At 40.2% G+C, this 72,089-nt stretch overlaps 1 protein-coding gene across 1 annotated transcript; it reads right to left on the reverse strand.

The window, feature by feature from the left end:
- Positions 1–1,318: 1,318 nt before the first annotated feature.
- MKX (mohawk homeobox) lies at positions 1,319–57,867 on the reverse strand (the record flags this gene model as incomplete). Its single annotated transcript, XM_084253897.1, has 6 exons — positions 1,319–1,505; positions 1,612–1,645; positions 47,856–48,191; positions 48,619–48,772; positions 55,833–55,992; positions 57,680–57,867. 6 exons carry the CDS (start codon positions 57,865–57,867, stop codon positions 1,319–1,321), a joined length of 1,059 nt encoding a protein of 352 aa, XP_084110023.1.
- Positions 57,868–72,089: the final 14,222 nt, after the last annotated feature.

Below are 72,089 nucleotides of genomic sequence, written 5' to 3' on the forward strand. Positions count from 1 at the left end.
AAAAACAAAGCTACAAAATAGATTGACAAACCCAGAACAAACACCCAACCATAAAAGAGTCAAATCCATTTTATTTCTCTGGAGCACATATATTCTGTTATATTTGGCATCTCCACTGTTTATTCAAGTTTCAAGTATACCCAAGCTGACTAGAATATTATTGCTTGATTGAAAAAGATATTCTTCTTTCTTGATATTGATTATTCTCACTCAATGATAGTCTCATTTAGAAACAAAACGTTCTTTCTTTTAATGCATGATTTCATTAAACTTTTACTTGAATGTCTTACTTGGCAAAATTCAGAGACTGTTCAATGTTTTGCTTTCCATGTGTTTTAAATTTAAAAATCAATGTTATGTGTGTATATGCATATTCACATAGAGATACATTTCTTTCATTGTCTTGTTCTCATTGCAATATAATTGTCTACCAGCAACTGTAATTTGAAATGAACCAAATAAAAAGTTTTTAGCTGTACCATATAAAAAACACTTTCTATCACAAAACCCACTAAAAGCTAATGCAAACAGGGCTATGTTTTAAAAACAAAGTATAGGTTTAGGTCTATGCAAGAACATTTTGAGTTATTTATATAAAGAAGTTTTTTTTTTTTTTCCCCTAACCTTCATCATGACTTGCGAGAAAGAAAATCCAAATTCATTCTAAAAGGCATGGTGTTTTCCAGCAGTGCTTGGAGAAGGTTTCTGATCACAGTGAACTCACTGAGATTCTTCTTGAAGGTGCACAATAGCTTTCAGTTTTGCATATCAGATATGCAGGCATAAAATTCTCGCTGTCACTCGGAAAAACACACCAAACAATTTAAGATACTAGAAAAGTTTTTCTAAGGGAACATTTCACTTGGACTGAATAGATTTTCAAGTTCTAACATGTGAATTATTGACTGCATTTCAAGGGCTTTCAACAATTATGGTTTCTACCCTGGAATGTCCATCTGGAACGATACACACAGGCTAATAAGCATGATGGCGCTGTCATTTTGAGGCATAGTTGTTCTGCTATGCCCACGTTGTAGCTTATTTTCGGGAAGCAAGGCACTTACTGTAATGGCAATGCAGACATTTTATGCATAGTTTTGAGTAACATAAAATAAGTTAATATTTTTTGATTAAAGTGAGTTTTTTATAACTTATATGTCTTTTATAGAAGCAATTAAATGATATAGTTAGGATAATTCAAAAACAAGAAGAGGTTTGAAAGGAAGTCTTTTTTACGCCTACTTCGGCTCTGAAAATGAGGATTTATGAAAAAACACGGACATGAGGAATAGCCATTGATCTGACATGTAACAGATGCTTAGAACTGCTGGGCCAGTGGCACTTTGACCGTCTTTACTTCTGCTATATGTGATGACTTCTGGATAATGCAGCTGGTGGTTCCCTGCAGTTTGTCTTTTCCCTGTGCAAGATTTGTTAAGGCCATGGCTGCATTAATCTCCTTCCAGTATGTGTCGTCCTTGCTTGGACCCTTTCTATTAGCTGCACTGGATTTAAGCAAAATAGAAAAAAGAAATTATCAAACTCACAGCTTGTACATAGAAAATGCCATCTCTGAAAAGCTCAAATAGCAAATAAAAACATCTTACTCACCTGTCTCCCTTACTGGATCCATTTTCCAGAGTGTCTGCAAATAAAAGTAAAAATCAATTATTTTACTTTTTTAATCTCAGAAGTTTCATCATTAGTTACCAGGAATAAAATTCATCAGGAAACATGGTTGAAAATTAGTTATCATTTTACACAGATAAAGTCATTTAAATGAAGTTGCAAAAAAAAAAAAAAAACCAACTCTCTGTTAAGAAGCAGGAATAAGATGAGAACAGGTAATAACGAATAAAGAGTAGTTTTCATAAATGTACAAAAATCTGAGGTTCATTTATTCTGAGAAACCAGGCCTTTTTGTGAGGCATCAAAGGGTGGAAGCAGGGGAGACTCAGGTAGACCAGGGCCAGGCTCTGGTCCTGCCCTGCCACCGGCCTGCTATGGACAGATTACAATGTCCCTTCAGGTCTGGGGTGCAGTGCCCTCTACTATTAAATAAGGGGGCTTGTAGCTCTTCAGGGTGCCTCTGGCTCAATGATCTAGGATTTCGTGGGACTGAAACCCTCATCTGAGAAAAAAGGTTGACAAATAGGTCCTTCTAGAGATTCAGCAGATGAGTCACAGACCCAACGCCAATAGCCATGCAGGGTTTCCCGGCACTTTGGAACACGCCGGCACCGTCTTGCAGCTCCAAACACTCCTCATCCTGCTGTTGCAGGAAATGAAAGTTAGGAGGTGGGTTTTGGCTTGTGCACTCAACTTGGTACAGATTTCCCCCCTCCTCAATCAGAACATTGATGCATACTCATACCATATAGATATAAAAATAAAACAGGTTCTTAACCTTCATTAAATCCCTCCAGGTAACTCCTTTGGCTGAAAGAATGTGGTCTTAGGAATACAAAAATAGAAGAGGGAAGGTGGGAGAGATGTGGGAGGGTTCTAGGGTACCAGTCTGTCTCTGGAGGTAGGCACAAAGGAAGGGGCTGGACCTCTCGTGAGCCCAAAGTCGAGTGGCTCAGTCACCACCAGCACGATCATCATCAACAGCAATAAACATTACCAAATGCCAGAATGAATGACTGCACCACACCAGGAAACACTGAAAACACAATGCTTGCTGGACAGCCCAACAGCCTTTGGGAAGCTGTCCTCCTTTTCTTTTGCTTGTTCAGCTCTATATTTCTCATTGCGATTTTTTTTTTTTCTCTCTGCAGTGCTCAGGGCTAGTTAGACAACGCAGCATAATTTCCAGTTCGGGGCTCTCAGGGAGACATGGAACTAGAACACCTGAGAAGAACAGCCCTAGCTCAAATAGAACAAAATTTCCTAGGGAAAATATAACCTAGGAAAAATAATTCCACGACATGTAGATCAGGGAGCTAAACTTCAATGCCTTCTGTGAAGGGACAGAATCAGGGAAGTCTGTTAACAGATCCTGAGTCAGGCTCAGAGTATGGGGCAGGTGACAATATTTTTTGAGTTCTTTGCACAGCCCTTTCCACCTAGGACCCAAATAAGACAGCAGCACTTAGTAGATTAATGACAAGGTTGTTATGAAGAATCAATTGGCTAATGTGTGTCTGGCCTAGAATGGAACAGAAGTCAGTTTCTTTGGTCTCCTTTCATTTTATGGCTGCTTTGGGGAAACAGGTGGATCTAGAAGGGGCTGGAATGTCCCTGCTAGAGCCTTGTAGGCTTCTGGGTCCTCCAGGTCCACCTGGATGGGAACTACATCTCTGAGAGAGTTCTGGAATTCTGAGATTACTCATGTGCCTGGAGAGACAGAATGAAGACATTAATACGCAGAACTCTGATAATTCTAGCCTGTGGGTTAGTTCTTATGTGTCAGGCCCTGCTGGCAGCACTCTGCACCTTCACTTTGTTAGTATCAGAGACTCTGTGTGTCGACAGCTTGTCTTTGTTACGTCCACTGTGTCATGGCGTTTAGTGATATTATCTGTAAATCTTCCCTCCATGATGACAGAGACAAGGTGCCACCAGAACAGAAAACAAGTCAGGGCCTCTGTGCAGCAGGAAAGCCAGCGACATTGGACACTTTACAGAGGGAAGAAAGAAATGAGTTAGGCCTTTGCTCAATTTTGCCCACAAATTGCAACAATTCTGTTGCCAAAGTGAAGCAATAAGTTATGGAGATATTTATTCAATGGAAAGACTTGGCAAAAGCAGATTAAGTTCCATGCAGCTTAAATAACATTAGGGAAATAACAAAACATAATTTAGAAAAGACCATGTAACTGATGATCTGGCTCACAAACTAAAGTCTCACATATGCAAAGGGGCCCGAATCAGAGTCCTACCTGGACCTCAACCTGCAAGAAATTACAGCACAGCTGGCAACGAGGAAGCCTATGGCTATGAAAGGTGCAATGAGCTCCGGACCCTGAAACGCCAGAGGTGAATGGGGCCTGCGTGTGGGAGGAGAATATGTGATCACTGCTTAGATGCACCGAGAGCTTCAATTTAAGAAAAGTGCACTCGTATGTCCTTTCATGCTATGAACGACCGGATGCCGCTTGCCCTCTCAGTGGCTGCCTCCTTGAACTTGTTCCATTAAGAAATGAGTTTCCTAGAGCCAACTGTGAAATTATAAATTCTGCTTACTCTTTGGATGTATGTGTTTTACAGTTTGGTGCCTATGAAAATACCTTTGAAGTGTAAAAACAGAGAGTCCCGCCCCCGTTCCAGTATTCTTAATTAGTTTCATGAAGCACAACAATGGGTATCAAAAAGATCAGGCTCTGTATTTGATTTATTAAGAAGATGGGCATGTTCATTGTCATGAGGTCTGGATGTAAGCTCCTTGACTGGCAACAGAAGAAAAGTTTCCATAAAAAGCAATGCACAAAAGAAAGACTTTGCTTCTCTGTTAATAGCTAATGCTACACGAGTGTGTAACAAAGTTCAATCTCAAAGCTTTCAAATAAACCAGAAAGAGCCGACTACCACCACTTTGGGGGGGTCTCTGTGCCCAAGGAGGATTTGGTTCAACACATGAATTGTTGTCAGAGGGCACACTTTCCTGTTGCTGTTACTGGTGGGCTGCCAGGTGTCACTAGGATATTGTATGTCCAAGAGTCACCTCCCATAGGGGGGTGTGCGCTCATTCCCAGAAGCACTAGCAAAAGGAAGACAGCAGACAGGGGCCCTTTTACTCTGAAACATTTGTGCTTTTGTAGGCAAGCAAAGGACTAGAATGATCTAGTAGTTTGAGGTTTTTTTCTATTTGTTATGCTGAGATGAAATCTGGGGCAATAGCCCAGCTATTTGAGAAATGACATTTGAGGGAAACTCAGAGAATTTGTAATCTGTTCATTATATTAAATCATTTGTATTAAATATAAGATGTTTTTATGTTCTCTTCCTTTGAAGTACAAGCTTGTCCACGTGCAGCTGGTTCACGTGGCTCTCCAGCCACTAGTCAGCATTGAGGGCCCGCAGGTCTGTGACCCAACCAGTGTGGACGGCGCTCCTCACGCTTCTGCCCGCTGCAGACACATGGTCTTGCTGGCTCCCCTCCAGAAGTGGCCCAGTAGTTCAAGAAACAATCTGACTGGAGAAGAAAGGATTCTGCACACTGCTGGGAAGAGAAATCAGCAGTCTGAGCTAGAGCAGAAATACTACTGCTATTAATTAACATGCACAGACTTAGGGTCTGCCTGCCCTACATTCAGCTCAGCTGTATCTCTTACTCTGCAAGTAGCTTGGCTCAGCATCTCCAGAGTCTGAGCTCAAATGCCTTTTTAGATTCTAAAGTTCCAAAAAATCAGCTACGCTGTCAATTACCATAAAAGCAACTGGTTGGCAGGACAACTTATTGAACCAGCCAAAAGAGCGTGTTTTAAGACCAAAAAAAAAAAAAAAAGGAAAGAAAAAAAAGAGGTGCGTAGTTAGGAAAATCTTGGATGCTGTAAAACCCAAACCATGTTGAAACTTAAAGTGGGGCTATCCTCAGTTTGGACATGTGTTTCCTTATAAAGTTAAGTAGAGAAACGATTATACAGAAAATTCTGTTCTACTGAAACTTGAGATGTGTAAGCAAAAAGCTCTGTGGGCAAAGTGTTCATTCAACTTAGATAAATGCCATCTAGAAACACATTCATTCTGATATATATTCCTGAAGTGTAACAGTACAACCAAGAGACAAAAATAGGAATAAATCATTTCTCTGAGAATTTTTTCAAATTTAACCAGTGAGTCCTAAAGTTAGGGATGTTTTAAAATGTTTCACAAAATATTACTTACACCACTGAATTGTTTATAAAATTAAGAGTATAAAGGATTTTTTAATTAAGTAACCTGAAAACCATATATGTTTCCCTGAGTTAAAATGAAGAGTCAGGGCTCTACAACTAAGCTCCCTCATAGTCAGTTTGGGGGTCACAGCTGAGGTGAGGTGTGAGTAGCCAGCCAGGGTGTGCTGGGTCAGATCTCAGAAGTCCCCAGAGCCTCCAGGACACTAGTTTCTGGAATATTTGCGTATTTGGCAAAACTGTACATAAAGAAAAAGACTCTGGTGAGTGGGGCAGATCTAAAACCTCACTAAGAGTTCTGAAATACAGATTGCTCCAAATGCATAGGAACTCCACCAAATGGACTGAGCACACTCCCTGCCGGTCCCAAGTACATTGCCCCCCACTTCCACCCCACCCCACACTAGATCCAGGGGATCATTACACACTCTCTAGACTGGGTCCATGGGGATTCTGTGCTTCTTTCTTTTAAAAAATAGCATTTGTGGGCCTCCTGAGTGGCGCAAGGGGTTAAGACGCAACCTATGATGCTATCCACAGCCACTGCAGCACGAGTTCGATCCCCAGCCAGGGAGCTACCCACTTGGTGCAGCAGACCTCTCCTGACTCGCCTGCTACTCCCCTCAGCAGAGTATTTCAGTCAGTCTGCCTGTTCTGTTCTTCACCCTGTCTCTGGTGAATCCTCTCACCCACCACAACTCTGGCCTGTACCCCAGTTCTTGTATGCATAAATAAATAAATCTTTTAAAAAATAGCATTCGTGTTTTTCTCTAATAAGAATGCAATACAGGGTCAATGCAGAAAATCTGGGGGGAAGTATAAAAGAGGAACTGAGGGAAAGTGAGGGAGAACTAATAATACTTATGACCTTCCAAGTAAGTTCATGCACATTTTTTAAAATGGGGTCAATCTGTACATGTTTTATAACTGGACTTCCCCACTGAATCTCTACTTTTGTCTCGCCCTTTGTTAATAAGATAATAATCTTTGGCCTTCCCTGATGTAACAATGGGTTTTGCCTGTGAAAAGGAAATGGCTTAAAAGAATTCAAAATCAGCTTAATTTGGTTTAAATTGAATATCAAGAGAGTTGATGCTGTGAGAATTGTTATCTTTAAAATAGCAATTATTAACATTGATTAAAGGCTTACTCTTATGCCAAGCATTATGCCAGGAACTCCAAGAATGTTATCTGGTTAAATGCCTACCACCCCTACTGAACTAAATTAAAAAGTGCACTCACTTACAGTGACATAAAGCACCAAGGGATCCAGAAACTTACAAAGGACTCAGGCAGTGGGGACTATGCGTCTCAGGTCCAGATCAGCTGACTCTGAAGGTCACGCTTTTAACTACTGCAATCCATTATCCAAGGAATCTCTGATGACAAAATCACCTTCCAGGACCATGGCCTAATGCACAGTTACAGAGAGAAGGAGGGGAATAGTAACCTACTGGAAACCTATTAAACATCTTTTCTGTAACTTCCGCCAGTATTTTGGATCACAGAGATAAACAAAAGACTTGGTTTTCCCACTTTGTGATTTAGTCCATAATACCAAAAACTCTAACTTATGGACCAGGGAGCTCTTCCTCACACTTCAATGAAAGCGACATTTTAGTAGATGTGCTATTCCTATAATCAATCACTCTTCTGTTGCCCAGAGCAGCTTACAGCTAAGTAGCTCCTAGACAGCTCCTGCCGTATTACTTTCACAGGACATTTTTGTGGTTATCTGTCTTTGAGGGTAGTTAGAGCTTTTGCATGAGTAACGGTCACGATAATTCATCCTAAGTGATATTTACCCAAAAAGGAAGGGAAAATAAACCACCCAACAACCTGTAACATTTATCTGTTGATGACTAAACTGCTTTTTCCAGTTATACCGACCAAATATGAGCCCCACTTTAAAACTTCTGCATGACAGGAAAGGCTGCTACGAAAACTTGGAAGAGCAAGGCAACTGCTCAAAGTTGCGTTACCAGAGCCTGGATTTTGTGAACCTTGAGCGAGGAAGTGTTGTGAGCTTTCAGAATAGTGAGAATTAGAAAATGAACTCCCCCGCCCCCATCTTCACGGGTGGGTCTATATACATTTTTTCCCTTGGCAATATATTAGTAAACCATTGGTCCTGGGACCTGAAGGAATGAGCGGCTTCCAAAATCATTTCAGCGTTTGAAGAAACATCTTTTCCAAAAATGAAGCCAGTGATTCTGTTTCCTCCACTCATGACTTCTACCATCTGGCCGAAGATTCTTTTCCTTCCTGCTGCCTCTCATAGGGGCTGGCCCTTTCCCCTGGCTGAGGACTACCAGATGCTCTGGCCCACAGGGTCCCCACCTTTGGTTGCCTTTCTGTCACTCATCATCATCTCCATCTCCTGCCAGAAAATACATGTTAGAAACCACATCCCTCCATTTTGGACCAATTGTGAAGAGCTCCCTGGTCAGGAGGGGAGTCTGCTGTCCTGGGATCAGGCTTTCAGGGTTGGCTCTGTCTCCAGCAACAGCAGGAGTGTTCCTGTCTGCGAGGAAACCCTCGTGGTGCCCAATTCCCTATCAGTTAGGACACTGGGGCATAATGGTTTTGCTGATTATGCAGAGCAAAGAGCTTGAGGCTGGTGGCTCCATATTAATCCTCAGTTGTACCTTTGTTCTAGTAAAATACACAGCTGTTCGGACCTCGGTAGTCTGCGCTGGTGGACTGAAGGTGTAGGAGGTAGGATTTACAAGTGAAAGCAATTTTTCAAATAAGCAGAGTACCACCCAATTATAATGTCTCAACATCAACTTCGCTTTCAATCTTTTTCACCAAAGAGTAAATCTTGATGTTAAGTTACTCGGCACAGCCCCATCTACCAAGATCACTCCTCTGTGATCTCAAAGGCTCCATCTTCCCAAAGTCTAAAACTTTCAGCCCGAAACTTCACTTTGAAGATTAGAATACAGTCTATGGGGAGGAAATTGTTGGTGAGTGACCAGAAAGGGGGTCTGGAAATGTTAAATATTCTCATTTCTATTCTTAGCTCCTTGTTATTAACTCTGAGGGTGGTCTGGTGTGAGGCAGAGAGGCAGCGTCATGCAGTGATCAGAGCCCAGGCACTGGCACCAGACTGCAGGCCTTGGGCCTCTGCTCCACCTCTTACTGTGTGACGGCGGGCTGGCTGCTCTCCTTCTCTGTGCTTCAACTTTCCAATAGCACCAACGTACATGGCTGACACGAGGATCACGTGTTCTGAGTGTACGACACTCAGAACAGAGCTTGAGCACCTATACCAAGCGTTGTATAAATCTTTGTAAAATAAAAGAAGTTAACCTCCTCTCTCATTTTATTTTTTACATCTAGAATATGGGTTGAATGCAGTCTGAGGGGAACTAGTATGGCTCGCAGATTTAATAAGAAAACCATTATGTAAGGATAAAATATTTTAACTCCGGGCAAAGTTCATCATCTCAGACTAATGGCTTATGTGTGCAGAATCTATTATCTTCAAAGACAAAATGGCTTTTCTGATGCTGTTTCATGCCAGCGTACCACAGCATGCCAAGACAAAGAGCACTGGAGCCACATTAAAGAATATCCACTAGCTTTAAGTGTCTAATGGATTTTGTTACTTCATTTTCTCAAGGGGAATATTGGAGATGTTACCCAAAATGTTTCATCCATGAAAGCTAGGGTTGCAGCCAAAGTCTCAGAAAATGACTTCCTAACTATGCATGAATAATGTCTGTGTGTGCCCAGCTGTGGCAAAGAGCATTCATTGTTTAGAAGGGCACTCCTTTTTAATGCAAGTTGGTCCACTAGTTCTGGAAACTGTATGAACGTATTCCGATTCTGAGCTAAACCATAATTGTGTCCTAATGCCCCGGTATTGATATTCATCCTCTAAGTTTTTTACCAGCACAAGGATTATTTCCCCGGGGATTAACTTTATAACAGCCATGCTGCAGTTTTAGAAGGTCGACTTGTTTAATAAATATATAACAGAATAGCATTAGGTTACGAAGTATTAATGTGACTTTCTTCAGCAAAGGAAACTTTTAAACAGAAAAATGTACATTGTAATAATCTACAAATGGGTGGGACACTCTGGCCTCATCCACCCACCTGTAGAATCTTTAGTATCTCTCAAAAACCATCAAAAAATATTTTTCCTTTGCTATATGAAACACAGAGTATCTTTGAATTGGCTCGCATGTGTGCCATGCTTTTCGAATTCTTCAGATAACCATCTCCAGAAATGACACTTCAGACTGGGAGATCTGGTGTTCAGCCCAGCTGACTGCAGAAACACCAGAAATGACACAATAAGAGAAATGAGGTTCACAAACTCCTTGGATCTCTCCGAAGAGTAGCAAATGACAGTTTCTCTAGTCACAGTTCATCTGGTGTATTTATTAATAGAAAAGAAACATACTTGAGACATAAGATGAACAGTATTACCAGTCCTCTACATTTCAAAGTTTTTAATATACTTAGGATATTAAAACTATTCTTGGCATGCTGTGTCCTGGGTTCACACATGTCTACATTTAAAGGTTCTAAGATATTTTGCTTTAATTTCAGAAACAGTCATTTAAAATCTAAACTGTGATGGGGGGGGCTTTAAAATGAGAATGGGAACAATTTTTATTGATGAATAATTGAAGGGCAGGAGAAGCTAAAAAGGAATTAGGCATAAAGGTGAGATAGAGCCCTGGGGAAGAAGGCTGTGGCTGGGGTGCCCGGGTTTCCCTATTCAAAAGGTCTGATGACCGTTTGGACCAAGAGAACACCCAGTGACTCCTCCTGAGTTTAATCTCACCAGAGGGAGGCACTCCAAATTTTGCTCAGGAATCTACATCCCAAGCCATTAAGTTCCAATGGCATATAGATCCTATTCTAGTATCATCATCAACATTTAGAATACAAGAGATTTCTAGAAAAGAGAAAGGATAAGTCACTTACACCTAACAAGTCAACCTGTTTGGGGGAGATGGGGAGCAAGAGCCAGCTCTTTATAGATTAAAGGTCACCTTTTTGTACAATAATTTATCTAAGTACAGGATGTGTCCTAGGACAATAGGAAAATAGCCAATTCACTATTTCTGTGACCTGTACTCTGTACCCAAATGTCTTCACCTATAAAATGGGAGTAATGGCAACCACCGCTTGCCAGGGTTGCTATGAGGATTCAATGAGGTAAGAAGTGTAAAGATCTTCAACAGCCTGGCACATAGAAAAGGCTCTGATAGTATCACACCTGAAATGAAGGAGCTCTTCAACAGCCTGGCACATAGAAAAGGCTCTGATAGTATCGCACCTGAAATGAAGGAGTGACACCCTCTCATCCTTCACCAGCCAAGGGGACCACCCCAAGTTCCATGGAGGTGCTAAGCCCTACATGGGGTTTCTTCTATCACACCTTAGCCTCTAAGCCACCTCCTTAGGGTGCCGTGGAGAAGAGAATAAAATTCCTATGGGATCTTCTCAGAAGGCAGGCTCCTGATTCCATCTCTGAGACTGTGACTATGTGGATCACAGATACCCCCAAGGGCCCTGCATTTGGACATGCTCCCGGGTGTTCTCATGTCAGTGGTAAAGGAGCTTCCCCTGCTTTTAGTTAAGAATCAGGATGGAATTCCTGGGTGTTCACTGCATTATAGCAGCACAAGGCTGCACTTCCTTGGCACATTTCAAAAATCATCACTGATTTCTAGTATTTGGGTCCAATAACAGCATAAGGCTGTAGCCAGTGAACCAAGTTCTTGATTCTACTTTCGCAGAATAGCAGATGTAACGTTTTTGTAGGAAAATGTTGTTCAGAAATTATGACTCCAGCTTAAAAATACTTTTTATTGTCTATTTTTGTTTATGCATGAATATAGACCCCTGAAAATTAATTTTGGGGCTGAGGTGGGGTAAAACTATATATATATATATATATATATATATGCTATAATATATAATTCAAGGAATGCCATTAAAAATATATACTTATGAATAAAGGAAACCAAGATTTTCATTGTAATATATTTCAGAATACTTCAAAATAATAAAATCATCCTTCTTCTAATTGGAACAGCTAAGATAATAATATACTGTTATAAGATCTGTGTTTTCTGTTTTGAAAACAAACACATTGGCCTGGCTCTGTATTGCAGTGATGGAGGGAACCTTTATTTTTCTAAGTCTTGTATTTTTTTTAATCTTTCCTTTGGGAAAAAAAGGGTGACAAATAGCAATCCACATGGGGTCATCAAAAACTAATTATTCAAACTAACACAGAATTTTTTCTTTCTAGGGCAAGATAATAAGCTTTTGTAAACTAAAGTAAACTTAGTTTCTGCTGCCCTTAGTAGAATATTTTATTTAGGCCTGCCTCAAAAAAAAACAGAGCACTGTTTTGTTATTCATCAACATAGTGATGAGGTTTTACAGAGTTTGGGGTTATTTTTATCTGTTATTTTTAGCATAGCCATGAGAGGTGGCTGAAGTATGTGATTTCTAAAGAGGAACAGAGATAAGGGGTACACAAAGCCTCCAGGAAGCAACTTGGCAGGCACCAAGCCCAACATCACTAAAATAGAGCATGGTGGGTCTCTGGTGGCACAGAGGTTAACTCTCAGCACTATGAAGCTATCTGCAGACACTGCAGCACAGGGTCAATGCCCAACCAGGGAGCTGACCCACATGGCGCAGTAGACCTCTCCTGTCTCGCCCACTGCTCTCCTCAGCAGTGTATTTCAGTAGCTCTGCATGTTCTGTTCCCCGCTCTGTCTCTGGTGAATCCTCTCACCACCCCCTCCACCTCTAGCCTGTACCAGCTCTTGTATGCATAAATAAATAAAATAAATCTTTAAAAAATAAATAAATAAAATAGAGGGTGGCAGTTGCGATGTTGACTCTGGTTGTGAAGGAAGATCCAGGAGGCCCAGGCTAGGCTTGCTGAGGGCTTTATTTTGAACCACAGCAGCAAGTCAGAGCATCTGGAACCAAGGGCTGAAGAGGCCTAAAGTACCAAAAGTCCTGAAGTCCCAGAGATCCAGGGACGGGCTGAGAACCCAGGACAACTCTTGACTGGAGCATGAGGAAGGTGAGCTGGACACGTGGGGTCATTCTGTGTTGGGACCCCACCGCCAAAGGCCTACCGAAATTAGATCTAGAAAGTCTGAAATCAAAAGGCTCCACACCATAGCCTTAAGAATTTAGGTGTTAGGGTCAGTAGGGTGGGGGTGGGAGTGTCTTCCTGTGAGCATCATAATAAGATAATAAACATATAATACTTAGACATGAAGCAAAGAAATGATAAAAATAGCAATCACTGTTATGATCTTATACTTAAACAATAGCAGAACTCAATGACTACCAGGAAAGAATGAATATAAAATACAGAAAAGTTCTTGCAAAGCCAATTCATGAGAATTTAAATACAAAATAAGGGTATGGACACAAGATTTAAGTGTATTTAAATACCAAGATACACCAGAGCTATTGTTTTATAAACATTATATAATGTTATAAGTAAATCAGATGCCTAAAAATAAAAAAGAAAAAATATTTTACTGGCTAAAAATTATATAGAGAAAGGGACAAGGAACCTAATACTTCTTACAAACTTAAAACAGTTCTCTATTATTCTCTATATTTTGTACTCTTTCTCATATATTTTAACGACTTTGGAGAAAATGGACTATCTTAATGATCAATAACATAAATCAATTTAAAAATAAACAAAAAAGAGGTGGAAGGCAGATAGCTGTCCAAAAAAAGAAAAGAAAGCAAAAATTAAAATTACATTCCTAGCACAAACCATATCCACTTACTCATACCCTTGGGGTTTGGTGATGGAATACACTATACATAAAGTGATTTAAAAATGAAATCCCACAATTCTAAATTTTCTTCAGACATCAAGAAATAGATGGTGAATGAGCAATGAGAAGACAGTAGTTAATGCTTTAAATAAAAGTATTATACAAAATAGCTTGGCTCTCATAGACAAGAGTGAAAAACCTACGCATTTTCATCTTGATAATAAAATTTGCCTTGTGTCTGTCTGTCTGTCTGTCTCTCTCCCTTCCCTTTTCCCTCCCTTTCTTTTGTAAAAATTGCCAGGGAAATCACACATTCCTTGCCAGCTTCCCAGCCTCTTGCAGGCATGCACCCTCTCCTTTCCTCGATGGGCAGTGTGGTCCTGGTGACTTTTACAAACTCAGGAACTGGAAGCAGGAGGGGTAGGTACAGGCCATTCCTGGGATTTGAGGACAGAGTAGTGTTTTTTTTTTTTTTTTTTTTTAACAAGAAACTAAGCCCTATGAAGGGCTTGGGAAAATAGGGTGACTGTTGCTTGTGACATCCTTCCTCATTTCCGATGCCTACCCAGTTAGATGCCCACAATCCAGTTAGACACCCACTGGCCAGTAAGACACCCATTCAACATACCTCAGGAGTGTGCTGTTCACTACTCAGCATGTGGCTCCAAAGTCCAGAGGGCTGAGGCATCCACCAAGTACAGTAGGGACGTGTCCTCCTAGGTCGCCCACAGTATGAACTGAACACAAGACCTTACACAACACCCAGGAAAAACGTGAGCCATTGTTCCAGCCTCCGCACAGCACTTGGTGGCCCATCCTTCAGCATAAGACCAGAACAGGAGGTGGGAAGGCAGAGGGGGTCAGCAAGGATTTGAGAAGACATATTTCTAAATTTTTCAAGCTCTAAGTCAGTGGCTACATTATACAGCTGACTCTTGGTCTAATTTTAGGATCTCTACAAAAACCATCCCATATGATAGCTTATTAGAGATTGTAATATGTAGACTTTTACTTGGAATAGAAGATGCACAGAAAGATATTTCCAAGTGAAAGGAGCATGCAGTCTGTGCTTGTGCCCGTAGGAGAGGGAAAAGCCATGAAAGAGGATGAGGAGCCTCAAGTTAAAAACGCACTTAATTTTCACGTGACTTACTATTGTAGCAATAAAAGTAACCAGCAGGGCTAGGAAGAGCAGAAAGTGGGCCCAGAAGTGGAAAAAAATCGTTATTTTTATACTGATGAGGAAGCAACAGGAGCTGTGCAGAGCAAGTGTTGGAAGCATCAAATGGTTACTTTGAAAATGGGAGTCAGGGCCTCCTTGGTGGCGCAAGTGTTTAAGCCTCAGCACTATCAAGCTATTCCCAGGTACTGCAGCACAAGTTTGATCCCCGGCCAGGGAGCTACCCACATGGCACAGCAGATCTCTCCTGACTCACCTGCTGTTCCCCTCAGCAGTGCGTTTCAGTCGATCTGCCTGTTCTGTTCCCCACTCTGACTCTGGTGAATCCTCTCACCTCCTGCATCTCTGGCCTGTACGCCAGCTCTTGTATGTGTAAATAAATAAATCTCTTAAAAATAAATAAATATAAATGGGAGTCAGAATTTATAATTACTTGAAGAATTATTCAAATAGAAATTCCATGCTAACTTTAGTATTCTTTAAGACACAGAGAGAATAATCTGTTTCTCAGACTCCTACAGCTGCTTTTAAGGGGGCTGGTATCTTCCGTGGTTTATCTTGAATGGAGAAAATTAGTGCACCTGCTCATTGCTGCAAGCTATGAAGGGAAATTTTACTTAAAACACTTTTCCCTGAATGGTAATGCACTGGCCAGAGAGAATTTGGAACCTGAGAAACTCAGTCCTTCTGCTTCTAAGCTTTGGCTTACTTATTTTCTTAGCCTCATTTTTCTCTCTCTGCAAAACAGATTTTAAAATACTGAACAATGCGGACTGTTGTGGAAATTAAAAAAATAAAAATTGTAAGACACCAGGAGCCTAGTAGTAATAACTACCAGCCACCATTATTCCACAATTGCAAATACTTTTTGCAGTGGCAGCAAATTTGGATGAATGATGAAGATTTGCCTTGAAATGGAATAGATAACAAGTAACACAAATCAAAACAGTTTTTGTAGCTGAGTTGTCTAAGCCAGGTTAAGGGCAGCCATGTTATGTCTATATGACTCAAAAGTGCCTATTATGGAGGCTCCAGTTTTGTGATGACTCGGAGAAGGTCACTTAAGTTGCTTAGTAGCCATAATATGCAAAACATTTGGATGAAATCTTCAATGAGAGTGAGAATGAGCATTTCAGGATTATGTCAGCAACTGGTCTTCTGCTGTTCATTTTGGGGATTGGCATAATCTTGCACATGCTACCCATGCAATCATATAAATACATTAGGGTATTTATGCTTCATTGCTTGGAGAAAGTTTTAAACATGGAGATTCTTACTCAAGATAGACTATGGCATTTGAATTTGGGAGAACTGCTTTGTAAATTCCCAAATCTTAAAAGCTACTTCTCTAATTTCTGTTACTAAGAATTTTCTAAGAAGTTCTAACTAGTTGCATACCTAACATAATTCTTAAAACACACATCACTTAGAAGACTTTAATTCTATCACTGCTTTCTCCTAAACAACTATTCTTAAATTCTTAAGTTGAGTGGAGCAAGAATGTATAGTTTTTTTTCATGTACTCCTGTTATTTTACAAAGAGATAGACCATTATGAAAAAATTCTCTCTTGCATAGCGGAATGGGAGGGGCAGTTTATTTCCTTTGGAATTTTTTGGTCATATTTGAGTACCTGGTGTTTTGACAGAAAATGTGCGACCACTTTACAGTGAGTTTGCATTTATTCAAATGCAAACCAAGTTATATTTTGTGAATGTCAAATGGAAAAATATACTTTGTTCATGGAGCCCTCCATTCTTGGCCATAACTAAGGGGCAGTTGACTTAATACAATTCATGGCAACAATACTATTTATGTAGCATTTTGCAAGTCCTAAATGTGCAATTTTATTTTACTTTCTCTTTGTGTCCATTTACATCAATTTAATCATTTCCCCCATTTTACAGTGTGGAAACTGAAACTAAAGATGACTGACAGATCCAAGGCCAAATTGTTATCAACAATCGGTCTGGGGGCCTCCCAGGTGGTGCAGCGGGTTGAGCGCAGCGCTGTGAAGCGGTCCACAGCTTCTGCAGTGAGGGTTCGATTCCCGGCTGGCCAGGAAGATACCCACATGGCGCGCCAGACCTCTCCTGCCTCGCCTGATGCTCCCCTCAGCAGTGTTTTCAGTTCATTTGCCTGTTCTGCTCCCCACTCTGTCTCTGGTGAATTCTCTCACCCTCCTGCATCTCTGGCCTGTACCCCAGTTCTTCTATAAATAAAATAAATCTTAAAAAAATAATAAATCCTGAAACTTATTTAAAAAAAAATTGGGCTGGGACCAGAAGACAATCTCTTAGCTTAACTGTCATAGAGTTTGCTCTTCTCCATGTTATCTTTACTCTCTTGCCCATGGCTGCATTGCACAGGCCATTACTGAGTGCGACTAATACACCAGATACCATGTTAAGCCCTAGAAATACAAATTACACATGGATCTTATCCCTAAGCAACCCACAATTTGATAAATGAATGACAACTGCTCAGTGTGGAAAGTGCTGTGAGAGTAGAGAGGAGCAAAAGCAAACACAGGCTGGGGAGGTGGACATGGAAGGAGCAGAGGAGATGACACCCTTGGGACAGAGGCAGCTGCCTCCACTCACATCAGCTGGCTCCACTCAGGCCATTGTTATCTCAGCGCCGAGACAGGAAAAGGACAGGAGAGCACAAGTGTGAAGTCAACATAAGCCAACTTCTGAGGTGAAGAAGACAGAGAGAAGCATTCCAGGTAAGGAGGAAGCTGTACGAAGGGGGAAACTCTTCGTAGGATACTCTTTTTGGCATAGCTGAAATGAATGAGGTGTGTGAAGGGTCAGCAGAAAAATGAACCAAGAGAAACTAGCAGGAGGCAAGGCATGAGGGAGGTATGGGTTTGGGGGCCAAGAGAAGTATGGAGAACTCTACCTTAAATGGTATGGGGAGCTACTAAAGGAGATTTAGCAGTGGTGTGATTAAATTTGGACTTAGGGAAAATCCCTCTGGCCCTCATGGAAGACTAAATTGGAGAAGCCAAGCCAGAGCATGTAGGAACCCAGAGCAGATGCATGGAGTGTAGGATGCAGAAGTGATGGTGGAAGTGGCAAGGCAAGACTTGGGAAACACCAAGGGCATAGACTTGTTGAATGATTCAATGGAGCTTGGGTACAAGAGACAGGAGCCTGAGATATCTCACAGGTTTCTGCCTTGGATGGAGTAGGTGGATGGGGACACCATTCTCCAAGTTAGGGACCAAAAGGGGCAGATGAAGGATACTCTGGAGGCCATAATGAGTTGACAACTGAGTAAGAGCTGTTGTGAGGACCTTGGCGTGTGGGTGTAGATGTCAGAGGCAGAAGACACAATTCTTAACAAAAAACAAAATTAAAATACTGCATTGTGGGATTGTTAGCAACATATTCAGAACTGTTTTTATACTTTCTCCTCAAAACATTCATTTGAACATGGGAATTCATCAGCACTCAAGAAAGAGTATATAAAGAAATATATACATAAGTAAATATGGCTGGGTCTTATATGACTCTAACTGCAGAATATTTTCACACATAGATTTAAATCTTTCCCCATATGCTCAGCCAATACTATTCAATGTGTGATTTAAGGGAGAAAAAGTATAAAATACCAAAGTTCTGAAAGATGAATTATTTAAAAATATTTATCAGTCATACACCCTTCATGCATACTGAGCTCTCAGAAGGAAATGGACAGCCAAAGGGTAAAGCAGAGTAGAAACAGTTTCCTTAAGTAAAACAACAGAGGATCTATCTGGCCACTAGCCAGTCAGAGAATCCGGAAAAGTTAGCAGTTTTAAGGCAAATCTCTACTAATCCATTTTTATCAAAGTTCTCACTTAAAGTCCACCTTTTATCCGAAACCATTTAGTAGGAACTTTATTTTAGCCACAAAGTGCTCTTTAAAAAAATTTAACATTGGGCTCTATCTTAGGCTAACAGAAGAAGGCATTAGGTGACAGGAAAAAATGTATTTTTTTTTTTAAATAAGAAGACAAGAACTTGTGGAAAACATGAAGCAGTTCATGAGACTTTCTATTGAAAACCAAATTTAATGATAACACAAAATTTCTTTTCTATTGAGGACAGATGCTTCTTAAAGAATGGATAAACCAATAAACTTCATTTTCTAGTGGCATTTGAAACCACACATTTAACCTTTGGAAATGGCACAAAGACAAAATCTCAAAAAGCAATAAACAACAACAAAAACCAGGTTTTCTGGGCCTCCCCGGTGGCGCGGCATTTGAGCGCTGGGTTGCGAAGCTGCCCGCAGCCTCTGCAGCGCTGATTCGATCCCCGGCTGCTCCCCGGCCACCGGAGGAGGGTCCCACATGGCGCGCAGACCTCTCCTGCCGCCCGCTGCTCCCCTCAGCAGTGTACTTCGGTCCTTCTGCCTGCTCTGCTCCCCGCTCTGGCTCTGGTGAATTCTCTCACCCTCCCGCGCTTCTGACTGTACCCAGTGCATGTATAAATAAATAAATAAATCTTTAAAAAAAAAAACAAAAAACAGGTTTTCTTTTAAAAGAAATCCCATTGAATTGACATCCACCATTACCCACCTAGTTAATATCCAGCTCCCTAATGGGGACCAGCTCCCCAGGAAGGTGGCTTTTGGTTGGGTTTGTGCATGATGTTCATTTGTCTTGCATCTAAAAATTAGAACATAACAAGCTTCTAATCATCACTTGTTAATTTGAAACAAAAAGAATTCTTTTTTCCATTGAAAGCAGATTGTAGGAAAAAAAAAAGTAGCATTCTCCAAGGTCATATGCTGTTGGCAAAGCTCAAAAAAACCTTGTAGTCCAACTTGCTTATGTTCAGCTGTGTTTACTTAGACTTAACTTGACAAAGTCTGCCTCTGATTATAGTCTGCAGTCATCTGCCCGCAGATAAATAGATATTACACAAACTTTTGGAGGGAATGACATTTGGCCTCCATAATTTTGGAATAATTTACTATGTACCCTCAACTTAAAACACCAAAATGTTTTGGGATTGAAACATAAATATTTCATTTTACAAAGGGAGCAATCTCAATGACCTTACGGATTTTAGGTGATTTCCTAACAAAGTATGGTACTACTTTGGAAGGTGTGGAGTAGTTCTGAAACTGGGAGTTTCAGACAACATTTATTTCAGTCTTTTCAATAAACATCAAGATTTCAAGGAATTTCTGTAAACAAACTGTCACTTACAGAAAATAACTTTCCATCAATTTTTTGCAGCAAGTCTCCAGAACAGAACATGCATATAAAAGTCAGAGTTAACTAAATTATTTCCAGAGACTACATCTTGGAGTAGTGTTTACACTATCAGTAAAAAAGCAAAAGCTCAATGTTTTACCACTGTATCTTACACTAAATGTAAAAATTTTGCTTTTTGAGTAATGTAAACCATTTCCACAGCATAGAGTCTGTTCTTGATTACTTGAGAAATGATTCTGGTCCATCATATTGACTTTGCTTGCTGTTATATTTACATAACAAAAGATAGACATACTTTCCTCTCCATACTAAGATTGTTTCAAAGGTGGAAGTACTTACATTCCCTAGTGATCAATCAATAAATCCATCAATTGACAGATCTTGATTCCATTTTGCTAACAGCCAGTAATACAGTAGTGAGCAAGGGACAGATAATCTCTGTCCTCTTAAGTTTGTCTACTGAGAAAAAATGGTAAATTGAACACCCACCATCATTTTCTACATTGCTCATTTTAATTTATACAATTATGAAGAGTTTTGCCCAATGAAGAGGACTGTTTTCTTCCCTGACTCCTATTTTATTATTTCATTAACTTAAGGATAGAGCCCTTCCATAGCAGTCTATTAAGGAAGTCACATATTACTGCTGGCCCAGGTCTCTCTAGCAGTTCAGTCTATATCTGTAAAGTTAGTTGTTGAGGGATTCATTTAATGCTTCTAATTTGGCTTTTATTCTAATTTACTAAAATTGCTGTGATAAGCACTCTGTAAAGTGGACAATGCTAGCTCTACTGCTAGCTCTATTTATGTCTTACAAGCAACGGTTTTTCAAAGGCCTTTCCCTCTGAAGAACAGAATGGATGTATCTTACGGCACATCACCTCATTGTTTTCTCTCTTATGCTTTCACTTTGAAATTCACAAAAGATGAATTTACTTAAATAAATAAAAGAAGGAATATGTTTTCAAATGTGCATGCCTTGAAGAAACAAATCCATAACACGTGCTGGAGCCCCGAGTGTCCCCTTCATACTGATCTCAGAGAGAATACATTAAGGCCTTGTTAGCTTTCATGCAAAACTGCATCCGCAATCATTCTAGAAAGGGCAGCTTCCTCAGATTCAACGTGTAGACAGAGAATGGAGTCCAGGAAAATGAGGGAGTTTGAAACTCTTTTCTGAAGCTCGGCCACGTGACAAGCCAGAGGCATCTCCAAAGCCACCGATGCAACAGCAAGCCAAGAGAAGGAGGTGGCCGCTGCTGGGGAAAATAACTTTCACAGCTTGATACCTAGGTCCTGTGAGAGCTGTCTAGAAGAGGGAGGGAAGAAGTATTAGAAAACACAGGGGGACTAACAATGACCAAACTTTTTACTCTTCAGGCAACCAGGGGAGGAGGCACCGGTAGCATCAAATCTCAAAGTAAGGAAAACCCTTTCAGGGATGGCACTCCTTGCTGGGTGGTTGCTAACAAAGGAAAGCACATGTGCAATTCTTATCAGATTTGACCATGAAATAATGGCACAGAAACTAGTACAGAAAGCTCATTTTTAACAAGGAAGGCAAAAATCCTACATGCACACATTACTTTACATTCAGTCAAGGCTATCAAGGGGCAATACTCTGTGTAAGGAAAGAAGAAGAGCCGCCATATCTCCAGACAGGGAATTTATTCTTTAAAATGCAGAATTTAATACAGGAGAAAATGTTAGTTATGGATCACTGACCAGAATTAGTTTGCAAAAGATCTGCTGTTGAATCAAACTTATATGGCCCACTCCATGTTAACCCAAGTAGGAAAAAAAGGTTTTAAATGGAAAGTTTTCACAACCAAAAATGTTGAAAAATTTCCTATATTTTCTGGTTTCATTTTTCCCAGAAATGAAACACCACATAATAACAACACCTCACTTCCAGCTCTGTCAGGAAGTGCTGAGGTACATAAACATTTTTTATTTCACTTTTTTATAAGAAGGTGACCAACATTTTCGTAGCCTTCCAAAAAGCTTCAGGTTTGGAATACATTTTGGTTAAATGTCAGCAAAGGAATGTGCTCATCGTTCAAAAAGCACTTTTCTTTCCAACCTTGGAATATATGTAGAAGCTGTGTTGTGAATGGAATTAGAAAAAAGGCTCAGAGCCACAACGGAAAATCCAGTTTACAATTCCTAAAAGAGTTTTGTAGAGAAGGCCTCTGTGTAGAAGGAAACAGGAATAACAAGGGACATTTACAAAGCACAATGATTTTAAGTGATTGAATATTCAAAATATCAAAAGTTTTCACAATTATTATCCACAGTTCTGGGAGGTAGGAATTTTTCTTTCTCTTACATTATATAGAAATACATCAGAGAAGTTAGATGATTTACATAATGTTGCTCAGTTAGTTAGTGGGGGAGAAAAAAATATCTGAACCCAGATCTTCAAAGTCTAAAAGGTTTATCCATTGATGGATACCCAATAGTTGGCATTGTGCATACACAGTGGGAAAATACTACAAGTATTGGCAACAAGGTCATCAACAAGACAAGAATGTAGACTATTACCACTTTTATTTGACTCTTTACTGGAGATGCAATTCAATATGATAAGTCAGAAAAAGAAATTCACAGCAAAATGTTCAGAAAGGTGGGAAAACCACCACTATTTGCAAATAAGAATTGTATTACTGGAAAGTTAATTGAAAAAGTGAAAAAAATGATAAATTTATGGTGGTATGAGAGCACAGTATTAATATACATAAATCAATGGTTTTCTCATATAAAAAACAATAGCCAGTATAAAAATGTGGTGGATGCAAAGACCTCACAAACAACAAAAGGATAAAATGCCTAGGAATAAATTTAATAAGAAATGTGCAAACCTTATCTAGAACATTACAAAACAACACTGATGGCCAAATGAACAAATACAAAGAAGAAATGAACAAATATATCCCCCCAATATATCAATTTTCTAGAATTAATTCATAAAAGTAACACAATCCTCAATAAAAATAAAGTGTTTTTTACTTTAGTAGACAGGTTGATAAAGATAATTTGGAAATACAAACAAACACTAATTGTTAGAAAAATTATGAAAAAAGAAGAAAGGGAGACTAATTCCAAAGTCTCAATAATTCCAGTGTGGGACTGGAACAGAAGTAAAAGAAAGGTAAATAGAAAAATAAGGTAGACTCAATTTAAAATGTGATATTTTCAGCCAGGAAGGGAGAAGAAAAAGTGACTGATAACGCATGTGAGAAAAAATTAAGTTGTTTATTTTCTTCAAACCACATCTTCACATCTCATACTAAGATATAGTCCAAATAGATAATAGAATTAAGATTAAAAAATGATTCAGAACATAGAAATACTAGAGGAAAACTTAGGGCAATCCTTTTAAAGTTTTTAACTGAGGTCATTCTATTATCACTTAAAATCTAAGAGCCATAAAAAGAAAAATTAATAAACATAATTGTATTTTTTAAAGATTTATTTATGCATATAAGAGTGGGAGTTTAAGCCAGAGGTGTGGGGAGTGAGAGGATTCACCAGAGAAAGAGTGGGGAGCAGAACAGGTGGATCTACTGAAATACACTGCTGAGGGCAAGACAGGAGAGGTCTGCTGCGCCATGTGGGTTAGCTACCTGGCCAGGGATCGAACTCATGCTGCAGTGGCTGCTGATAGCTTCATTGTACTGAGACTTAACCCCTTGCGCCACTGTGTATTTTTTAAGACAATACGTGGAGGAAAATCAAAACATATGCAACTAATTGGGACAAAATAATTTTAATACATTAAACACCACTGTTAATCTTTCTACAGCATACAATATTCTTCAAGTTAATAACAATATCAACAAAAGCCCCATAGCAAAAGGAATATTAACATAGACACACAGAAACAAATGGAATTGATAACAGCTTTAAAACTGTAAAGAGATGCTCAGATATAACTCATATCAATAACCTAATCTAGGAGTTTAGTAACACTGTGTCAGACAGACCAATGAAATATGCACTCTTACACAGTGTGAATGCAAACTGATGCCAAACCTGTGGAGGAAAATTTGCAACTGACATCGAATGTTATGCAGCTATAAAATAGGAGAATAACACTTTTCATGTGCTATTTTAGAACCATCTCCAAATTATATTATTAAATGAAAAGAATCAAGGTCAACACTTTTAAAATGGGAAACAAAGTAATTTTTATTGACAACTGAACGCAATATAGATTGTGAATATCACCATTCTTTTTCTGACTGCCTAATAAATGCAACCTTGAGAAAGAAAAGGAAAGAAATAGAAGAATCAAGTTACTCGACTTGAAAATACACTATTACACTGTTGGTGGGAATACAAAATGGTGCAGCCATTTCAGAAAGCTATCTGGATTACCATAAAAAACTAAAAATGGAAATGCTGTAAGATCTATTAATCCCTCTCTTGGGCATCTATCTAAAGAATGTGAAACAAAACACTCAAAGAATTATATGCTCTGCAGTATTTACTGCAGCATTATTTATAATAGCTGGAAATGGAAAACAACCTAAGTGCCAACTGATAAAAGATTGGATCAAAAAGAGTGGCAGATCCACACGATGGACTAACATTCAGCCACAAGGAAGGATAAAATGTTGTCGTTTTTAGCAAAATGGAAGGAGTTCCAGAGACTTGTGTAGGAAAGCAAGACAGGATGATGAAAACAAACTGAATCTTTACACAGAGGATATTTTGACAAAGGAGAGTATTTATAAAAACTAGTGTACACAATAAAAGAAGTGAGGCTTTGAGGTTAAGAGGGAAGAAGAAGGATCACAGGGGTATCAAGGATGGTGCTAGGGAAAATGCACACAATAGAAAAAAAACAAGGTAGAGAAAACAAAGATATTTTTTCTTCCTCCAACTTCCTCCCCTTCCTTCATAACCCTAACATGAGTATTATTTCTCAAAGTTCAGTGCTCATCAAAATTATTTGGGATGCTTGTAAAAATGCAGATTTTAGAACCCAATTAAAAAAAAGGGGGAAGAGTGGATGGTGTTAGCCAAAATTAATTTTTCTAAATATTTGTCTCCTATATGCTGTTCATGAAGAGGGAAACCATTGCTTCTCTGCATTGATTTGAAGAACTTTTGAAGAGTTAAGAAATACTTCCATGCAGAGATTATCAAGATATTTAACAGCTAATGTGGCATGCACACCAAGCAATAAGACCTGATACTCAGATGTGGCTCTATGCCATATACATTTATGACCATGGAGACAGCAGGGTTTAAGATTAGGATTCTGGGCTGATGGAATGGACTGAAGAGTATTAGCTGGTTTTCAGCCATCTGGAATTACCTTCCTTCTCCTTGATGTCTTTTCACTTTATTGATGTGCTGGAGATGCTGCCTCCCAACATGACCATTAAGACAGAATTATAATGCAAGCCACACATGCAAACCACATAAATGATTTTAAGTTTTCTAGTAGACACACTGCAACAGTGAAAAGAAATACAGTTATTTTCATAAAATATTTTCTTTAATTCAATATAACCAAAATATTATCATTTCAATATGTAGTCAACATAAAAATTATCAATGAGCTATTTCGTATAATTTCCCCATATAATTAAACACATCTCAATTTAGATTCATGATATTTCAAATGCTCAGTTGCCTCATGTGGCTAGTGGCTACCATCTTGAATGCCTCAGTTCTAAGGAATCTCTAAACAAAAATGAACCACTCCATTATCAGTCCTTAAATCCTACAGCGACATAGTGAATTCTGAGGAACATTCCACAGTACATTAACATCCACAGTTTCCTATAGCATCCCTGTGAAAGCCGATTCCTAGAAATTTCCTGCAATGAATAAGTTAAAGATCAGTTAGGGATTAACTTGTGGTCATGTATTTTGTTTCCTATTCTTAATCCTTGGCTTAAAGAGATCTCTTATTCCAGCTTCACCCCTAATTGGCTATAATGACTGCATTTCCATCTCACAATCTTTTTACTTTGCATTGGCAGGAGAAGGAAATAGTCCTTGATGTTACTGACTCGGTGGACACTTTACCTATTTTTCTTTTAAAGATGCCTTCTGGTCTTATTCATAGGCTCTGGGAAAAGACAGGACAGGTTTATACAGAGAATCCCGCAGTCCTCAACAAATAATGAGGAATAGCAGTTTAAAGAGTCACTCAGCACTGCTCAAATCCACAAATTCTTTCAGATTTAACTTGTCAATAATTAGCCCCTGAAGTTCAAAGCTCTCTGATCCTTACCATGCAGGACCTTATCTGGAAATAAGATTCCGTGCACTTGAATTTTCTCTTCTTCTTCAGATCTCTCCTTTCTCAATCCAAATACCCTTTCACACGTCTTTTCCTCACGTCACTATGGAGATTTTTTAGATCTTTCTTTTCTCAATTTTCTTCCCTGTTACTCATTATTTCTATCTCTGACATCACAATTCCCTGTACTTGCCAGGAAGCCATATATGTGCTTCTGTCTTTGTTCTGATTACTATCGTTTCTCAGAAGCAGATTCTCTAATTCTTTATTAAGATAGATTGATCTGATACATAGTTAAATACTAAGACAGACCATCCCTCCAAGTAAGATGTTTATATATAATTTTCCTCAAGTGTCTAAACTTAAATATTCAGCGGTAAAATAAAGAGGTGAATTAAGTACTTTTTAAGTACTTTAATTAAGGACTTTCAAAAAAGGACTTATCTAATCCTGATAAGCTGGTTAAAGAAGACAAAGGACGCCTGCAGTTGCGCCTGGGGGGGTCACTGCAGGGCTCCCATCTCCCCCTGACTGACCAGAGAGTGCCCTGAGGCATCAGGGCCAGTGCAGGGCTGGAGGGCTGCACCAGGGCTCTGATGCTGGAGGGAAGCATGGACAGGCTTCAGGATTTCTTTTTTTCTTTTTCTTTTTTTTAATATTTATTTATTTATTTATACAAGCACTGGGTACAGTCAGAAGCGTGGGAGGGTGAGAGAATTCACCAGAGCCAGAGCGAGGAGCAGAACAGGCAGACTGATGAAACACACTGCTGAGGGGAGCAACAGGCTTGTCAGGAGAGGTCTGTCGTGCCATGTGGGACCCTTGTCTGCAGCTGGGGATCGAACTGGTACTGCAGAGGCTGTGGGCCGCTTCGCAGCCCAGCGCTCAACCACTGCACCACCAGGGGAGGCCCAGGCTTCAGGATTTCAACATGACTTCAGACACGAGTCTGCTGCCCTCCTCAAATAAGTATAAAGACATTTCTGGCCTATCCCTAACTTCAGACCTCTGTCACTTTTTCTTACCATCTGGGTATACCAGTGATTGTTCTAAGTCACAGTATTAGACTGAACAGGAGTTTTCTTTAGAATGTGATTAATTCTAGCCCAATTATATTACTGTTTTTCAAGTAAGGTGTGATATCTGCTAGAATATCCTGGAAATAGGGGCAGAGAGTGCTCAGGCCACAGTATTTGAAATCACAGATGAGCACCAAAGGAAGGACTGGCCGTCCTTGGCAGGAGAGTGCATCTCTTAGAACAGCAGTGTCGGGTTATAATCACACAGGAGAAATGGTCCAACAGACGCCTAAAAACAAAATCTATTTTTTTATACCACTGTGTACCACTTTCTATTCCTTTTCTTCTTTTTTCCTAATGATACATGTATCATTTTCTCTATAGTGGACATGAGCAAGAAACAGTGATTTTTGTTGGATTTATTGATTTGTTTTCTTTTTTTCCCCCAGAAAAGTCACCACCACCCTCAGGTGGCCGGGTAAGCAGAACGGGCAAGTCCCCGTGCCAGTGTTCTGACACCGGGACACAGCCTTGCACGGGGCCACGCGAAGCTCTGTGCCTAGTCACCAGCTCTGCTCCACAGAGGAACTTCAAGAATGTTCTAAACTCACACAGCCCCAGGGAGACCAAAAACCCCAAACCTAAGGGGAATGATGGCAGCATTGTAGGAGGGAGTCCTGGAAACCCCTAAAATTACAAACAGATATAACTGAAGAAATTAAATAGCCATAGTGATGCAGTAAAACAGGACAGGTCTCTCTTCCTGCCCCGTCAAATAAGCATTCCTATCTGTTGCAGTTAACAAGTTTGTCTTCTTGCATTCTAAGGAGAAGGAAGGACATCCCTGAGAAGATAATAAGGAAGTTAAACATCTGGAAGTTAAACATCAGGTATTAACGAAGCAAGCTGGTGCCCACCAGAAATCTCCATATGCCTGCATCCAAGGACATGAGGACACTCTCCCATCCCCCCTTTGTTTTACTCCCATGTATAAATAACCCTGACCTCTGTCAAGAGCAGGATGGTGGACTTTCAGACAGGAGTCTGCTGCCCTCCTCAGTTTGTCAACAGATTACTTTCCTTCTCAAACTCTGTTTCCTTTTATTAGCTGGGGGAAACCGAGGCCAGCGTTCAGTATCAATTTAACATCACAACTGACTGAAAAGAAAGGTGGAGGTTATGAGATCCAAGGCCTTGCATAGCATCTTGGTAGTTGAAGTGGAACAGATCAGAGAGAGGCCTGCAGAGTTTGGAGCTGAAGCTGGAGAGAACTCATTTGTAGGATACAACATGAAAAGAAAAAGGAAAAAAAAAAAAAACAATCTAGGAGATGTTGAAGTAACTGGGAAGCTGGGGGTGAGTAGGAAAAGGTGGAAGGGGAAAAGGAAGTAGGAGGATGCTGTGAGGCTGGGAACCAAGCAGGGCAGAGCAGGTGGGGAGAGTCCTATGTGGGGAGGTGAAAGATGCTTACGAGGAGAAGAGGCGCTGAACCCCACAGGCAGTGAAATGAGCTGCTATGATGTAAGACCCTCCTTCTCCCTCCAAATTTTCCATGCAGTCTACTATAAGCACAGGCCTTCTGCGAATGAGGGAGGTCTTCTGACATTTGAATAAGGAAATCCATTTCACATCTGAATCCCCGGGACGGGGCTGGGTGGGGAGGGGGGAACACACGTGTGTGGGCTGTCAATGCTACCCATAAACTGAACTCGCTTTGGAGACAGAACCCTCGAGCGCATCAGAAATCTGCAGAAGGGCCAACTTTCCACAGCATGGAATAAAGTGCCCGAGGGACTCCTATGTAGCCCTAAAAGGTCAGAGAGACCCCTGCTGCATCTGGGAGAGGCATAAGTATGCGAGCAGGGGTCTAGGTGTGCATTTTTCTGGAGGAGGATCCAAAGCTTTTAAATCCAGCTTTCAAAGCAGCCCATGTATAAAAGCAGGAACAGCTCAAAATAAGCTGAGAGTCACTGCTTTTAGAGAGTTCTACTCTATAAATGATTTTTTTATTTTGAGTACACTTTACCAGGGTGGAAAACACTGTAAAATAGAGTGGAAAGAGACTGAACAAGGAGCTGAGAGACTCAACTTCTCTTTCTGGCTCTGCCATTAAGTATTTGTGCGTCAGTGGGTCATTCCCACCCCGAGAGAAAACAGGAATAATTATCGTTATTTTTACCTCATAGAGTTGTAATGAGGATCAACTAAAATAACAGATGTTCATCCACTTTCTACAGTACATGGCGCAACAAAATATATTATTAGATCTAATCTGGCACTACGTTTCCTAACCTAATACCAGAATAGTAAATCCAAAAATGACCTTAGTGAAAATATTTTCACAATTCAATCATGGCTATTACCCCCTTTTCTTACTATAATAAACAATGATATCCTGCTTTAAAGGATATTTTATCATCCCTCCAACTTTTGAAGTTTCACTGTGTTCTAGCCTTATTTGACTAAATTTCTGTTTTGGGACTCTTCCTACTGACTGCGTTTCTCCTCTGAACGTGAGTACATCAAAATTTTGCAAGGACAAAAGAGGCTTCAATTGCTTTTACTACGCATGCAATGGGCATGACATTTAATCTTACACAGGAATTAAGTCATTCATAAGCAGAGCCCAAGGGGAGGAACAGCTCCCAAAAAACAACCAGTCTTGCTGGTACTACTACAACCTCCAGAAATTCAGTTTTGCTACAGTTATAATTTGTAGTCTGTCTGGCACTGAGAATTCTAACTTCAGTCTCTGTGGTTTAAATAAAATGTATCTACAGCAGCTTGGAGCCATGTTTTTAAAATGTTCCATGTTATTTTAGTTCAAGGACAAGTTTTAAAATTAAAAGAAAACTTTGGCTTTAAATACAGATTAAAAGTGAACTTTTTTAATGAAATGCTATTAAATGCCACTTTTGGAGAAAGCCTTTGAAATTTAAATAAATTTATTCTCATAAAGTAGCAATCTCCATTTAAATATAGGAAAATCAAAAAAGTGAGGCCATACACATACAGAAAGACAGTATTTGGGGGGTTTTCTAACTATGACAGTCACAGTTCACCTATTCAGTATTATATTTCCAGTGATTTCAGTGGCATTTTATGACCATCATGCAACATTCTAATAGGTGTCCCTGCTCACACAATGGCAAGTCTAGTAAAGGCAGTTGATATTGCTATGCAGCTTTCAATGTAAGAGAAGGACAGTATCAGCGAATGTAAACTTACAAAGAACTTAAGTCCAGTTGCATTGTTCATACAACAACAAATAATTCATTGCAGGATTATTTTAAAATACCAAGTACATGCACTATCTTAAAACTTGATCCAATGGAAACTTGATGTCTCTGAAATGTATCTATCTATTATGAAATTCAAGGCCCAAATTTACTTTGTGTGCATTTAGGCACAAGGGTCTGGAATAGAAATCTTAAGTCAATGCACCAAGAAGGGCCTTAAGTGCAGATCTAGACCTGGGGTTCCAAGCAAGTGCTGTCTCCTTTCCTATCAGCATTCTAGAGCCACTCAGTGAAGTGGCCAAAGGAGTCTGACAGCAATTCTGCTTGTTTTCTCAACAGATAGGCTGCCCCTTTCATAGGGACAGTCCCCCTAACATCAAGGACCTCCTCACTCTCGCTCTGGGCCAGTGCTTTATCCACCTTCATCATGCACTTGGTCTCCATGGCTCTCAGAATTGCATCAGACAGATGCTTGCCTCTCTGTGGCCTCTGTTATGTCCCTGGATCCCTCTCCTCGCCACAGGATGCTCCAGGCTCCTTCTTGGGGTTCTAAGACCCAAATGCCATTCATTGCCCTGTCCTACAGTGAAAGCACCACTCTGATGGCATTGTTCCTCACCGCAAATGCCCACACTGAGTCCCTGCAGTAAAAACAGAGGAGGTGATGAGATCAATTCTGAACTGAGAGTTGTTATCAAAAATGAAGGAGCTACATGGGCTGATCATAATCTTCGGGAACAGGGAAAGGATTAAGATGGTCCAACGTAGCCAAAGGAGGCTCCCATAAAACTCACTCATTCAATCACTTAGTAATTTATAATTTCTGTTCTCAAAATAGCCCTTGGAAAATAGGATAATAATGGAACCTATTTCATGGGGTGGTTGAAGAGAATGAAGTAAGAAAATGCATGTCAAGTACTTACTACTGTGCTTGTACCTGCCTTGTTTTGTTGTCGTTATAATTATGATGCCTTAGTGTAAGCTATTTTGACCATGATCTTTTCATCACCTCACTGATGTCAGCTGTCCTGAAATAAAGATCTGCAGTTTTAGACCAAGGTCAGGACAGACCATTAACTCTGGAGGATTGAAGGGAGACTCAAAGTGCTTCTGATTGTGCTGGAAAAGAGGATCCAGCTAGCAGGTCATAGGAGCCCTGGGGGTAGATGAGAAGGAGTCAGCAGCAAAAGACTTAGAAAAAAAAGTTGAAGAGCCTCTCAAAGATAAGCTTCTACCTTGGTAACACTCCCCTGGATTGGGAAAAAGTAAAATATAGTAGTCAAGAACCAGGATTTGGATTGAAGCAGATCTGAGTTTGAGCCTGGCTCTGCAACATCGCAGCTTCTGGATGCAAATTCTTGTCCTTAAAAAAAAAATGATGGTAATACATAGATCATAAAGTTATGACACACGCAGGCAAAATAATAATGGTAGATTGCATTACTGTGTATAGTAAACATTTATCTTTCCACTGGGAATTATCTAGCCAACTACCTTAGAAACACACTGTCAGTTACCTGATGCTTGTCAGTTACAATGCTTGAGTCATGTTATGAGAGAAAATATATGCATCCTTAAGGAAAGCAAGATTAACTACATGTATAAAGGCAATATGTACATGGAGGGGGGTGCTCATATGTAAATAATTATGGAAAATTTCAACTAACATATTTAGATTACCCATATCAACAGTATTTAAAACAGTATACTTTGCATACTTTATAATTAAAACATCACACTAATGATAATGCTTAGTGTCTAAACATTTGAGGTTAAACTGGCAAAACTTCATTCAAATCCCCTTGCTAAATGATGTCTCCTGGAGTGGGCAAAATTTTGCCCCCAGGACTTTTCACATCTGTGACTATGTTATGTTACATGTTAAAAGTGACTTTGCCGATATAATTATGATTACCAATCAGTTGACCTTAAAATAGGGAGATTATCCTAGATTATCTGGGTGGGCTCAATGTGATCATCTGAACCCACAAAATCAGAGCTTTCTCCTGGTTGGGGTGGGAAGGGGGAAGGCAGAAAGGTTTAAGACAGAGAAGACTTTCTGACCGAGACATGCAAGCTGTCTGCTCCTGACAATGTCTGTGCCATGACCTCAAGCTGGCCTTCTAGCATTCTCTTGTCCTTCTTTGTTTCAGGGGCTTTGCTTACTATGTTCTTAGAATAAGTGCTTGACTATGCTGCTTCCCATTAACATCTCCAACAAAACATGTACAGGATCATTGGAAAAGAAAATCTTTCAAATCCCTCTATGCCAGGAAAAGCCTTGTGAAGGCACACACTGCAGTGATTGGCTGGATTTTTGCTGTCCATGCTTTCTGTCCAATGGTGAGTCAAGCTCATGACCTGTCTGAAAGACTCCAGTGCTTCAAAGGAGGTAACAAAGTACTCACTGTGTAATCCAGAGAAAGACCCATAACAATAAAGTCACTGCAAGCAAAGCACCCTGGAATGGTTGCACTCCAACAAAAGCCAGGGCTAGTCTAAGAGAGATACTGGGAACAGTGACCCACTTTACATTTATTATAGTAAAAAAGCACTGTCTTCAAATGTTGACAGCTGAACAGTCAAGCATATCCCTGAGGGAAGAAAGAAAACTCATAGAAAAGTACTCCGTGGTCAGTCCACCACTGCCAGAGACACAGAAGGGTGGTAAAATATTCAGTCAGCTCAGTCACAGTTGGCCAAACTGCAGGGGAACCTGAAGGGGATAGCCTGGAACAGAGACAGCACACAATGGGGGAGGGGGGTGAAGGAAGGAGAAAACAATGTGAAATAAAGGTAGAGAAGAAAAAGGCAAAAATGGAGGGAGAGTGAGAGAGAAGGGGAAAGCAAAAATATTGTGACATTTTCAAAATAAATCAAAAATACAAATCTTAATAGGTGCTTTATTAATATTTTTGAATTATGATAACACTTTCCTTCCATTTATATTTTTTATTTTGCTTTCTATTTTATCTAGCTGAAAATGATTAAAGTAATGCAAGTACGAAAGTTAAAAAAAATCAAAATGAAGCATATGATTATTTAATGCTCCATTAACTGATCATTTTGTTTAAAGGAAAGATTGGCAAAAAGGAATGGAATTCTTAGCTCTGTTTTACTTAAAATTCCCAATAGTATACATTCAAACAAAGGACTTAAGTTTTCCACTGGAAGAAAAAAGCAGTTGAAAAAATAGTACGAAAATAGTACGAAAAAATAGTTGTAGCATGCCCTGCCATGAGCTTAACTACAGAGTAAAATAGTAACCATTCAAATTCTAATCGCATTTGAAAACTGTAGGTACACAATTGCCAAGCACCACTATATCATATTATTATAATTACCGGCTTTTTAAAAAAAACTAAATTATATTTAGCTCACTATTTGAAGTACTAGAGTAGTCTGGAAAGTTTTCGCATCATAATGTGTACATAAAACCTATCAGGAATTTTCCAGGAATCCCCATGTTCCATTCTATAAGTAACTCTATATTTATTATTTACTATTAATAATAATAAATAAAAGGAATCTATTATTCCTCTGATATTTAGAATCTACATATAATTCTGAATATGTGCAAATTCCCCCTAAAAGGTATTAAAAACAAAAGAAACATCTTCTATGATAAAAATCACCTTTTAAGGGCCTCCCTGGTGGCCTAGGGCTCAGGTCTCAGCGCTCTCCCCACTACCACCTGAATTCAATCCCCAGCCAGAGAGGTGACCCACATGGTGCAGCAGGCTTCTCCTGTCTCGCCCGCTGCTCCCCTCAGCAGTGTATTTCAGTCACTCTGCCTGTTCTGCTCCCCACTCTGTCTCTGCTGAGTCCTCTTACCGCCCACACCTCTAGTCTACACCCCAGATTTTCTATGCAAAATTTTTTTTTAAAAATCACCTATTAAAAGGCTGCATTACCATAGATCTACTATAGTCTACTATACTTATACTGTACTATAGTGTACTATACACACCTATTAAAAATCTGTATTAGCATTCCCTTAAAGATGGTGCACATGATATGTTTTATTTATTTCTCTTTCAAAATCCCATTAAAATTACAGAATATAAATTTGAAAACAAAAAAATGCTTAGCACTGCTGGAAACAATGAAGGCTCCCATCACAAAATCAGAATAGTCAAGAAACTTATTAAAAGATGAAATGCATAGGCTATCAAAGTGGTAGGGAAATCTAAGCAGAGAACCATAACTTGAAGCAGGCGGTAAACAAGACCTTGGGCAAGCCCAAGATGCTTCTGCCGAAGGCACAGAAGACATTCCAAGTCAACCGTTCCCAGTCAGACAGCAAGCTGTCCTTGGAGGGGGAGCCCTAGAGGTACCAGTGAAAGAACAGACTTCTGATGAGCCCAACGCAGAGCCAAGTATGCCAGCCCAGGATAGCAGGGCAGGGCCGCCCTGAGGAGCGCTCGGGGCAAAGACAGGAAGGCTTCTAGGAAATGCAGAGTAGGGATTCAGGCGGCTTCTGACCACCACATAGCTGTGGCTGCTACAAAAAAAGAACAATAAGAAAAAAAAGTGTTCTTGGAAAATAAAAACAAAATACCAAAAGGAAATGGAAAACTGTAAGAGAAAGACTGGTTAAATGAGAGGAGGGGGCAACGATGAAGTAATCTGGGACCCTGGAGTCATCTGGAAGGTAAAGCTGAGGGAACTGTTCATGATTTAGAGGTGAAAGATGAAAACATGAGAGAAAGAATAGAGAACCAAGGAATTCCAGGCAAGATGGTTTCCCAGATGGCGTCTTCCCAACTGTCAAGATACCAGGGAAAGCTAAATCCATACTTTATTTTAGACCTTTTTAAAAAATTTTTTTAATTTTATATATTTTTTACATCATTTTTCATTGTTGCACAATGTATGCATTTTCATCTTGGTTATAGTTCCCAGACAATTCCCAACCCCTCTTGTTTTGATCCTACTCCCTCCTTCCCCCATCTCCCAGTGTGTCCCTGGTTTATAGTTGCTTGTTGATTTTGATTTTTACTTTATTATAATTAGACTTTTCTACAATAGAAATATTTCCTATTCCACGAGTCTAATCTAACTCTAATTTAACTCTAATTTAAATTAATTTAACCTAACTCTAAATTAAGCTAACCTAACTCAAAAGTATGCAAGGAGAACATTAGAAAAGAAAAAATTAAAGACATGAGATATGAGAATTTTTACATATAATTATTAAATAAATGCTAGTCAATTAAATCCAGAAATATATTTTTAAAATGGTATATTGAGCAAGAATAGTTTTTTCTCAGGAATTTAAGAATGGATAAACACCAGGAAATGTATATTGATTAAAAGAGAACCACTAGGTCATGATGTTAAAAATGGTGGAAATAGCATTTGATAAATGCAATAGTCTATTTAGTTATATGTGTGCTAAATAATCTAGGAATGGAAAGAGAATCACTTAACTTGATAAAGTGATTATACTAAACCAATATGCAAATATATTTAATGGTACAATGTAAGAAAACAAAAATTCCCTTTAGTGTCTGCTCTCACTGCTATTACTCCACATTGTTTTAGAAAACGTGGCCAATGCCATGAAAGGGGGAGGATAATAAATACATAAAAGTTCCATTATTTGAAGGGTATATGCTTGCATGTACTATAACAATCCAACTGAATCTAAAAAAAATAAAACCCAACAAATTTTCTTTGTATCAGGGATAACTTGTAATAGATGAGAACTAATCCACAAGGACAACAAAATAAATGATTTAGTAATTAACTTAATGAGAAATATGCAAACCCTATGTAAGTAAAGCTATCAAATTGTATTGAATGAAAATTAAATATATAAGGAGGAGAAAAGCATTCCCAAAGTTAATATATAAGTTTAATGCAACACCAGGTTAATTTTCAATGGCATTTTAAAAAAGAACATGTCAACTTATTCCAAAGTTCAACTGGAAGAGTAAATTCAAGAACCGAGATGACAGTATTATGAAAAAATTGAAAGCTGACATATGTTAAAATGCACAAGGAAGCATGAAAACAGCGTATTACAGATATAGGAGAATTTTTTAAGTCTGATGGAACATATCAGAATCTAGAAATACACACACAAATAAAGGAAGTTAATATTTAATAAGGAAGCACTTCAAATCAGTAAGGAAAAATGGAAAGACTCAATGAATTGTGTTGAGGGACAGGCTATCATTTTGGGGGAGAGTCTGATCATTAATGAATTTACAATTTACAAAAAATATATAGGTAGATTATGGGTATATAAATGTCGATTAAAATAGTAAAGTTAGTAGAAAAATATAGAGCTTTTTTTATAATGTTAGGATAGGTCTTCCTACAATGACGCAGACATAAGGAATATGGTGACAGACAGAACTGTTTCTCCCTCCAGCTTGGGCCTCCCAACCCAGTCTGAAGGGCAACACACAGTATAGAGGCCAGCACCTGCCACCAGGGGGCTCTCTGTTGCCTTGTTCCCCAAAGGTTCTCTCATCTGTTCCTGTCCTGGTGTTCCTAGTCCAAGTTCTGTTTCTGAGGGAGATAATGCACTTCTGTAAGCTGTGGGCTTCCTCCTCTCCCTATGCTTTTCATAAAATTTCATATTATCAGTGGTTTAAGGAATGTGTGGGTTCCTTAGTCACACACCCTCATTTTACAGCAAAAGGGACCTAGTTATTAACGGGACTCGCCTTAGAACATGTGCCCAGTTGCCAACAGTTCTGGCTAGACATAGGGCTCCTGATTTCTGAGGCAATGTCCTTTGCTCTTTCCACTTTATAACATCCTGTGGTCAAACCTATAAGCAGGTAACTTCAGATCAGGCAAGGAGGCCTACTGGGGAGAGAATGTGGGCCTAGAAAAGTCATCTGAACCGCAGTTGAGGCAACATGAATTGAACTGTAGTCAAGATACAGATTTAACTTGTATGGCTGTAACCCAGCCTCGGTCCATACTTTCACACTATCGTTTTAATTAAAGCATCTGAGAGGCCAGGGGAGGCCCAATAGAACAGAGATCATTAGCCTTTATGATTCTTCTCTGAGCTTCCTATTAACATTTAACTGAGTGTGTGTGTGTTAGGGGAGTGGGGCTGAGGAATGGTATTTGGGGGTTTGGTAATATGTCATGAAATCATAAAGTTGAGCTTTTTTATATTTTCTAATGAGAGGAAAGTTATTGTAACTATAAACTAAATTTTACTGCTTCAATCATAGTAACCATGAAATAGTCCTCAAACACCTTTCAAGATAGTTGAAAATTACTATTCCAGATGATTTATGTTCATACTTTTAAAAACACATTTTAAGAAAAACACATAGATTTAAAAAATCTTCTGAAAGAAAAAGAACACAGGTTAGATAAACTGGAGGCCTCTTGGGTTCTGAGTAAATCTGAATTGGTGCCATAATTCTGAAAAGGTCTGAAGTTAAGGAACCCAGGGGACACAATAAAAACTCAAACAGGACCAACTGCACTACTGACGAGGTTTTGAAGAAACTCCTCGATCCAACAGGGTAGATTTAGTGGCTCAAAAGAAAATTCCAAGGGAAAAAAGTTACAGAAATGAATGCAACTAAGACAATGATCAAAGAAAATGCAAAACAATGCAAAACAATGCAAAATGCTCTCGATCTCAGTTTGCAAACCAGAGTAGGCACTGTGGATTTTCAGGCAGCCACAATATTGCAGCCCTCTAGCAGTTTCTGGGCGTAGACATCACAGCAAAGGCACTTGGCACCAGGCAATCTCTGGCCGGGAATTTTACGTTTAGAAATGTAAGACCCAGTAACATTTAAGGAATTCTCCCTCTTGCCAAACAGCCATCCTCCTGGCCCTTCAGCCACGTGACAAATGATGCTGAATAGCACTTTGCTGTTGACGCATCTGTTGTCCAAATCAGTGTAGAAACTGGAAGGAGAAACCCTGATTCTTGGCCCTCGGCAAAAGGGTACATTTTAGTATCATAATGACAGTGTTGGCAGAACAGGACATTCTTACTTGAAATGTCTCTGCCATACTAAGAGTTTTGAAGGGACAACCAATTCTAAATTTTAAAAACAGGCAAATGCGTAAGAATTTCAAGAGCAAACAGTTTCTTGGAAATCCTACTTTATGAGCGGTTGGTTATCTCTGACTGCCTTTCAGTGATTTACAGAGTTTCATTTGGGTTCTTGGCTTTTTCCATTTTGATTTTATATTACCCAAACATTTCTCTGTCCAAATCACTATTTTACATTTTTTGGTTCTCTTTATTTAAATGAAGCTTGATCAAAGACAAAATTGCCTGATAGCGCCCTAACTACACGGCCACTGAGGCGCCCCCCAGACTGTAAGATGGTGGACCGTAAATTCCATTTTGCTTTTTCGAGTTACATCTAGGCAAGTGCCTCACCTGGGGAATTGCTAAAAGCAAATTCAACTTTGAGGCACCTTTGTGTACCTCACACTGCAGAGTCTGAAGGGCAGGGAAAAAATAATTCACAACTCCCTTTTTTGCCAGTGAAGACTTAAAACTATTGAAAGTAGATGAGTGATGCTGCTTAAAGCTACAGGTCATCTATCTTCCCCAAGCTACTTCCCAATTCGAGATTTTTTTCTGACACATTTTAGATAATGGCTCAATGTCTCCATTGTATATCAAGGCAGAGGGAAGATACCAAGTCATTTTCAAAGACTTTGTTTTCCGAGTGATGTTCAATTTCTACTCCTCCTCCACCTTCTCCTCCTCTACTGCTCCTGCACACACGTGTCAGCAGTAATAATAGAGAATCTCTGCAAAGCATTGCTACTTTCCTTAGTAATGAAATGATGATGCCTAGCGTATAAGCCTATATATACAACCTGTATTTTAAAATGTGCATATATACTTTGAATTAGCTTAGGACACCTTTTTCCCCCTAACAGTTTCATAGTTTCATAGTAATGACTTACGTATTTTTTAGTTAAAGTCAATTAAGCACCTGCAATTACCCAAAGTATTAGGATTACTTCTCCAAGCAAATAAGTAACTCGTATCCAAAAGACCAGCAATGCCAGCCTGGTATAGAGCCTCAATCAGTTTCCTAATAGGCAAGTAGAGGGGCTGAACTGAAGGATTATTTTAAGTAATGCTGATAGATTAATAAAAATCCTTGACTTCTTTCCTCTTTACTACAATAAAGATTAGAGAAATGGATCATCAAAAAAGGGAGAAAAGATACATGATGCAGTTATAATTTAAACATGACATCCTCCATTTAAATTGTAAACTGGGGGAAAAAACTCAAATTTTGTAAAAGGGACCAACGTGAACAAAATTATTTGCTTTTGAGTCCTCAAAATTCACAATTATAAATGACATTATTTTGAGTACAAAACATAAACACAAACTTCTAAACTGTAAAATCACCAAAGTTCTGGACTAAAAGAAAACACATATTTATCCTGAGTAAAAGCTGTTAACATCAACAAGACAAATTTTGACATAGAAAAAAAAAATACCTGCTTAATTTTAGAAACAAAGCAGGGAGGTAGAAAGGAAAAGCTTACAGCTACTAACCAAAAAAGAAAGAAAGAAAAGAAACCACTTCCATATTCATTAAATAGAAGGTCTTGTTATTTTCACAGACAGTAAAAACTTTTTGACATCCTTTTCAGCCCCAGCCTGGATAGATGTCATGGATCTTATTTGGTCTTGTCAGTGTGTAAAGAGTTTACAAACCTAACTAAATTTAGAATTAGTGGGAGTTTTGCATTTATATTCCTTATACATAGGAGAAGAGGGAAAAAGGCCCTTTTATGCCAGCATTGAGTTGGCTTAAATTTTTATGACATTTAGAAGCCCTGGGGAATGAATAAAAGCCTCTTAATGGAAATACTGACAGATTCTTAAATATAGTGACATGAACAAGCACTTCTGTGAGGCTGTACCAGGGTGTGAACGGCCACTGCAGCAGGTTTAAATGCACAGGGTGTCAGAAAATCAATTACAATGGGCAGAATGCAATCGACAGTAATGCCAAAATGTAGAGAATGCCCCTGCAAACTCAAATTTTCATGTTGATAAGCTTGTTTTTAACAGGAACATATGTAAACTAGACAGGATTTTTAATGTTACACATGAAGGAAAGAGAAAATGTAAAATTTCTGTAAGACTTTCTTCAATTCTATCATATGATTAAAAAAGTCAAGTTTAAAAAGTCAAAACTGCCATGTTAAGGCTGGGAGTGGATGTGACAGCAGAATTTAAAAACAGTGTGTCTAAATCTGTGCTTCCTTAAGAATTTAAAAACAGTGGGTCTAAATCTTTGCTTCCGTAAGTCCCACCTACCAGGCTGTGTACTAGATAGAGACAGATAATAAATAGCATTACTTAGTGGTGTCAGATTTAGAAAAGTTTTTTATTTTTCTATCTGCCATATGTTTTATTCTTTGGTAGCTTTTCTTTAAATTAAGTAACCTTTCCATTAATATCCTTGCATTTTCCTGAAAGCCACTCTTTTGCTTGAAAACTGGTTTAGTTTCATTTTATACTTTCTAAGTTTTTATTTTAAATCTGCTAAACAGCTCAGTTTTAAGCTGCATTTTGTTCAGTTTTCCCCCTCAGGTTTTAAATTTTTCACATTTGCTGCTTTTTTTCAAACTCATTTAAATTTACTCAGGACCATTTTCTTTCTCTTGTCACATTAACAGATACAAATCACATATACATATGCACCTTAAAATGTCTTTTCTGATTTAAGAGACAGAGTAAATCACGAAAACACTAACTTATTCATTACGAAGTAGTTATGGGACAAATATGTGAAAGACAGCATAAAGAGCTGGGGGGACTATAAAAATAGTAAAACACCATTTCAGGGCCTCAAAGAGCTTTTAATACACACAAGGCAGCAAGGATCACAAAGGGAGAGACAAAACGCAGCTGCATTTCAGGACAGTTTATCTGCAAATAAGAAATCCATGTTGCTATCATTTTTAGGTTTCATGTGACATAGAGAAAACAGAACACACAAGGGCAAAAAAAAACATGTCAGGATCAAATACAGCTTTGAAAATGGAAACATTTTTTAAACTAAGCTGCTGGTACGGTACCGTCAATTTGTTTGTAAGCCATGCTGGTGCATGTATGTTGTGTGTGTTGTATTTATGTATGTGTGTTGTGTGGGGCTGTAAGTCTCAGCAGCTACACTTATATTTTGCGTTTTTCAGGTTCTCACAAGATACCAAACAACAAACAAGAAAAAGTGAATGAAAATCCACCACTGAGGTCAACTAACTGCTCAGACGAGTATTTGTTCTCCTTTTCTTTTCTGTTTTTTCTCGTTTTCTATTTTTGTCTGCCATGAATCTCAATAGGCAGAACACATACACTTTCATTTAAATTTATGCAAGTGAATCCATAAAAGCATTTAATTTAAAAAATCAAAGTAATTTGAATTTTAGAAGTAATCTATGAATGTGTTTTGCTATCACTGTCCTTGATAAATATTTAAAAATCTATAGAATAATGCAATAATGCTTAAGTTTCTATAATTCTATGACTAGCCAAAGGTCAGGAGTTCATAAAATTTCATGTAAATGATTTCAGCTTTGAAATAAGTAATCAAGAAAGATCCCTTTAAAATAAATAAAAAGGGTATAGGAATTGACATCACTCTTTATTCAAGGGATTTACAGACACATTTAGAATTGTGGTTAATCCTAAAATTACTGATTGGAAAGCAGGCAATAAGAGGATGGGAAAGCTTAGGGGAGAGGCTATTGAAGCACACTCACAAATGCTGTTTAATAGTTTAAGACATCAGAAAGTCCTATATTTAAAAAAATCAGTACTTAAATTTCTAGCTGAAAATTGAGCTCATTTGGACTATCTCATTTCCAGATGATGTTTGATAGGTGAAGTATTATGGTAGTAAAGATACAAGACAAAGAAGAGAATACCTTTCTAGCATCTTTTAAATGTGACTAACTGGGCTGGTGATGGTGGGTTTTATTATTCTCAGCTAGGGTGCATCAGCCATCATTTGCATAAGAGGAAAAGAAATGTCTGGAATAGTTAAGAATGGTAAAGTTTCATGTTTCCATTAAAAACAAGAATGTGTGCACACACACAAAAATGTAATGAAAAAAGAAAAAAAATGTCTCCAAAGTAGATATACTGGTCAACAAAATCCCCAAAGAAACCTAATGGACACAGAGAAACACACACTACCCTTGGCATTTGGCTCTTGATAAAACTTTCTCTTGACGGCCGTGTGGCTTTCTCTAAACAACCCCCAAATACAAAACCTAAAACTGACCAAACACAAATTAGAAGTAAATATCTACTGTTCAAAATATTGTGCCATGACACCTCTTTAAACTTTCTTCTGCTTCACTAAGCATGGTTTCTTGGATGAGTGGTCTAGCAAGCAATGCAGGACCCCCATGCTTCCAGAATAGGGTCTGAGGAGAGCAGCTCTTCAAAACATTTGGTATGTGGACTGCATACAAGAAAGAGCACCTGGTATAAAAAAGGACTCTGTCCCAGCCGGGGCTTGTGAATTGAGAGTTTAAGAATTGAGAGTGCATTTCTCCAAAGAAGCCATGCTAGAAATTAAGATTACATCTCAGGCAAATCCATGGCTTATTGAACTTATGAACATACCTGGGCTTATACTACTGATAATTCTAGCTAAAATTGTAAAGTACAGGAGTGTACAGAAAGACAGGCCCCCAGGAGGTCCTCATTAACCAAGAAAAACATTTGGAAATGGCGTGGACTTTTTGTCATCCTCCCAAACTTTCTATTTCCTAGTTTCTCAGTCTCCAGTAACTAAAGTCTCTAGTTACTGTGGCAAGCCAATCAAATGATCTCTATCTCCCAAAGACTCCTATGTTCCAAATAAATGACTTCTTTTCTCTTAATCAACATCTGCATTTCTTCATAGATATTTATACCTCAGTCATGTGGAGAAAGAGCTAGTCTGATTCATTCACAAAAACACAGAAAAGAGTCCTAACCACGTATATGTTTTTGCTACACCAGCTGTGTATACCAGCTGTGTACAATTAACAGGGATTTTAGACAATTTAACAAGATAAGGTTCAAAATCCAGTATCTGGAGAGCAGGTTAAATTTATGAATCATATCCCAGCATGCAGGGACTCAAGAACAACTGTTCAAATGTACTAGCTACTTATAAGTTGATCATTTGCGGGTTATAAAAAGAAAGAAGAAAATCTGGACTTGTGCTCAATATAAGCAGAGAAGAGAGGAAATCTACACATTTCATTTCAAGACTTGCCTGAGTTTCCCCTCACTGACATATTCAGTCAAAACATCTACTCTCTCCCTTCAGTAAAGATGACATGGTTTGAATCAATTCCAAAGAGCACCTGCACCCCTATGTTTATAGCAGCACTATTTACAATAGCTAAGCTTTGGAAACAGCCCAAATGCCCAAAAATAGATGACTGGATCAAGAAGATGTGGTACATATATACCATGGAATATTACTCAGAATTCAAAAAAGATAAACACATGCAATTTGCAGCAACATGGATGGCGCTGGAAGGGATCATGCTCAGCGAAATAAGACAGAAAGAAAAAGAAAAATACCGGATGGTCTCACTCATAGCAGGAATCTAGAAAACTTAAATAAGGGACCAGGAAAATGAATAACTATAAGAAAGTGAAAATCAAAATCAACAAAAAACTATGAACCAGAGACACTCTATGGGGGGTAGAGGGTGGGAGGGGAGGGATTGGGGTCAAAATAAGGGGGTTACAATTGTATGGGGAATATAAAAATAAAATTTATTTAAAAAAAAAGATGACATGGTTTGAGGGTCAGTCAAATGCTGATTCAAGTCAGGAAAGGCTCCAATGAGGACTCCTTCTGTGAGGTGGTTCAGACAGCAGATAGTTTTTTCACAAATATCTAGAGAATATGAGCACTGATTCAACAGGAGGGTAGTGTGCCAGGGTCCTTATTCTGAAACCTCAGAAAGCAGACTGTCAGTGAACTGTAATTTTAATTTAGATAATATAATTCGACACTCATGACCATCTTTTCTTGGTGATTACTTAATGTATTTAAAAACAATGACCCTAATCATTTTGATCAATTCCAATTAATTGCTGGTGTCAGAAATGTAATCGCCAATATTTATTGGGAGTCTAAAATGATTCTGCAATGATGTGGAAAACTGTGGATTACAAGGAAATATGTAAAAATCAGTCAAAACATGTTTGTATTTGCTTTGATGATATCTACTACTATCTTCAATTAGAATTATTCCTTTATTAATCTAACCAGACTTCTCCTTCCTTGAATCCATAAATCTGAAATGAAATGTAGTCATACATTAATCTTCCACACACCAACTTTTTCCTTTGATTTTTTGATTCCATATTTAATAAAATGTATCACTAGATAACAACTTTTTTTACAAAATGGATGGAAAATGGATACCATTTCTTAGCACAAATAAACCAATACATTGTACTTAAAGGTGATCTATATTTTTTTGAAAGGTGATCTATTCTTAAAAAACAATTTGAAGTTAAAATGTTGTTGTTGCTATGCATTTGGGGCAGGGGAAGGGAGTGGAGTTTAATAGCAGACTGAGACTATTTCTATTTAGGTGAGAAAAGAGAGATATAACCAAAAGGAATTGAAGGAATTCAGAATAAGCCTGTATGCCAGAGAAAACCATCACAGTTGCTCAGAAAGTATTTACTGAAGTCCCCTGTTCTACTATTTATGCCTGAGTGGTAACCCAGTTACAATCGCAGCAACACAGTCCATTCCATTCCCACACAAGACAGCCAGTTATTGTTTAGTTGTAAAATTTAGCAGGCCAATCTTAGACCACCAGTCTTTCTTAATTCTCCATCCACAAAAACAAAAAACTCATTCTGTTCTTTTTAAGTTTATACACATGCATGAAAAACTAGAAGTTTATGTGTCTAGGCTGCTTTCTCATGGCTTGCACAACTAAAAAAAAAAAAGGTTTTTATTTAAAAATAGAACTTGGCAAGTGAGTAGTCCATAATACGGACCAAGTGCATTTGGAATGTTTTAATAAAAATAAATAGCCAAGATATTTAACTTTGAAAAGCATCAACTATACAAGCATGCTATTTTCTCTTTGATTTTATATTTGCCACCTTTGAAAAGCATGCATTTTCAGAAGACATACACTCATACATTTCAAAGGTCTATGGTCTTGTCTTACTGGAAATAGAAGGAAATTTGTAAGGCATCTTTAAAAAAGATAACTTTATATGCCACCTCATCAAAATTAAATGTCATTGTTTCCAAAAATCGTTTTTATGTTTCTATCATTTGTATCCTCATAATTGTTGTTTCCATACTTTTTAGAAGTTTTTCATGTAACATTACATTATCAATATTTCTCACATTGTTTTATGATCAGTATTAATATCACCAATAAAATTTTTTATAAAAATACTGGTCAGTTAATGCCAAATTCAATACATATTTCAAGCATAATTTTCTATGGTATCTTAATCTGGTTGGGATTAAGAAAACATTTACATTTTTAAAAGCTAAGATACTTCCCATGTTTTTATATGTTCTGAAACACATATAATGCGTAGAAATGAACTATTTCTTCAAAGTTTAGAGGAAAATCCAATGTATCTATCAAAGTATGTTTTGGGAACTGGGTTAGCTAAACACTTTAAGTCTTCTAAACTTGGAATCATTGAACACTGTTCTCATAATGAATATAATTTAATCTATATTTCACACATAGCATTGTCAAGTAATTGTACATAATACATCATAGTTTAATAAACTTTTTTTTTAGTAAATTTGTATTGCTATATCTCCTTTCTCACTTCCAACTTTAATCTGTGTTCATTTTTGCTTGTTAAGCTTACTATATTTTTTCCTTCTTTACCTTTTTTGCATTCCAGTTTATCTTTTTATTTTATTTTGATTCTATTTCCAATTACATGTACCTGAATAGCTTGATTTATTTTCCTTCATAAAGTTCTGAATTACCTCCAAGTCCTGCTCTGGTAACGTTAGTTAGAATGTTAATACATATTTTAATAATTTTGTTATTGGTTAAATAGTCTTTTATTGCTTCTTTTACTTCTTTCTAGACCCAATTATTACTACTTACAAGACTCGTTTTATATTCCTAAGTGCTTGGAGCTGTTTTCATTGTTGGAATTAGAGATGCAAACAGCAAATGAATTTGATTTAATTATTTAAAAATGCACTGAGATTTCCTCTGACTCCTTGTGGATAATATGTATTTCCATGTACACATGCACAGACACTTCAAAAATCAGACTTCTGGCTCCATAATCTGAAGATACGTTAACAGACTAAATCTAAGTTCCTTTGTAAAACACTATTGTTTACATATTGAGCTCTCTGATATTATAAGGACTAAATATAGTAACATTTGTGTAGTATTTAGCACCGGATCTAGCATATCCTAACACTCAATTAATGACTGGTGGCAGTAGGTGTAATATAAACAGTAACCATGGTCTTTATAGTGTTTATGCTCCCCCTACCACTTGTGGGAGCTCAAAGGCATGACTGATCTATAGAAGAGTAAATATGTTTTTTATCTGTGACAGAACATGGGTGAATGAGATGCCTTCTGAAGTTATTTCCAGCTCTCACATTTCCAACTCTAATTTTTGGCATATCTAGGACCAGACTCCAGCTAGCCCAGATATAGGTCACACATAACCGTTGTTCTGAAGAAACTTGCTCATTTTTCATAAGCAACATTCTCTGGGAACTGAAGTCAAGAAGATAGAAAATTTTAGCACACTCATTGTTCCACTTGAAAGTTTCGGAGAGGGAGAAATCAAATCACCATTTCTGGTATAAAAGTAAAATTTTCAAAGTTATTTATCAGCCCTCCTTTTGCTTTCCAGGAATAAAAGGAAAATTCCCAAAGCAATTTCCTCCACAAAATACACTCACTTTCCTATCCACTACTAACAATGAAATAACTGAGGAAAAAAGATAGAATAAAAAGTATTTGCATGGCTGGGTAAATCCAGGGTATTTCTCCATTGTAATTTATTCATTAAGACCAATACATATCTCCTTTAAGAATGTTTATCATTAAGAATAAAATTATTATTAAGAATAAAAATTCTTACTTTATTAAAAAAGATGAAAATTCCCCAGTAGACCATCACCTACTAATGAGCATATCTGGTAATTAAAAACAAAAAGAAAGATGATGCAAAAGTAACAAAAGTTTTGTCTTTACACCTGCTAAAATATAGCCCTTCTATGGCAGTTTTGGGTCTGTTTGAAACAAAATATCACAAGAAACACAGACTTACCTGTGCGATAGACAAAGTTGCCTTCAGTTTCTGATGACGAGGGAGACACCAATTCTTCCTCAAATTCATTGGAACTAAAAGATCCCGAATGGTTTCTTTGCCTTGTCTTTCCCATCATGGCGGCGTTTGTAGCCATGACGTGTCTTAGAGAGTCGTTAAGGTAACGGTTCAACAAACTGCTCTTGTACTTTGGGGGTGACACGTAGTCCTCATTGCCCCTTGACTCCAGCCTCACTCCAGCTTTTATGACTGAGCTCTCATTTTTAATCACAGGATGGTGAACTGGATTACTATAGCTCCCTTCATTTATGTGGTTTCTTGGAGGGTTTTCTCCATCTAAGGGGTAAAAATATGATTAGATAGGATGTACACGTACTTTCCTCCCACCAACAAATTGTAATACTTAATCATTAGTATGTATGTGTGTGTACAAACATATAAAGAATAGTTAAAATGTATAAAATTTACTTGATATTCAAGATTAATTTTTTAAGCAGGAGAAAAGCAGGAATCTATGTAATCTCCCCCTAAGGGATTTAATTTTAATGAATTGCACAGAAATTGTTATTCTGACACACAATAAATCTATAAACAAGAGGAAGCAGCCATAATTTTGTTGGTATTGACAGTACTGGAAAATGAAGTTACCTCATGCAATAAAAAAGTTACAAGGGTATTATCACAGTTTGTGAGATCAACCTTAAAACCAACAAGTCTATTACAGAAGCAAAGCAAAGAAAGCAAGATTAAAACGTTAACACACCTTCAGAACATGAATCATCACTGCTTACACTAAGTCGTTCAGCATTTCCTTGAACATACTTGTTGTACAACTTTATTCTTAAAGCCCAGCTTAAATCTGGCTGTCGAACAGTATTCTTAAGCCGACGTCTTGCATTAGCAAACCAATTTGACACCTAAAAAAGTATAATTTTTCAATTAACAAGACAGAAAAGTAACGCATCATAGCATTATTTTCCCAGATAGGGCCTAAGCCTCTGTCCATATCTCTACTCATTATATATTCTCAGAAGAAAGTAATAGAATTGAACATTCATACCATTCACTCATTCATTTATTCAACAAACATAATCAGCACTTACTACAAATATTGAGCACTTGCTGTATCCTGGGAACAAAAAAATAATGAAGAAGACTCACCATTAAATTTTCAGTCTGGTATGAGAAGTAGGAGAGTATAAATAACTGCTATAGGGAAGAATATGATAGATGGCTTAAGAGGCATTGAAATGAAATGATACAGGAATCCAAAAGAAGCAGTTACTTTCACATGTGACTTAAGACTTCACAGAAAGTTAAGCTAGGCTTGGAAGGACTACGTCAGGTATAATGGGTAGGGAAATATGTTCCCAATAAAGAGGTCACGGAAACAAATATAAGTCAAATCTCAGAGACTCTGCAGTGGGTGAGAAAGAGAAAAGAGTTAAAAGTGACCCAAAATCATCAAAGCTGTGTAACCATGAAAAGGACAGTGGCGTTCTGAAGAAGGAAGAAGAACTGCCCAAAGGTGAAATGATGTGTGTGGTCTGTGGAAGTTTAGATTAAGGCACTAGGAAAGCATACAGATGAGATACACAGCGAGAAAATAAAAATGGTATCAGACTTAAGGGAGAGGGAGCGCAGATCTGTGTCAAATGCACAGATATGACAGTAGACAGAGCAAAAAGGGGTAAAGGACCAAAAACTTCTAAGGAAAGTTACTTCCACTGTTTTCTAAGGTGCTGTTGGACTTCTAGAGGCTAAATGATACTGAAGGATATTTTTTCTAAGACAGGCTATTGTCAGAATACATATAGTTGTGTGTGTGTATACTGTGTATATATATATATAGATACTGAAAGGCCAATATTTGGCTATAAAAGAACAAAGTGTGGGAAGAGAATTAGGTCTTTCTGCCAATATGTTTTAGAACATGACCCCAATATTACTATAATGGTTTGTGTGCAAGGTACACATGGGAAATTTCTTTTTCTTACATTTGCACTATAAAGATGCAAATTTTGCACATTTTCAAGCCCTAATTATTGAATGGACCTGCGGTGAATTCTGCTTTACGGAAAATGCATTTTCTCCTTGTCCTCATGGGTGAAATACGTTTTAATTTATAAGTGTATGTAATATACACACATATACAAAGACATATCATATGTTATACATATATTCAATAGTACCTCCTTAGTGCCTTAAGCAATGATAACTGTCCTTTTAAATTTATGTGCAATGACTAATATTTCACCAAGAATTTCAGAAGTCTTAGTCTTTATCAATCCCTCTTCCTGTCAAGCTCTGCTATTATTATTGATTCAGTGTGATTTAATATTCTGTCTTCTCCAACCTCTACTGACAGATAACACACACACAAACACACATGTACACACGAGCGCTTAAGCCTTGGCATTAAGTGATAGAAATAGATAAACTGAACACACAGAAAGACTAGCTGTGAAGAACCACACACAATTAACTGTAGTGTCTGGGGAGACATCCATTATAAAAGCACAAAATGCTCCACATACATTTCCTCACTACATTTTTCAAACCTCTTTCTATTGCCAAATGTCTATCTAAGTTCTCATTACTACTAAGTAGAGATTTTAGAACATTCTTTTTTTGAAAACTCAGATATAATTGACAAATAATATTATATTGGTTTCAGCTATACAACATTTGTATTTCCCTGGTAATAAGTGATGACGAGCATTTTTCATGTGCTTGTTGACCAACTGTTTTTTGGGATAATTTTAGTATCAAATCCAAAAAAATCATCACTAAGACTGATGACAAAGAGCTTATTGCTTATGTTTTATTCTCAGAGTTTTTTGGTTTTGGATCTGACTTTCAGGACAAATATTTTAAGTTAATGTTTGTATCTGGTGTAAGATAGTAGTCCAGATTCATTCCTTTGTGTGTGGATGTCCAATTTTCCCAACACCATGTATTGATGTGACTTGACTATCCTTTCCTCTTTAAATATTCTGACTGCTTTGTTATAAATTAATTATATATGTGTGGGTTTATTTCTGGCTGTCTCTTCGGCTGTATTGATCTGTCCTATGCCAAACCATATGGTTTTGATTACTGTAGCTTTATAATAAAGTTTGAAATTAGGAAGCATGATGCCTCCAGCTTTGCTCTTTCTCAGGATTGCACTGGCTATTTGGGGTCTTTTTTGGTTTCATACAAATTTTAGAATTTTTTGTTTTATTTTTGTGAAAAACACCATTTAATTTTGATAGTGATTGCACTGAATCTGTAGATTGCTTTGGGTAGTATGGGCATTTTAGCAATATAAATTCTTCCAACCCAAAAATATCTTGAATGGAATATATTTATTTATTCATATTTTCTTCAATTTTTGTCATCACTGTCACACACCTCTTAAAACTTTTACTAAAATATAATAACCTTATAATTTCCAAAATACTAACATACTAAAATTCTAACATACAAAAAATGGGAGTCATTATATGTCATGGAGAATTAACATGCTTTTCATATATAGGAGTCACATTCTTTTTTGTATTGTTTACACACATAGTCTTATCACAGTATATTAATTACATATTCTATGATTTTTCAAGAAATGTTTTCTGATGTCTAACATAGGCTCTTTCTAAACTGATTTCATAAGCTCAACTGCCATCCAATTTGTTAATATATTTACCAAGACTTTATATCCAGAAATTTATGGTACAAGTTAGAGCTGGATGTAGTCCAAGCTGCTTAATAGATATTTGCAATAAGTTGTGAATACAAATATTTGATTAACAAATTTGCATGCATTTTATTTTGCAATTTTTTTCAATGTCAAACTCAGAGCTTTAAAATCATGTATTTTATAACGAAAGCTTAGAGAACAGAATATCTAGAAGCTGGATAAGAAAATTAGGAAATTTTCATCCTACTCTAACAGCCATGTTTACATACTTCGTCGTATTGATAGAACAATCATTATAGTAAACCCAAAGGTATTAACTGGCATCTTTCCACCTTTGAACATACACAATTAACAAGCTTATTCTGGACTATTGCTCTGAAATACTGAACACCACATTTCCACACCATTAAGTGTAATACCTGGAATAATATGAAGAAGTAATCTGAGATTTTGTTGAATATTTAACAGTTGCCATATCCTGGCATTTGCTAATTACATACATATTTCATCAGAAATACTCATATCAGGCAAAATATTCCAGTTTCAGTCATATGTGCATGGACATATGTAGGCATTTGAAACATCTTTACGAGGCCTGGGGAGGCGGGCGGTGCATGAACACCCAACCATTAAAATGTAGTCTCAAACTATACTTGTGCTGCATTCTCTGTGGTGACCATGAAAGAAATGGTCCTAATGTGACATTTCACTTTTAAAATCCAGAAATTAAATATATATACATACGGTAAGGGAAAATGTTGAAACCAGATAGAGTTCCCACTTGCCCTTCTTTTATAAAACTCTGCAAAGGCAATTATTCCTTGGTAAACTCCATATCTTACAATTATACAAAATCCTAATCACATACTACTTCACCATTCCACAATAAAACTGCTTATATTTTGAGAATACAGAGTCTATGTTGATAATATTTGAATAATGGTCAATCATAGGAACCAAATATATTGGAATATTTGGGTTGGTTAAGGTTGAAATACACACACACACACTCACACTCACACACAGACATAAATATCTCCCTGTTAATTTTTATAAGCATGCTTATCTCTCATCAGGAAAATTCCAGGTTGATAATGCAAATGCGAGTCAAACATAGCAAATATAGACAAGTTGCCAAGTCTAGTGAGAAATAATTCTTTTTGCTTCAGCTTTCAGGGATGAATTCAATGTAGATGCTGAGTAATGACCTTAGAACTTCTCTCATCAGAAAAATACTTTAGAGTTTCTGAAATACATTTCCTACACTAAAATTTTGGCCCTTTGCTTCTAGGTTTCAAGGGAGATTGATGACCAGATTTCACACCCTTCCTTATCAATTTAAGAGTAGCAATAGAAGGCAAAAGTACTTCTTATGAGAAGTTTGACAGCTTCACACACAACCAAAAGGAAAATGTCAAATGTAAAAGAGATTATCAAAACACAAGACATTCTTATATTTAAGGAATAAAGCAGTTGTGTTGAGAGCTTGCTAACATTAACCATAAGGAACAGAAATAGGAGATATTGCGATAAATAAAAAATAGGAGTTTGGAGCCAGAAATAAAGGTACACTATATTTTTCCACAAACATAAAAATATGATGTATTTCCAGATACAGTGAAAATAATAAAATGATGTGTACTTTGCTTGTTCTATAGAGCTACCATATGGCATTAAAGATACTGAGCTGCCTGCTATGTATCTGAGATGGGTTTTAAAACTAGAATATCTTAGATTTTAAGACATTCTCTTCAATGCCTAAGAAATTCATAAAGATGTTTTGGAGAACTGCTTTGTATTATAGTGGTTTCCCCTGGTTTGAGCTTATTTACTCTAGAAACAGATTTAGTATATGGAAGGTTTAGTAGATTTACAAGTTTAGTAGATGGTTTAGTATATGGAAAGTACTATACTGGAGTGACATGGGGGAAGAAGATGAATAAGACGAGCTCACTCTTCTCAATAAGCCTGACTGTACAGGAGAAATTTATTCACTGGCAGAACCTGACTCATTAAGTAGGGGTCCAATTTTTCAGGAATCAGAAGTTTTGTTCAGATCACAGTTTTATGGTTCTCTTCTTACATAATTTATTTGGTTTCACATAAAGAATTTGGTTTGGATGTTTAACGTTTGTTTGACTTATACAAATACCCTATATATAAATATATATGAGTAAACAGATATGCATATATGTACTTACTTATTTAAACATATTTTTTCTTACCTAGATATTCCATTTTGCCTAATTGAAAATATTAATTGCACCCAAATTAGATTACACACACACACACATACACTCGCAATTTTTTCCATTTATCACTTTGAACTTTCATAAACCAAATTTGTTTACAAGGAAATTAGGAAATCATAAAACATATCACTTTTTATAATTATCTTTGCCTCATTAAAATTACATACTTTTGTGGATTTTCCTGAGGAATAATGTAAGAGAAAGAAAATGTAATAAGAAACATTTTCAGTACATGAATAAAATTTCACATAAATTGGAAAAATGTAGCTTCACCAAGATCTTAATGCAAAAATTAAAGTTATTTGTATTTTAACTATAATTACAGGTAACAATAATTTGATACTGTATTTTAAATGTCATACTGAAATTCAACAAACTACTATACCCCAAAATTTAAATGTCTCTTCACTTGACAAATATAACTTCTCATAAATAAAAATGTTCTAAATGTGTATGTGAAAATGGTAAGCAATGGAACTATTTCCATATTTAATCAACCAGAAGAATTCAATGTTTTATTGCTGACATCATTATGAAATAACAAAACAGCTCCATAAATTAGTGTACTTTAAAATAAATAGCATATCTGTTTAAACTGAAATTTGAACATGTATTTATTTTCATAAGTCAAGTTTTTCTGACTGGAAAATTTTTTAGAAACTAACTTTGGTAAATCATTGAAAATTCAGTTTTCTATTAAATAACTAGTTTAAATATTAAGCCAAGAATACTAAATTAATTTCCCCCTCCCGAGCTACAACAAAGCACTATTAATACTATTGCCTGTTTATATGAAAGAAAATAGAAGTTTTTCTCTGTAACTGTGTTCTGAAATGAGCAGACAAGTACATATTATAGTTTTAATAAAACTAAATACATGTCAACTTTCATGCTTTGACAAAATCTCCAATAATTACTAAATGGCAACTTTAAATACTTTGGAAAGCCATTTTTACTTTATCTATAGTTATATGTTTTTTACTTGGGCATTTTTCCTTACCAGACATTTAATGGAATGACCAAAATTTCACAAATGTGATGATGTAGGGCTACTATAACATACGAAAGTCTCAGTTCACTTAACGCCTCCTCCTCTCTCTGAATAAGTTTGTTCTGTCTACATATATAAAAGTTTATGTCATATTTATTAAAGAAAAATGTGGTGTGACAGAATGAGTATTTGACTGGAATTATATTACTTCCAGGCCTACCTCTATCCCTGACTTTCTCTTCATTTCTAGATGCCATGATTGTGAACATCCAATAAGACAATGTATGGACGAAGCTAGTGAAATGTAAAGTGGTGATGCTCACTTAAAAAGAAACAAATTTGCACTATTTCTCTACACTTGACAAAATAACACAACCATCTCACATCTCACACACGCTACCAGCAACAACATTTCGTGGAGTCTAGCTAATTCCCAGAATGTCTCTTATTATTACAAAAAAAAAATATATCCCAAACCCACTAGTGACCTTCCACCCACCTTCTAGTTCTGTTAGTCATGGAAAAATTGAAAGTCACCTTGTACTTGACCTTTAATATGGAGCCCTCATGTGGGGTGCCATTCTGCTGGCCCTCAAAGTGTGGTCTCAAGCCAGCCATGTCAGCATCACCTTGAGAACTTGTCAGAAATGCAAATTACTAGCACCACCCGAGACCTACTACTGAATGAGAAACTCTATGGGGCCCAGCAAGTTGGATTTTACCAAATCCTCTGGGCAATTCTGATGTCCTCTCAACTTTGAAAATCACTTCTCGTGGTCCTATCTGTGCCATCTGTGTATGATCCAGACTCTCCAACACCTTATAACCCTGCCATTGACTTTTCACTACCTCCCTAACAAAACAACGTTCTGTCCCCCTCGGACCAGACATGGTGAGGAGTAAGCCCAGAGACGCCCCACGACAGACCCTGGCACCCCTGCCAGCTTTCTTCATGCCTCAGCTGGACCAGCCACCCTCTGTTCCACACCACCATGAGCCGCTGGGCTAGTCCGCCCCGCTCCCGACCCATCAAGGCCTTGGTGGGCCCGGATTACCTGCACTAGCGTCATCTGCGAGCCCAGAGCCAAGAGTATCTTCTCGGTCTTGGTGGGGTAGGGGTTGTCACGGTGCTTGTAAAGCCACTGCTTGAGGGGCCTGGCCATGTCCTGTAGGGCCTGCCGCTTGTGCCTCACCTTCCCGCCGTTCTGCCGGGCCCTGGGACAGCGGGAGAGGCGGAGGCCCGGGTGAGCAGCCCGTGTGGGTGCTGCCCGCCCGGACCCCCTAAGCCTGGACGCGCCACTGGGCCCAGGAGCCGGTGCTCCGCACCCAGCGCCCCCGGCCCCGCCCTGGGCCCCAGCCCGCGCCCAAGGCTAGGGCGAGGCAAGGAATGGGAGCCACACACATTTGGGGGGGGGGGGATATTCTTCCCTGGGCATCTCTCTTTAAATAGCCCGGGTGTCGCAAGGACCCGTTGGCAGTAGCCAGAGGTCAGAGGTCTGGGTGGAGACGGATGGGGTCTGATTTGGTAGGAAATGTTCAAGCTGCAGAGAGCGCGGCAGGGCTGCCCACCCCGCTCGCCCGCGCCGCGCCCTGGAGAGACTCTGGCCCCGGGAACCCGGGAGAAGCCGGGTCAGCCCTGGACTTGTCTTCTAGGGAATCCACGCCTGGCTCTTGGGGCGTCCCGTAGCCTGTGGTCAGAAGAAGGGTCTCGCCCTGTGCGGCGAGGATAAAGCAAGGGGTGATGGCCGCCCGCGGCCGTGGGGGGCTCTTCGAGCTCACCCCAGTTTGCTTAGATCCGCTGGGCAAAGGGGACACTTTCCAAAGGAGCGGTTTATGGAGCAAAGAGGCAGAAGCCAAAAACCACTCCAGGGGCCCTTTCTCAACATAAGGGAGTGTTAAAAAGTCTGGAAAGCTCCGTCCCATCAAGTGAAGTAACTCAGCAAAGCCTTATCTCGGGAGGAAGGGGCCGGGCCGAGCAGCCGCCTGGCGTCGGCGTCGCGCGCTGCGCTCCCCGGAGGCTCCGGGAGGTGTCGCCGCGCGGCCGCTCCAGGAGCCCCGCGCGCCTGCGTCGCAGCCTCCAGGGCTTTTGCCTCTTTAAACACTTCGAAATACAATTCCATCCAAAAGGACTGGTAGTAACATTTTGACGAAATCCAATCTCCAGTTCACTAACCAGCCGCGCCGCGGAACAAGCAGCTGATGCAATCCCTCAGGTGGAGCCCGCCGGGACGGCTCCCCCCGCAGCGGGCGCGGGGACGGGGCCTGGCTGGAGACAGCCCCCCGCACCCGCAGCTCCAGCCGCGGCCCACCCGCGGGCTCCCGCCCCGCCCCCCCCAGCCGCTCACCCCGCCCCCCCGCCCCAGGGGCCGCGCGCTCTCCCCACTGCCCTCCGGGGTCCGAGCCGCTGGCGCCTCCAGGGCACCCAGCGCAGGGCCGTCCACTTTGGCCGCTGCAAGGCCAGTCTGGAGGCCTCGGCGAGGCGCTGCAGTGACCGAAGAGAGGCTGCCCAGGGGGCTGGCCCGACCCGGGAATCCCCGACTGCTCGGCCCTGCCCGGTTCCTACGCACCCATCCTCGGCTGTGCGTCCGCACCCGCGCTCCCGGGAGGGGCGCGAGACCCTCGCCCTGAGGTCCACATGCCGGAGGACCCCGGGACAGTTCCTCGTGACCTCAGTTTTCATCAAGCCTCTGCCCAGTCGACTCCCGCTCCCCCACCCCCCACCCCCCATTTTTGGAAGAACTAATAACTTAAACTGAGGATGCCCGTGTCCAGGAGGCGGGGACCTGCCCTCTCGGGAACTCCGGGCAGCAAATCCGCACTCCGGCTGCCGCTCGCAGGCCGAGAGGCTCACCGACCCCTCCTCCGGCGCAGGGGGGTAGGGGCCCCGGGAGGGTGCGCGTACCCGGTCCTCCGGTGTCTCAGGCCGAGGTTGTCCTTGAGGGGCGGGCCGTCCGGAATGCCCACCTCGGGGCGGGCGTGGGGACTGTCCAGCACGCCGCCGTAGGGCCTGCCGCCCCGCTCCCGCTCCGGAGCGCCGTGGTCCTCAAAAAGCACCGCGCCGCTGAGCTTGTTGAAGACGATGGTGTTCATGGTGCGGGCGGGCAGGGGCGCGCGGCGCGGCCGCAGCGCCTCGGAGCCGGGCCGCCTGGAGCTCCGCGGGGCTCGGGGTCTAGGAGACGAAGGTGCATCACGTTACTCGCTGAGAGCGCTCGCCCCTGGCGCGGCTCGGGTCGGAATCGGGCTGAGGCGCCGAGTGCCGGAGCCCACGGGCGGGGCGGCGCCACCGCACCTGCAGGAGGGAGCCGCCGCCCCTCACCCGGCCCCCCGCGGCCCTCCCCACTCCCGCACGCTCCCGGGGCGCGCCCCAGACATCTTCGGGCCGCGGCGACAGAGTCCCCCCAGGAACTCGACCAGGAGCAATTACCCGCTGAGGCAAAGGAAAGGGATTCCTAAATGGGTCTCCCTGTCTCTGTTTTAATCTGGAAGAAACGCACCGGCCAGCGCAACCGGAGAGGTGCGCGGCCACGCGCGGCTCTTCAAGGGCAACTGAAGACTAACGCCCTCCGAGCTCCCGCTCGGGTCGTAAGGAGGGGTTGAAAGAAGGGAAAAAACTGGATGATCTGAACAGCCGCATCCGCAAGCCCTAGTTAATGAGTCCCAGACTATACCGGGATTTCGGGGATTTTCATGTTTTCTAGATCCTGGGTGGTTTGGCTGAAGCCCCTGCGTCCTCATTCCGAGCAGCCTCCCTTGGGCTCGGGCAAGCGCAGGGCAAGTTAGCGGATTCCAGAGCTAAAAAGTTGCGTGGCGGCAGGGACAAAAGCACCACATTCGCCCCTGTCCCCTAGGTGTTCCTGGCCCTCCTCGCGCCGCGCCCGCTCCGGGACGCGCGGGGTCCCTGAACCAGAGGACCCGGCGTCCAGGCCCGCGGGCCCCGTCCGGAGGGCGCTCTCCCGCGGTGCAGGCGCCCGCCGCGAGCTGGGAGCCCTTTCCCGCCGCCCCTCTCTGGGGGTGTCGAGCAGCCCTTTCCGAAGCTACAAAGGTGTCACAGGGGAAGCAGGCACCCCCGTGCGCGCACCACCCGGCCTGCGGTTGCCGCCGTCAGGGCAAGTCGCCAAGCTCACCTCCCTGGTCGCGGCCACCGGGAGCCTCCGCCCGCCGCGCGCGGGCATCTGGGGGCCAGGACGCGCCGCGGCGCGGGAGCCGAGTGACCGCCCAGCCCGCCCCATCTGCGCGCCTCGCGCCCCGGGGCCGCTACCTTTCCTGCTCAGTCGCCTCCGCTTCGCCGCCAGCACCCCTCGCCCCGTCCCACTACAGTGTGGGCTGCCCCCCCCAACACACAGATGCTCAGCCTCGCCCCGCGCCCACACGCGCCGACGCCCCCCGCCCCGCCCCCGAGCACAGCCGCGGCCACGCGCGACATTCGGGGCCGTGGCCACGGCGACCCCGCGCCGTCTACCGTCCGCGCTGGCGCCGAGGGGCAGTAAGACCTCTGCGGCCGCCGGCGCGCGGCAGGCTGCGTCCCCCCGCGCAGACAGGTACGTGTCGGGGTGTGCACAGCGCCCGGCGATAAGTGTGCAAGCCGATTTCCGTGCTCACAGCCCGCGTTCCAGTCGCCTGGACTTTGCCAATCAGTGCGCCTGGTGATCTGCGTTCACGCTGCTCCATTTGTAATCACACCCTCGCCCAGCCCCGCCGCCTCCTCCCACGCCCGCCCTGTCCTCGGGAAAGCAATGGCGTGGTTCTGGTCTAGAGGGTCTGCGCCGAGCTGTGCCAGACCCGGCCCTTCCCCGCGGCCCCCAGCCCGCGCCGCGAGGGCGAGCGCGGGCGCGTGGGGAAGGAGACCCGGGCCCGAGAACCCCGCCGCGTCGAGAGGGGTCCGCGGGCGTGAGAGCCGCGCGGGCCGGGTCCCGAGCGCCTCTTCTGGCCTTCAGAGCGCCCCACTTACCCTGGTGGATTCCCAGCCGCCGCCCGGGGAGCTCACCCCCCGCAGGGCGGCCCCGCCCAGCGCCCGCGAACAATTTTAAAGCCAAGGAGGCGCCGCCAGGTGGGACCCCGGGCTGGCCTCGGACCCTCCACCCCCGGCCGGCCGCTCCCGGGGCCCGTCCCCGCGGCGCTCGGAGGGACGTGGGGGGAGGGCGGGAGCGCCGGGGAGTCCAGGGCCGGGGGAGGGAGCGACTCGGAGGCCGGGGCGGCCCCCGCGGGCGGCCGGACTCGAGGCCGTACCTGGCGCGCTGGGGCCGGCGGCCGGCGGCGGGGGCAGGCTCTCCCGCGTCGAGGCTACGCGCGCTCCCATCCCCGCCGCATGTTCTCTGCGCGGGCTCCGGCGCGCTCCCCGCCGCCGCCGCCGGCGTCTCGGCTTTATTTACCCAGACAGGCGCGCGTGGCCCGGGAACAGGAATGGCGAGGTCTTCTCATGTTTCCTGACTGCCCGGCCCAGCCGGCGAACATCCTGCGGGCGCGACATCCACGTTCCCGGGCGGGAGAGGAAGCCTCCGCGCCGCCCGGCTGCGCCCGCTGTTAACCCTCGCGGCCGAGCCCCGCCGCCGGCGCCCCGGGGGATGCCCCGGCCTCGCCGCGCCCGCCCCGGGAGGCCGGGGCTGCTAATCCCCCTGCCTCGCCGGCGCGGAGCGAAAGGGGCTCTTTCCTCCCCTCTCAGGGGCGAAATTGGAGACGCCGCAAGTGGCGCCTGGCTCCGGCGCTGGGAGCGGGGAGGCTTTGGTGCAAATCCCGCGTCTTAGCCGGCGCGAGCGCGGGGAATTGCACCGCACGTGCTTGGGCTGGAGGGACCACTGCCCCGCGCCCTGTATTTTCCTCCAGACCAGTTGGAGTCGAGTTAACCAGAGCTCCGGGCTGAGCTTGTACCGCGTGAGCGTATCTGGCAGGGGGTGCTTGCGCCCCGAGAGAGCCTCGTTTCTGGCGTTGCTGGGCTTCTGAGACCCCGGCTGTCGCCAAGTTAGGCGCACGTTCGCCGTCCCGGGCCGACGCTGGGCAGGCTGTGCTCGCCGCCGGGCGCAGGGCTGGAGGGGTCCTGGTGAGCCCAGGTCCACCACCCAAGGGACCAGGTGGGAGAGATGGTGAGCCCGGGGCCAGGGAGCTGCAAGAAGCAGGGGAGATGGAACTCGGAGCCGCAGCTGGGACGCTGCGCGAGGAGAGAGCTTGCCTGTCAGGTCCTCTCGAGGACTCTTGGCTTCCCACCGCCACCTCAGACGCTGAAGCCTGAGGTTTAGGTGAATGGAAGCTCAGCGCTTCTTTCTACGGGAAAGATCCCTTGGCGCCGACCAACCGCAGGTCCGCGCTCTCGCCGCCCGCCTCGCCGCCGCACCGAGACCTTTCTTTATTTTTCATTGTTAAGAAGGAAAAATTTCTCTCAACCTGAAAGTTACAGCATCATTTGTCTTTTTCTCCTCTAAAGCTTGCTGGCCAACGCCGGGCCAGTGCCCACCTAAGCATCTTCCTTTTAAATGCCCTGGCAGTGATTAAAATGTTTACTGCAGCTATTATTTCCAAGACGGATCACACCCCCGAATTTCCCATTCTGTTGTCTCCCCAAAACGCTACAGCCAACCGGAGAACGGCGCACTCTAAAGCAGAAAAGGACGTGAGCTGACATTTTTCTCATCGTACAGATAAATATTATAATTTGATCAGCTTTCCCGATGTCCTCGGTTCTCTTACATAACTTTCAATTGCAGCGCTCATATCCGGTCATTGGCTCTGCATTTGACTTGTGTGGTGTGGGTTCAGCACAGACATTCCTCTGCAGACCTCACTGCGGGGACTTCAAGTTAGACACCCCATAAAGCTTCCGAGAGCACGTTTCACCAAAAAAAAAGTCACCCTTGTGATAATTCCTAGGAGGGGGGTGTTCGTTTCTATGGTTTCAATGGCTGATGGTGATCACCAGACATCAGAATGAGTCAGCTGCAAACATGCCCTTCTGCCATATATTTTGGTGAGCTGCGTGGGGTAAGGCAGCAAGCGTATGTCCGAGCTGCAGTATCACAGCGCTTCCCTGACTTACTGGGCAGTTTGCTGACTGTAGGTCGATGTAGGACAAATTAACATGGCTGTAGTTACACAATTTTAAAATGCATATTGAGAATTTTAACTTAAGGTAAATTTACATGTAAATATAAAGCCTGATACAGAACATACTGCAAAAAAAAATCTTTCTGTAACATGTTTCCTTTCATTTTGTGTGGAAATGAGATAATCCCACTTTCAGGTTAAGACATTGAAAAGTTAATACCTGATCGTTCCTTTAGACTATGGTTTAGTAATTAGATTTCATTTAAAAGTAAAAAAAAAAAAAACAGTGGAAAGAAAAATGAAAAAAAATGAAATAGTGTGTAGAATCCTTCTTTAATATACACATGACCACATATTCTATGATAGACTGAGATTTTATTCTTGGTAGCTTCATCTTCTAAGCAAGAGTAAAATTTCCTCTCCATTTTAATCCACAATTCAGGTACATTTTTCATCATACTAAATCTCATCTTTTGCTAAAATGAATTTTACTTGGCTTTTAAGGTGATAGCTCAATGTCAGTGTAAGAAATGCTGCATTATAATCTTCAAGTAAACCTTCCAGTTTGAGAAAACATTATCAAAAGATTAAAGAAAGTATGTCTAGTTTCTGGGGGGGTGGCCATGCATGGGGGTGAGGGGAAACAGCCAGAGTCAGAAAACTTGAATCCTAATCTTAATTCTGGTTCATGTGATGTTTAGCTTCAATTAACTAAAATGTAAAACAAAGATATTAAATTCTCCATAAACTTGCCTAACATTATGAAGAATTTTTAATGTGAAAGTAATGTATTGCTCTTGCTAACTCTAGAAAAAAAAAATGTTACGAAACATTTGGCAGAAATCTTAATCCATTTTGTTGGACTTAGAATGTAGTTATAAATATAAGTAGTTTTTACTTTCATGAAAAACAAAAGGGAAACTTTATTTTATCTTTTTACTGTTTTGTCAAGGAACCTGACATTTTGCAACAAATATTAGGCAAACTTTGAAAACAGTGATTGCTTTAAACTCTCTTTTCCAATCATTACACGCAGGCAATGAAACAAATTTCAAAGCCAGGGAGGGACTGGCTTCCTGTCTAAATGGTATAAAATAGTAAATTTATGAACAAATAGCAGATTCACCTCACACTTGGCCAGTTTGACTTGTGGAGCTGTATTTTGGAGTGTCTAAGTGGAACAGCATAGCAGATGGTAGAAGAACCAGCTGAAGAACTGGTAATGAAGTGGTATATAAGTCATTTTTGCTTGGTTTATAATTTAACCTGAATTACAAATACAGAATGGATAACCCTTTCTTTAAGAGAGAGTACAGAAGAAAGTTCCTCTTCAGCATCCTTCCACCTTTGCCCATGCTTTCCTATGCATGAATGCAAACAAAATGTTAGGGGCTTTTTGGATAGAAGAGACCATTCTCTATATGTGCACATATAGCCTATTAAACTAAACCTTGCTTTTTAAAATTATTGCATAGGGAACTTTCTTATTAGTGCATATAAATGCCACTCTTTGTAGTGTTCCATAATCTATATAGCCATTCCCCTACGAATGTTTTTGTCTTTCCATTTTTAACTATTATAAACGTTAAACTTCTTTGCATATTATTCTGTCTATACATGTTTTACTCTAGAATAAACTACCCAAAGCAAAATTTCTGAGTTAAATTATACATGATTTAACATTTTTGATGGTGCTTCAAATTCTCCTCCAAGCAAACCCTGGCAGCAAAGGAAAGTCCCCATTTCTTCAGTGCCACCCCCCCCACATTGCATATGTTCCACCTTCTTATGCTTATCTATATGATGAATCAAATAATGTCTCATTGTTTGAAAACCTTTTCATTTATAAGTCATTTGTAATTTTTAATTGCGAAAACTGCTGGTAATCTTCGCTTATATCCTTATTAGATGCATTATTGGTTTATAAAGATCCTTTATAAATTATATGCCTTTATACATATGCTTTAAATATTACCAATATGCTACCTGGTCTGAAGTCTACCTTTGCCTGTTTTGTCTTTTGCCTTAAGTAATGTTTAAACATGAATATAAGGCAATAGATGTGTCTTTTCCTTTGTGGATTCTGGGATTTGTGTCTTCCTACTAAGGTTTTTCTTCATATTTTCTTCTAATACTTTGAAAAAGTGTGTTCACATTGCTCATCAATCCTTCTGGAATTAATTTTTACATATTGTGAAGTAGAAATCTATTTTTTTTCCTTCTCCAATTGAATGGCCCATTATTCCTATGGCATTTATTAAAGAGATTTCTCCTATTGATTTGAAATAACTTTTTTCACAAATGGGTGAATTCCTTTCCATATATAGCTTGGTACAATAAGACTTGGATAGATGTTGCAAAACACTCAATAGATAATAATAAATTTAATTTTCAAAATTTTAAACTATACTTGCACCCCCAAAGACTTCCAATATTAATCTGTTTCTAATTTCAGAACATGCCATGTATTGAAATAGTGATGTGCATTGCCTGGTTATTGTTTGAATTTAGAAGGCTAATTCAGTAGTGTCCTAGAATGAAGTTGTCACTTAATCTATGGTTGTCCTGCTCAGGAGGAGGTCACTTTCAGGCACAGAGGAGCAGGCTGCACAGAGTGTTTCAAATACATTCTGTACAAAGTGATAACCAACCACAAGTTATACAAAGTCATGTAAACTGATGATTCCCGGAACCCATGATCTCAAGAAGTAAAATGCATCTTTCTTCTTGCTTAATTCCTTATGGTATGTGAATTAATTTTTTTTTTCACAAAAAGGAAGTTGGGAAACTTTGATATAATTATATACATATCAGTCAAATTCACTCTGGATTAAAATGCAATATTTTCTCACCACAATTTCTGAAAACATTTTAAGAATTTTTGTAGCTATTTACTTAGCTACATATGAATTCAGGAAATGTAAATAACAAGCAATTGATAGAACAGAGATCCAGATGAGTTAGTTGATTTCTTGTTATACATCACAGGGCTTGAGGCAGAACCTGAAGGTCACCCTGAAGTCTCAGCACACCACTTTTCCCCTTGATACCAAAGTACCTTCAATAAGCAACAATTATTGAGTCTCTACTATGTTATCCACATGGAAATGCACAGTGTAGGGTCCTGGCATCCTGAGGGGAGATCAGAGAACATTTTATCCTTAAGATGTACATTGAAAGGGCCTCCCTGGTGGCGCAGCTGTTGAGCGCTGGGTTGCAAAGCTGCTCGCAGCCTCTGCAGGCCGGTTCGATTCCCAGCTGCTCCCCGGCCACCCAGAGGAGGGTCCCACATGGCGCACAGACCTCTCCTGCCACCCACTGCTCCCCTCAGCAGTGTACTTCATCAGTCTGCCTGTTCTGCTCCCTGCTCTGGCTCTGGTGAATTCTCTCACCCTCCCGCACTTCTGACTGTACCCAATGCTTGTATAAAATAAATAAATAAATCTTTAAAAAAAAATGTACATTGAAGCACTAGAATTTCCTCCAGATCATTTGAGCCTGAAAATCAACATGCCTTCAAATCAGAAAGGGACCATTTTAATAAATAGAGTGAAGATTTTTGGCTATGGGTTGATATGACTCTTTTTATTTGGAACCTGATGGACTTAAGATACTCAGTAGATTTTTAAGATTTAATTACTCTTTGTACTTCAGACTGTAACAAAATTTTGTTTGGATTCTCTTCAGATTTCATCTTCCCTGATTTCATTTACATCTTCATTTCATCTATGTTTAGGACATTTGAATAAATTCACCAAAGGAGTGCATATGAGCAAAAGTGCTGTGTGCTACTTCTGTTTAACAAGCTTTTAAAAAGGTATTGCCTCCCTTCCTCTTTAATTCTTTCCTGTTATCCAAGGCTGGCACACAGACATGGCAGCGGCCCACTTCTAATGCATGATCAGATAACCACCTACAGAACAGCAGTCACGAGATGATAGGAACCTGGTCCCTTGAAGGCACTATGAGTGACAGCTTCCCAGCCTAGGCTCAGCGAACTTCCTATAAAGGAGCAAACAGTAAACATTTTAGGTTGTTTGGGTCTCTGTGGCAATTATTCATTTCTGGCACTGTAGTACAAAAGCAACCATACTTAGAGCCTTGACTGTGAATTAATCAATGAATGTGTATCACTGTCTTCTAATAAAATGCATTTAATAGATACTGAAGATTGAGTTTTACTGTAGTACAAAATGCTATTCTTCCTTTGATTCTTTTCCAGCCATTTAAACATGTAAAAACTATTCTTATTTCAGAAACAGGAATGGAGAGCAGGTTATATTTGACCCAAGGGCTTGCTGGCCTCTGACCTAGACTACTCAATGCTGGTCTATTACAGGAGACAAATAAGCTTCCCCTTACTTAAGACACTGTGTTTTGGTTTCCTGGCTACAGGAACTTAGCCTGTACCCTAAGAAATGCATACCTGCACTAAGATGATTTTACTTATCCTGGGAGTGCTTAAAGCAAAGTGCCTTTCAGGTGACTAGAGGATGTTACGACCAGGATGAACTGGAGAGATGAAATGTAAAAGTGCAGTCTTCTCTCTTCTCCTGAAAAATAATGAGCCTACTTATTTGTATGATTTTTAAAAAGATTTACTTATTTATGCATACAAGAACTGGGATATAGGCCGAGGTGCAGTGGGTGAGAGGATTCATCAGAGATAGAGTGGGGAATAGAACAGGCCGACTGACTGAAATAAACTGCTGAGGGGAGCAGTGGGCGAGTCACGAGAGGTCTGCTGTGCCTTGTGTGTCAGCTTCCTTCCCTGGGGCTGGAACTCATGCTACAGTGGCTGCAGATAGCTTCAGAGTACTGCATCTTAACCTCTTGCACCACCAGGGGGGCTCCTATAATTTTTTATATTATGTCCTCTTTATAATTGATTTTAACCATGTTCTTAAAGGCATTGATACAGTCTTAGGCACAGAACGGGTGTTTGAGTTTTGATACTTAAATTTTTTGTAGTCATGGAAAAATAGTAACTAATTTTTAAGGGTTACTATTTTCTGATCCACTCCTTCCACCCCTCCCAAGAAAATACTCCATACTCCCATACAATTTGAAGCATGTTTTCATTGTTTTCTTTTTAAATAATCAACAAAAATATTTATGGGGCACCTGCACACAAAATCCTGTGCCAAGAACTGCATCATATTTGATTTAAAAGACATGACCATTGACTAGCTTACAAACCTGTTAAGAAAGCACAGGAAAACAAATATGCCTCACCCAAAAAGTTTTAGGATATCTGAAATAAAGATTGCTTCAATTCAGTAAATCTGTAAATCATCTGTAGAAATGCATGAGGGAGCGTGAAGACAATAGAATAGCCATTTTATATGTCTGCTAAAAATTTTGTGACCATATTACCGGCATCCTTCCCGAAAACAGGCAAAAAGAGATCATTATTTCAGAAATTTGAGCCTGATTGAAAAACAGCATTTTTACTTCTTACATCAGACGTGGGCCTCTGAGCCCAGGCAGTGATCCTAAATCATCAGCCATCTTTACACTTCGATAGTCGCTTATCTTTGTTACTTGTGCTTCAGTGTTGCAGGCTACCTCCCACCCCGTTTAGAAGGAATCTGGGCTAGCAGAAAGGGGAAAAGGAAAGTGTGATATATCAATTAATTGTGCAATTTAGCTCAAGTCTGGGATAAGGGGAGACTTGCAATCCCCAAATGTCAGAATTTTTTTCTTGAACCTGCAGGAGTAGTCAGTTCAAGGCAGACATCCTTGCCCTGCTCTTTCAGACTCTTACAAATGGAACCTAATTAAGGATATTTTAGAAATTGGCATAATACACACAAAACACTTCCTACATGCCTATGTGCAAGCCCATGTCATTCTTACAGACATTCTAAAGCGTAAGATCCATCAGTACCCACTGTGCAGGAGAGGATACCTAGACATAGAATCTTTCTAAGTCGCAATCTGTTAGCTGGTGGAGGAAAATTTGAGGAGTCAGGCAGGCACTAGAAGCTTGTGTGCTGAATCACCAACTAACTCCATCTAACTGCTTCTTTGAAGGTTCACAGGAAGGATAAGAAAAAAGAACTTTAAAGACTCAACTACATAATGATAGGCACAGCTAACTATACCGTTGCACATCGGTAAATAAGTTTTTTACTTAACAGCTGGAAATTCAACACCAATGCATTTGTTTTACCTTCTGTGTGTGACATTTTTCCAGGGTGAGGGGAAGTGGGACCTCACTGTCACCTGGAATATGGTGACTGTGCAGCTTTGACATCATGGTAGAAAAGCTGCTCTTCATGTGATTCTTCATTGTGGGTCACACTCAAAAGCCAATAATTGCTGAATATACTGTGGGTTCTCTAAATCTGGAGAACATCCTTCCAGTGGGCAATGAAGTGGTTCAGCAGTGAGAAGTAGCATGCTGTGGGGTAAACCTAACAGTCTACAAATGTTGCTTTGTGTGGGCAGTAGACACAGCAGCAACAAAAGTGACTTATCTGAAGTGTGGTGAAAACCAGTAGCTTTGATTAAGTGACCCCTGCAACTCCATGATCCTTTTCTTGCTGTTTAGTCTGTTTTGTTTTGTTTTGTCTTGTTTTCATTTGTTATAGTTGTCAGGCCTGCCTCTAACATTTGTGTAGCCCAAGGCAAAAGTACAAATGAACACCCACATACCATATGTCTAAATATTTAAAAGTTATAAATCAAAATTAAAACACTTAAATAAAATATGCTCCGTTCTTCTACCTTGACAAATAACCATCATGATGAAAAATTGAAAACTGTAAAGTTATGATTTTTGTTGGAAAAATAGCAAAGACAAATAAGTTTAATTGTTATTACATATGTCTGGATATTTTGTTGTTGGGCTGGATATGTTTAGATGGGTAATAAAATGAAAGAGACAAAATTCATACTTTATTATGTATTTATTCCACTAAACTTTTTCTTTACTTCAGCAAAAAATGACTAACTGTATTATTGTAATCAATATACAATATTCTCTCATAATTTGCATTCCAAAGGATTACAAATAAAGTTGATTTTACTGAAAGTTTCAAAAATTGAATGTATTTTATCAAGAATATGCATTGACATAAATATAGAAAATTTGCTGTTAAAGTTATTTTAATGTGTAACTTCTGAAGTGCCATTTTACTCTAAAATACTCAAATTATACATACAATTAAACTGTTATGAGAAATGACAGGGAAGATAAGAATTTAAATAAAACTTAACTTACAATATTTTATGCAAACAAAATTATTTGCAGTGGCCAGGTTCAGCGACCAGCAGGTTGTCACTGTAAAGTATGGCTACCAGATCTAGACACTTAACAACTTAGCAATGATATTAGACATTTAATTGCAGAATGTTCTTTTGTCGCCAGATGCAACTTTTGCAAAGATCTGCTAATTATTGAACACATCCAGAACCGTGAATTGGAAAAAAAGAAAATGACTCCAAGCACTACTGGGAAGCAACGCTGCATGAGGTAAGGATACCTCGCACTCAGAGAAACATCCGGAAGGATGAATTTGTCTTTTCTTCCTGCTCTTGGGAGCAGTGTTCACCTGCAATATTCTTAGCAGCATCCAAACCTTTACAACATGTGGATTTAATCACCTTTGACTTTGAGGACATAAGGCAAACAATGTGTAGAAGCATTTCCCTGGCCCCTGATTGGTGTTAGTCACAAGAGCAGATGTTAAGGTTTAAAGTTGCACTGTAAATCCCAAATGACAGAGGTACCGTGTGCTCTTTAATACATTTACCTCTCTCTCTGCCTCTCTGTTTCTCTGTCTCTGTCTCTCTCTTTCTCTCTGCGTGTGTGTGTGTGCGCGTGTGCATGTGTGCGTGTGTGTGTGTGTGTGTGTGTGTGTGATGTAAGTACTTTAACGAGTATACATGACAATGTCCCCTTTGCTGGGCCTAAAGGTGGTACCGACTATTGGGAGAGGTTTTTAAGTTCTTTTTAGTTAGCTATGTATTTATTTTTATGCTAATATACTTGCTTTACTTATTTTATACTTATTTTAAAAAATTATCAAACCTGGGCCAACTGATGAATCAAATCACACTTCCTATGAATTTATCCCCTAATGATGACCACCTGCCATAACACCTGAAGTTGCAGAAAGCCAGGTCATCTTTACAAGCCTACCAGGGCAGCGTGCATTTTCAGTAGGAGCAATCATTACACAAGTGTCCTTTAGGAAATATTTTCACCAAGGTCAGAGGTTTACATGCTTGGGCAAGGTCAGTTTTACAAATTCTTTTCATTAACAGGGCTAAGGAGGAAACAGCTGATTGTGGGTGCTGGGGGGTGGCATATGGCTACCATTTACATGCCTTTTTCACTGGCATGAGTGGTCTCCACAGAATCCTCTGTATTTTCTCCAATGCCATGTTTCTTGACACAGAGCCTATGACTCACCTTAGACAGGGGTATTTGCTCAAAATACAGACTTGGGATCCCCACTGTACACACTCAAGTTCAGGTGATACTACGCAAGTGCTTCTCAAGCCATAAATTTAGAAAAACTGGGCCAGAGATATGGCCCCGTAAGCTCTTTTGATTGTGTATCCTTATCAGTGACTATATTTTGATCAGGCAGCTCTAAAACATTTACTGTATAGTCATTTGTTCATAAATGGTGTAAATATACTCTTGTGCACATAGATCACGTATCTTATAAAACACAAAAAATTAAACTTTAGAAAATTTTTGGGGTTAACATTGGTTTGCAACATTGCATATGATTTAGAGGTAAAAGATCACCCCCTTCAGGTGTACCACACTCCACACCCACCTCCGAGATACCCTTACCCTCCACCAAATCTGCTACAGAGGTGACCCTGAGTTGGGCTCAGGCTCTGGTGACTAAGAGTTCCCCCCTGGGGAGGGGCCCCTTTATCTGCTGTTGTGTAAGCAGGTGTGTTCCCTTCCCCTTGTCTTCCCTCTCCCTCTGGTAGCTTCAGACAATGGGATACTGCTCTGTTATTAAAAATAATAATATTGCTCTTCTACTAAAAAACATGAAAATTAAGATGAAATCTTGCCATTTCTGACAACATGGATGCAGTTGGCAGGGATTATACTAAGCAAAATAAGTCAAAAGGGGAAAGACACATATGTGGAACATAGAGAAACAAAATGTTTTTAAAGTAAAAATGAAATAAATACTACTTTTAAATAATTGTGCTTTATCTGTTAATGATACAAAAATATTTTTTGCTCCCACAAAAATGCCATTGTTAATGAATTTGTGATTATCTAATATTACCAACAAGGCTATCTATAGTGAAAGCGATATCATTTGAATTGCTTCATACATTAAAAAAAAATGGTTTAATTATGATACAAAGGGTAGGACTCAAGCTCAGGTGAAATAGAGAGTTGTTTTTAATGTTGTCATCTGTGAAAGAGAAATTCAGGAAAAGACTGAATCACAGAATCTGACTGCATTAAAGACTTGTTTTCAGTCCTGGCCACAAATTACATAAAGGGTTTCCTTGAATTATGCTTGTATGTCTACTTTGTAATTAGCCAGTTCTTATAAATTAATCACAAAATGCTGCATTTTTATTTTTATAAAATGACTTCAGGGACCTCCCCAGTGGCGCAGTGGTTGAGCGCTGAGCTGCAAAGCTGCCTGCAGCCTCTGCAGCGCTGGTTCAATCCCCAGCCGCCAGGCGACGGTCTCACATCGTGCGCAGACCTTTCCTGCCGCCCGCTGCTCCCCTTGGCAGTGTGTTTCATTAGTCTGCCTGTTCTGCTCCCAGCTCTGGCTCTGGTGGATTCTCTCACCCTCCTGCGCTTCTGACTGTACCCAGTGCTTGTATAAATAAATAAATAAATCTTTAAAAAATAAAAATAAAAAAAATAATAAATGACTTCAGGGCCTCCCCTGCTGGCGCAGCGGTTGAGCACTGGGCTGCAAAGCTGCCCACAGCCTCTGCAGTGCCTGTTCGATCCCCGGCGGCCGGGCGAGGGTCCCACATGGCTCAACAGACCTCTCCTGTCTGGCCCGCTGCTCCCCTCAGCAGTGTATTTCGTCCGTCTGCCTGTTCCGGTTTCCTGCTCTGGCTCTGGTGAGTTCTCTCACCCTCCCGTGCTTCTGACTGTACCCAGTGCTTGTATAAATAAATAAATAAATCTTTTAAAAAAAAAAAAGACTTCAAAAATTTGTGGAAAGAGATATTTTTAAAATAGATTTGAAAAGTTTACTTCCAAGTTCCTCAAGTGTGATAAGTGTTTCAATAGGCAATGTGAATCATTTTCAGGAACAAAA

The sequence above is a fragment of the Talpa europaea genome (genome assembly GCF_964194135.1).
Source record: "Talpa europaea genome assembly, chromosome: 14".
Taxonomy (NCBI): Eukaryota; Metazoa; Chordata; class Mammalia; order Eulipotyphla; family Talpidae; genus Talpa; species Talpa europaea.